Raw genomic sequence first — 51,070 nt, forward strand, 5'->3', positions numbered from 1 at the left:
GCACTATTTAAGCATAAACTTAAGTAAATGAATATCTATTATCTGGTCTGTAACTTGGTAAAAAGGTTTCTTATAATATCTACTATTAGGAAGCTGTTTTTTTCCTTTAAAAATCATGTTCTCTTATTTTTTCTTTTTGTGTTTTGAAATATGGTTGTACAGCCTAAAACTCTTAAGCTTTTAAATTTATTATTTAAAAATTTAAATGGTAATGATATATTAGACTATATACTCTTTAACTTTTCAAAAATATATTTTAGATACAATAAACTTTGTTAGATTAAAATGACACTTTTTAATTAAAACAACAGGTTTATTTATATCTGATTTGCAACTTACTTTTACTTGTAATTATTACTTTTTTAAGACCTTGAGTCATAAACTTATTATATTGCAATATATTTTTTACTTATATAGAAACATAAATATTGATCAAGTTTTTACTGATATAACTCGTGTCTATCTTGTTCCTAATTTTCTAATATTAAGGAAAATTTCTACTATTGCAGCTTAATATTGGAGGATTATGCTAATCACGTCAAAACATTTGTTTAACAAGCATAATTTTAAAAACATAAAGTTCCTTAAAAAAAGTCTCCGGTAAGCCACGCCAAAGTGGACTTTCTAAAATAACAAAGTAGTCATCATTTGTCACAAGAAAGTTCAAACAAAGAAAAGCACTTTTCGCTTTACGACAATTGCTGTTCTCGATCAGCTAATTAAATCTTGGTAAATAAAGATCTCGATCAGCTAATCAAATCTTAGTAAATAAAGCGTACTTTAAGTATTCCATGGTTTCATGTTATGAAGCCAATACCTACGTATTTACGAGAACTTTCTTATACCAAAAAAAAAAAAAAAAAATCAAAACGAAGCTAAAATTAAACAATCTCGATGCTTAAAAATCAAGTGTTGCGTAATTAAGAAGTTCTTTTTTAAAAAAAAAAAAAACGAAGGTGTTTTGTATTTTTTTTAATCACAAAGATATTTTCGTAATTTTTGCGTCAGTTATAAGTTTTATAACGTTTACCAGCCGCGCTACAAAATTTACGCTTTAGTAACATTACGAGACTTGGTAACGCTATAAGACTTTTTTAAAAGGTTTGCGGTTTTTGAAATGAGTTTTATGCGATTATGTGAAGAAAAAAAAAGAAGACTAACAAAGTCATATAACATTTCCAAATGGTTAAACGAATTTTAAAAAAAATCTTAAAGAAGTTTTAGAGAAGTCTTAAAGAAGAAACCTAAAAGTCTATAGAAAGTCTATAGGACTCCTAAATAACTTTTATCCTGTTGTCGAAGAAGAGAAAAAAAACATGGAGTCTTGTTTATTCATCATTATTTCATGTTTGTTTAAAAAAATGACGATTTACTTTTAGTATCCCACGGGGGTATTAAAAGTAAATTGTCATTTTCGATTTTTACTGTTAAAAAATGACTTCGCTTGCCGGATGTTCTGCTTATAATTAAGTAGTTATCTACTCGATAGTTCAAAATCTTTGAAAAAAAAAAAAAAAAAAAGTTAACGATATTTTTAAATTTAACTCAAAGGATTCTTTTTAAACGGGTTCTTTTAAAAATTAAATAAAAACATGACGTGTTCTGTTCGAAGAGTTCAATGTGTCATGTTTTTATTTAACTTTAAAAATAGATTTTTGTTTACTTTGCTATATCTAAAGTTTCTAATTTAGATTATAAACAAGATGGATAAGTAAAAAAACTAAATAGCTTGCTGAACTCTTTAAATATTATGGATTGATTGTCTTGTTAAGAAATATAAGAAGTATCTGTAATCTTGATAAAAATAAATTAAGGAAAAAAGAAAATGAAAGGAGAGCTAATTTAAAAGTGTTAGTCACATAGTTACCATAAAAAAATTCATTTCAGAAATAAAAAACTTCTAGCAAAGAAAAAGCGGTCTTACATTTAAAAGGTTTTATGAAAAGCCTTTATATATATGTATATCAATATATATAATCAAAAATGTAAATTTATCATTAATTTCTCTAAACACCTTGTATATATTTTCCCTTGCTAAACTTACATAATTATCGCAAGAACTAAGCATGGGAATTTCGGCCTTCGAAATCGACGAAATTAAACGAAATTCGTGTTTCAATTTCGTATCGAAATTTATATTGAATTTCGAAAGACGAAATTTTTAAACATTACAAATTCACGAATTTCGAAATTAAAACTTGTTTAATTTCGTGTCAATTTCGTTACTTTCAATGACCCGAAATTATACGAAATTTTTTCGCGAAATTAAACAATCCAAAAAATCGAAATTTCGTTCTCAATTTCGATCCGAAATTGAAACACGAATTTCGTTTAATTTCGTCGATTTCGAAGGCCGAAATTCCCATGCTTAGCAAGAACACGTACCTCGAGATGACGTTCTTGAATTCATGGCATGAATAGCGTAGATTTGATTTTAGGAAATTTAGGGCTTGTTAAAAACGTACTATGTATATAGAACTACCGGAGGCATCGATATAGCAGGTCAAGAGTGCTGAACAATAATTGTGCGACTTAAAACTAGTCTGAAGTTGGAGTTCCTAAAGATTCATCGGATTTAAAAGTCGAGCTCCAACTTGACAACGAGCTCTTCAAATTGAAAGTTGCCATATCAGGACTTACTTGTTCAGAAATAGTTGAATCAGTTTTAGTTATGCAAGATCTCCTTGAATTAACGTTGAATTACGGCTGAAGCATGACGGTGAGGTTTTATCTTTTAATGAATAAGCGTTTCTGTCACAAGTGCGTCACTTGCTCACAACATTCTGTGTAGAAATAGATTCGCTTTAGGTTTACTTTTTAAAAAGTAAAATCAAACTACAGGAACAGCTTTGCTACTTTTATTTAATTCGAAAATTATTTTAAAGTTACACTTTACTGTTTCTTAGCAAACAATTTTTTCTTTAGTTATTTTATGGTCATTTTTTGTGGAATGAAAAAAAAAAAAAGTAATAAAGTTACTAGAAACGCACAATCAAAAATAAAAATATTCTTATTAGTTTTTATGCAGAAGATCGATTCTTTCAATTTACGATTTTATACAGTAACCTGCTTTTTTAGTTTACACGTCACTAGATATTTTCATAAAAATAAGTTGATTGATGTCCACGTTTTATTTAACGGTCAAAAAGGAGCGTTTCAAATATACTTTTATTTTTCTAGGGTGTTAAAACGAGTTTTTTTTAAAAAAAGTTACTTGATGATTTCGATCAGTTAGAACTTAAAAGAAGTTTTGAAAATTTGAAGTTTTACTTTTTGGGATGCTTAATATTTAAGTTTTACTTTTGTTTAACTCTCTTTGAGGTTTTAACTCAACATGTGTTTTTATTAACAATTTTTATACGAAATGTGATATTTAAAACTTGTGCTCTGGTTATTTTTTTTTTACTACACAACAGTTGGCCATTTTAAAACCTATAGAGAGTGTTAGGTTTGCGTCATAATCTTTATCATAAAAACAACCAATAAATCTACGTTTGTAATTGCACAGAAGATTTTGACTAAATTATGAATATGCAATGTTTTGTAAAGTTCGTCTTTGGAGGAAAAATTTGCATGTAAATTTCGTATTAGTCGATATCACAATGTTATGCGGATGGAGAACTGGTCATCAACCCTTTCTTCAAAATTGATGAAATTTTCTCTGTTTCGTTTACAGTTCCATTGTGTACATCTTAAGAAGTAAACTGTGATGTTAATCTATCAAATATGAGGTGACGGTGGTGTCTATCAAATATGAGGTGACGGTGGTGTCTATCTGTAATTATAGCGTTACTTGTGAATAATTGTGTGCGTAAAAGGAAATGTCATTATAGCGTTACTTGTAAATAATTGTATGTGTGAAAAGATTTGTGAATGCCTTATAGCATTACTTGTAAATAATTGTATTTGTGAAAAGATAAGTGTGAATGCCTAGGGAATGCCTACTTGTAAATAATTGTATGTGTGAAAAGATATGTGTGAATACCTAGGGAATTAATCTGTATATAAATTGTGTTGAATTTTACAAAGATACATCGGCCTTTACGCACAACTAAAAACGATCTTTTTTATGCGAAACTACAAGCTATTTCGGCTAAATGGCGACTAAACTTGATTTAAAGTTAATTCCAGAGTTTAGCGGAAACGATCAACAGTCAGTTGCGGAGCGGCTGGAAAAGGTTGAATTGGTATGTAAAATAATTGGTGTAACCGATCTGGCACGTGTGGTTCCTCTCCGTCTCACTGATGGTGCATTCGTAGTGTATCAACAGTTAGCAGAGACTGATAAAGAAAATTTTAAGAAAATAAAGGAGGCTTTGCTTGAAGCTTTTGCCGTTGATGCATTCACAGCCTACGAGCAGTTTGTTACGAGAAAGCTGAAACATGGAGAAGCAGTTGATGTTTATTTGGCAGAACTACGAAGATTGTCTACCCTAATTGGTGGGCTACCAGACAAAGCGATCGCGTGTGCTTTTGTTGCTGGGCTCCCCGAGGAAGTCCGACGAATGCTGAGATCGAGTTCTCGTATGGACGATCTTACAACTGTTCAAATACTTGCGCGAGCAAGGACTCTGATGATCGAGGAACGGAACAACGGGATGGTGGAAAAATTTGCTGTAGCTGCAATGAAAAGTGATGATCCGAGGTTGCTAGAAGATAAAACGCAATCAGTGTGCTATGAGTGCAAACTTCCCAATCACTTTGCGAGAGATTGTCATTTAAGAAGACATAATTATCGAAACAAGTCAAGTAGAAGAAGGGAGTCAAGCGATGTGCTGTGTTACTCGTGTCAAGAGTATGGACACATGTCAAGAATGTGTCCAAAAAACGGAGTGAGGGAGAAGACGTCTGCGCCAGTTCTCTCCCTAAACAATCAATAATAGCGTTACCTACCATGCTCTTGGATGTTAACGGTGTATTTCAGGATGTGCTAATTGACTCAGGATGTACCTGCTGCATCATCTATAAAAAATGTGCGACAAAAATAACGAAGAAAGAAGTTAGCGTGGTAACTGTAAATGGACAACAACAGCAGTGCGAAGGTGTTAGCCAAACTCGAATCACCGCCCCAAATGGAAATACAGTGTGTGTGGAAGCACTTGTGGTCAATTTCAAACCACTGGGTTTTTGTTTCATAATGGGTATGAATGGAATAGTGGCACTTGGTGGAGTATCGATTTTTGCAACGCGGAATGTTTGTTTTATGAAAAAAGAAGCATGTTTACTTGGTCTAAAAAGCGATTTATTAATAGATGTTCATGATATGAATATAACGGCTCAGGATTTCACAGCTTCATTTGAAAAGAAAAATAGAGAATGGATAATTGCTTGGAAATGGAATACCAAACCTGAAAATCTCGTGAATAGAATTGCTGAATATACCATCCCCATCGGCATAAAACACGATTACGAAAAAGAAATTGAAGGGTGGATAGAGAAAAAATGGCTGCAAAAGTACGAAGCGAAAAAACACGGTCCAGTAAAAGGTTTGGTTCCACTTATGGCAGTGGTGCAGCAAAACAAAGGGAAAGTGCGACCAGTGTTAGACTTCAGGGAGTTGAACACGTTTATTGAACCATTTACGGCGAACACGGATGCATGTGCTGACAAACTTCGAGACTGGAGACGGCTTGGAGAAAATATTTCAATTATTGATTTATCTTCGGCCTACATGCAACTCAAAATCAGCGAGGAACTCTGGGCTTACCAAACTGTTGTGTTCCGTGGACAGAGGTTTTGTTTAACACGTTTGGGATTTGGCCTGAACGTTGCGCCCGTCATTATGAAAGCAGTTTTGGACAAAGTTCTATCGCAAGACGAAAAGATCTGGAAGGGAACATCATCATACATTGATGATATTCTTGTAAATGAAGACATCGTATCAGTTCGCAGTGTACTTGATCATTTGGATATGTATGGATTACATTGTAAGCCGGCGGTTCGTGTGTCCGAAGGGGCGAGAGTTCTAGGATTACAAGTTGGGATTGAAAATAAGAAGTTATTTTGGAAGAGAGACAACGATTTTGGTGAAATTCCAAGTTCTCTAACGAGGCGAAAAATCTTCTCTTTATGTGGAAAAATGACAGGGAATCTTCCAGTTTGTGGTTGGTTGCGTGTAGCTTCGTCATTTGTTAAAAGGACGGCAAACGCCCTAACGAAAACATGGGATGAGAAGATACAATGCGATTTTGTTGAAAAAATGGTGAACGATATGGTAAAAAGAACACGTAACAACGATCCTGCCAAAGGAGTTTGGAATGTTTATGGCAACGAGGCAACAGTGTGGGTGGATGCTAGTTCACTAGCGCTAGGTGTGAGTATTGAAGTTGAAGGCAATATAATCGAAGACGCTTGTTGGCTAAGAAAAGATGATACAACACATATAAACATGTCTGAACTCGATGCAGTAATCAAAGGACTAAACATGGGTCTCAATTGGAAGATGAATGTCTTGCATATTTGCACTGATTCGAAAGCAGTATTACATTGGGTCACCGATGCACTGACTGGAAAATCCAGATTGAAGACAAAGGCTTCAAACGAAATGCTGATTAGAAGACGGCTTCAAACCATTACGAATATTGTGGACGAATACAAACTCAGAGTGGATATTAAACTAGTACCCTCGGAGTCTAACTTAGCCGATGTACATACTCGAGTGCCTGGAAGTTGGTTGAAAATGATCAATAAGCCCACTGAACTTGCTGCAGGTGGAACGATTAGTGCTTCTCTATCTCCCAAAGAAATAAACCATGTTCATAAGTCCACGGGACATTATGGTGTGAAGAGAACATTGTATTTTGTTCGTAGAATTAACCCATCAGTAAGCAGGGAAGAAGTCAGGCAAGTGGTTGAAAAATGTGTAGCCTGCCAATCAATTGATCCAAGTCCGATAAAGTGGCCGAAAGGGAAGATTGAAGTAAAAGGGACGTGGCAACGGCTTGGTATGGATATAACTCATTATGAGGGGCAACATTTTCTTACCCTGATTGACTGTGGGCCTTCACGATATGCAATATGGCGCCATCTTAAAGACCAAACTAGTGCATGTGTCATTCAGGAACTAAACGCAATCTTTCTTGAACGAGGCGGTCCAAACGAAATACTGACGGATAATGATACAGCATTTCGAAGCACATTATTTTCGCAATTTATGAACAAATGGAACGTTAAACTTCGCTTCAGGTGCGCTTACGTTCCTTCAGGGAATGGAATTGCAGAACGGTGCCATCGAACAGTGAAAAGAGTTCCGTGCAGCATACCCGAGGCAGTTTATTGGTATAACGTCAACCCAAAAGACTGTTGTAAGTCATCTACAGCACCCGCAAATAAATTATACCATTACGAAATAAGAGTTAGAGGAATTGACGACGATAAAAACTCATATGAACCTCATGAGAAGATCACCAACAAGTTTAAACTTGGCGATGAAGTATGGGTAAAGCCCCCGGACAACCGATGTGACTCTCAATACAAGATTGGGCGAGTTACAGGAATCATTTCGGAGCAAACGGTTGAAGTGGACAAAGTATGCCGGCACATACGCGACCTAAGACCCGTCAGAGTTGATAACAAGTCGAATGAGGATCTAGAAGATGATGAAGAGCTGTGCGTTGTGTTGCCTGAAGACGAGACAAACCAGACGCCAATGTTGCGAAGAAGCACCCGAAAAAGGATGGCACCTGAGCGATATAGTCCGTGAGGTGAAGTGGTCATTATGACCAAGGGGGAGTGTAATTATAGCGTTACTTGTGAATAATTGTGTGCGTAAAAGGAAATGTCATTATAGCGTTACTTGTAAATAATTGTATGTGTGAAAAGATTTGTGAATGCCTTATAGCATTACTTGTAAATAATTGTATTTGTGAAAAGATAAGTGTGAATGCCTAGGGAATGCCTACTTGTAAATAATTGTATGTGTGAAAAGATATGTGTGAATACCTAGGGAATTAATCTGTATATAAATTGTGTTGAATTTTACAAAGATACATCGGCCTTTACGCACAACTAAAAACGATCTTTTTTATGCGAAACTACACTATCATAAGTGAGGTGACGATGAAATGGATGGTCGAAAAGCTCTAATCAGGTTGTTTTTTTGGTGGTTATTTTTAATACTTTTTTTTTTTTTTTTTTTTTTTTTGATAAACGTAATGGGTTTTTTCATTCGATATTTCAGTGTTTCAAAATAAAGTTTCAAAACATTTTTGTAACTTAATACAAACAGAATTAAGATAAAGGTAAATAAAGCTTGATTTTTAATGTGTTTTTTTATTAAAAATTTATCAATTTGTTGCATTTTGATAATCTATGAATATTATTATTTTTCCATTTTATAATTTTATAATTTTTTTGAAGTGTATTTTTTTACTTATTTTAAATCTAATCTTCTTTTTAACTTTAGAAAACTTGGTTTTAAAAAGAAGCTCAAGCTTTTTATGAGTTAAAATTTTTTAAAAAACTTTTTTTTTGGGAGTAACTTTGTTAAAAATAGAGCAGACCCTCATTTTAAAAAAGCTTCAAAAATAACGAGTTTTGAAGGTCAAAATTCACGGGGGTAACAACAGAAAAGTTTAAATTATCTCATAATTTAAATACTTAAAAAATTTAACACTTTAAAATAGACAGAATCTTGTTTTATAATCAAAAAAATAATTATTTGTTAACATATTCAATTTGAAAAATGGAGCAGCAGTGTTCTGAAATCACGTGTAGCCACTAAAATAAAAAATATATATAGCGGTAATTATCTAAAGCATCTTGTTCTCTAACTTTAGGAAATTATTTTCGTTCCACACCTCATTTTTAATATATCATTATATGAATTACTTATTATTTCAAAAATGAAATACTACATATTAATGTATATCACGTTGCACGCGTAAAATTATAAAATTAATTTTACCTTTAACACAAACGTCGATAAAGTGTGTATCATAGCTATAAAGTTTTCTTCAATCAGTGAAGAGACCTTACTGGACTCTTTTAAATTTTTGAATTCATTTGCCATTCTTTTAACAATGGGCTTACGTGGGCCTACGATAAAAAAAAGGTTTAGAAAAGAATAATAATTCTCTTTCTATTTATTTATACGATATACATTCATACATACATACATACATACATACATACATACATACATACATACATACATACATACATACATACATACATACATACATACATACATAAATTAATCGTACAAAATTAAAAAAAATAGTTTTGTTCGATTTATTTAGTTTTATAGAAGAGAGCTTAAAAACTTTTCAAACTTTTTAGTTCTCTTTCAGTTTCAAAACAACCTCTAACATAGAATAATTGCAAGTTGACTTAGGTTTACTAAGTTTTATGAAAATATATTAAGCTTGTGTGTATCTAAATAATTGCAAGTTTTGCTCATTGTCTTTATTTTACTAACAGAATTACGGTTTTTCTTCTAACTTATTGAAACGCAAATATTTTGGTTTATTTTTTGAAATTCTAGTATTTTACCTTGTGTCTCGTATGAGTGAGGCATAGTAATCGTTATTGCAATAAATACCACAAAGAACACACTACACATCTTCGTCCTCGATCTCTACTGCCGTCCTTGAACTCTGCTGATTTAGAAACCTGTTAAATGTTTTGAGGGCTGAACCACAAATATTTGCACAAACTTTTATAAATTTTGAAATCGCTCTTCTTAAGGAAAAAAAAACCCCCTGGAAATGTTGCAATTATAGATACCCAAATGTATTTTAGGTATTATAACGGATAATTTATTGAAGATAATTGTATTGTGTTAGACATAAAGGTTGTTGTTTTAATCTTTAGTGGTCTTTTCTTTTCAAAACCCCATATTTTTTGCATAAGTTAAAAAAGATTTAGCGTCGTATGGAGGTTACCATTAGTAAATTATTTCTACTGATGGTGTGTGACTAGATCCAGCCTCCTTAATTATAATCGGAAAAAACAATAAGCTGCAGAATGCAATGATGTTGGGGGTGGGGGGGAGGGGAGGGGGAGGGGAGGGGGAGGGGGAATCTTATTTATTTAAATTTAGATGTATTGATAACAATATTATAGCAGGTTTAATTTCTTTAAATTTTTAATTGATAAAAAATAACATGGGGAGCGATGTATTTACTAATTACTTTTGAGTTCTATAAATTATATTCTGTAATATAATATGCCTTTGTTACCACATGATTTATCTAAAAATATGTGATGTTAGATATACTGTTAGGTAGTAACAAACACAACATTTTTATATTGTTTGCATCGGTTGGTCAATCTTTGCTTACTCTTCGATCAACAGGGTTTAAGTAACGGAGACCACGCTAATGCAAGAACGGCGCTAAGACTGATATTATTAGTGGTTTTTTATAAAGTTTAAATCAACACCGTAACTATATACACATCGTTCCTAGTTATTAACAAATTCAAATATTTTAAATCTTTTAGTGATGTGCACAAGTTTAAAATTTATTTGTAAATAGTCAACACTAATATTTATATTTTATTTAGCATCTATATAAAAATGTCATGCACACATTCATGCTTTCACTCACGGTTAGCGTAAGTACTTGTGCAAACTTCTAATCTTTTAGCTTAAATTTATCTCATGGAAAAATATTTGAAATTCATTTTCTGTAACTCACCACAAGTTTTTAAGTATTTTTATGCGCTAAGAAAAGCAAAGGTATTTTTAGAACTTGAACTTAAAAAGCTTTTTTTTCTTTCGAGAATTGCACTTTGATGACGATTTTTTACAATGTTTTTCAAATGCTGTCATTACTTTTGAAATTATGCCTCTTTACATTTGGGATTGTTTTTTGTCAATCTTGCTCCTTGCCGAGTACCGACAATTTGGCCCCTTTTGAAATCGGATAAGTTTGTCATGTCCAAGTAATTTTATTTTGTTAAACCAATTTTATCTGAAAAAAACAACAACAACAACAACAAAAAAAGTGCATTAGAAATAAATGATAGAAATAAAAATATAACCTTCATTGACGTTTTAACTAATATTAGTGGTGTTTCCATTTATTTTGTCCAACACCTGTGAGTATGTATGTATGTATGTATGTATGTATGTATGTATGTATGTATGTATGTATGTATGTATGTATGTATGTATGTATGTATGTATGTATGTATGTATGTATGTATGTATGCATGTATGCATGTATGCTATTATGTATGTATGTATGTATGTATGTATGTATGTATGTATGTATGTATGTATGTATGTATGTATGTATGTATGTATGTATGCATGTATGCTATTATGTATGTATTAAAGGATTTTTTTATTTTTGAGGAAAAAAAGAAAAGATTTCTTCTGACTAATTGAACACTTTATCATCACATTAGGTGCTGCCAAAACATACCATAGGGTTGTTTTTATTTTTAAAACATAGGCAAAGATGTCGAAGAAACGTAATAAAGATATTATTTTCTGATCTTTTATTCATTTTTTTTAACTTAATGATGTTTTTACATTTTTGTCACGAGGTTTTTACATTTTGTCACAAGGTTTTTACATTTTGTCATTTATTTTTTGTCACGAGTTCCACAACAAACAAAGTTTAAAAGTTTAAACACCACCTCGAGGTTTCAAAAGTGTAGTAGTAAAATCAAATGTAAAGTTTATCTCTGTTCTGAACTCGAAAATGTTCGGAGGATATCTAAGCTCCTAACAGACTTCGAATTTTTCGAAATAACGAAAACGATGCAATTCTTTTAACGATACATTTGAAATATTTGGTTCTTTTTAGTCCTTGGGTTATAATCAAAAACTTGGGTTACAAACTTAAACACCCCCTTTATCACGCACACCTTCCACTGACATCATGGTGATTTACATTTACAGGCTTTGCTATTGTACAAGAAGAAGTTTCGGTAATATTTAAGATTATAAAAGATTCTTTAGTAGTCTTAAACATATTGCTACTACAAAAAATGATGATCAAGAAAGAGTCTGTAGAATTGAATAATCACTACTTGAGATTTAATAGGGTTCTCATAAAAATACTTTAAAATCCATATAGAATTTTTGTTTTTGTGTATTATCACGTTTAATGTGCTGAATATTGTCAGCAAAATCTTATACCGATCGAAGGGCCCGCAGATACATAGTAAAAAATAAAGTTTTCGAAATTGTAGATTTGAAGCGTGCAAATGGAACCATAAAAGAAAATTTTGTGTATGATCAAACTCCAGATTGATTTAGAATTTTCACAATCACCTTGAAGTTCATCTATTAGTGTGAAGGAAAAAACTGGCACCTAACTTTACTAACGTGAAAGCGTCGTCTATGCGGTAAGCTCTGTTGTTATAATTCAATACCCTAAGTTGTTTACATAATGTTTGCACTTGAAGTTAAAGATGAGTAAAACCTTCTTACTTACGGTTTGCTGAAGATAGAAGTTATAATTTAAAAACTGACGCAATGTTTGATGGTAAATATTAAAGCCAGTTTAACTTTGTAAAATTATGTATGTTGTGAGGTAGCTCTAGGTCCAATTACTTAAATTTTACAGTTTAACCAGTTCTTTGTCAATAACTAAACAGGATACTCGGCTACAAGTGAGAAGATAGCCCAGCCCATCCTCTAAAAAAAGTAAGATGCAATAACCTGATCGATTCTCCGTTTCAATTTGCATTTTTTTTATTAGGCAAACTCCAATTGATTGAGACATACGGGAAATCTTGACTACAATTTCTAGTACTCATGATATCGTCAAATGACTGTTAAAAAATCATGTCGAATTTCAATAGTTAAAAAGGCAATCCATCGAAGAACTGAAAAACGAAGCTGAAAACAAAGTTGTTCAGGTATAGGCTCAACGCCATTTTTTTAAAAATTCCCGTCAGAATGCAGAAAGACAAAAAATGGCTAAAGCGATAAAAAAAACAACTGCGAAACAAATTTTAAATTCAATTATCTTTTTCTTTCATGACTTTATATAGCTGTACAACTTCATAGTTGCCTCTTACTTTTTATAGTTCGTTGAAACCTGATCGAAACTCGAGATATAGGCCTACATCGAAGATAAATTATAAACTTGTTTGCAATTTATTTCCTTTCCCTTGCTTCATTATGCAACTAGAAAGTGTAGGTCTTAGCGAGAGACAAGGAAGATTCCTCACATTTTTTGATAGTATGTTGCGAAATTCACTTAGAAACACAATCAATATTTGGCCTCTTATTCAGGGGTCTTAAAAAAAGATTTTTTCTTAAATAAATAGCATTTCAGTTATTTTTGATCAACTCAGTTGAAGTGTTTTTTTTCTTAAATGTTTTAACAACTGTAAAATGTTTTAAAAAACGACATTGGTCCAAAATACCCCATTTTCGCAGAAACTGATTTTTCCAATCAAAGACATAAAAGTAGAAAAAGTAGAGGAAACGGATGTGTTTAGGACTGTATGCAGCATGTTTCTTAATGAACTGTTTGTAAAGTGTTTGAATAAGCCCAAATCCAGTATAAAAACCAGAATAGTCACTTCATTCAGATATACTACTATTTTAATCAACCAACGATTTACTTGAAAACTACTTAACTATTTCAGAATTTATTTCCCTTTATATACTTCTCTAATGTTAGTAAGTGTAAACTGAGATTTAAAATATTATTTACTTTGCTCCTAATGTAAAACCCTAGCTTCGCCCTACTGTGAGGGATTTGCTCCATTTAGACCAAAAGTCTATATTTCAAATTTAACCCAGATAGAATAATATAAATCATTCCTCACCAATAGCTGAGTTGTTGTGTCACACCAAACTACATATTTATTTCCTAAGCTTTATGCTGACCTCCGGATTTATTTGGAATTCGGTTCTTTCTAAAAGAATATATGTACGCTTTCAGACGTTTTGTATAAAGGGCACCTTTCGAAGGTGAATTTTGTTTATTTTGTAAAGTGACGTACTGCACTATGGACCTTAGTAAAAGTATTTTTATGTATTTCGAGCTTTTCCATTAGAAAAGTTATTTTAAAAATACTTTAGTGGTAGATGTTTATACTTTCAGGTCCGACTGAAAAATTTGAAATTTAACTTTTATTAATTATTTTGAAAGATGATGACTTCGTTCAAATCATTTAAAATGTTTGAAGAACCGTAAAAGTGTTAGGCAAAAAAAAAAAAAAAAGAAGAAGAGTTACCGAAAAAAAACGCGGGACAAATTTGAAGAAAGCAGTGGTATATCATAAGTTCAAATTAAAAAAGGGAATTTTTGCAGCCTTTTTTTTTTTGAAAAAATAAATAAAAAAACATTTGGATTACTATTTTAATAAAGAATCATTATGTAACCGCTACCAGTGCAAAAAACTACAAGGTTTGCTAAACTTTATTGTTAATCAATTAATAATGTAATTACAAGAGGTCTTTCAAAATTTTAGTATAGAATTCTATTGCTGATCAGCAAGTGGGATTTTTACGGATCTCAGCATTCACAATTTAATCACGAGTTTTAAAATAAAATCGAGTTCTGGTAAAAAAATATATTTTGAAGCTCTATTGTGCCATGACAACTAACTCGCGGATCAAACTCGATTTAGTTACAAATTAGGAGATCACATTTTGCAAAAAACAGTAAACAATAAAAGTTGTATAGTGGCTCTATGTGCAGTTGCACCATCTTGCTGCCATATGTGCAGTTGCACCATCTTGCTGCCACCAATACTCTTCCATGTTTGCTATTTTAGGCAAAACAAAATTTACCTGCATTTTTTTAAATCGCTCACCAGTTACAAAAACTGCATTTTCATCAAGTTGTGAATAAAGTTAAAATTAATTCTTGGAATTTCCTAAAATCTGACAGCTTAACTTTGCCGCTATTCCAAGTCTAATGGTTGTATAAGTTGTACTCATTGAACCTTTGCATGAATAAATGTTCAAACCTCTTTAAATCCGTTGCAACGACATCCGTGAGATTCCGAGTTCTTAAAAACGTCTATGAGTCGACGGGGTTGGGTTGTCATCAGTACTGCGCCGCACATTTTCTATGTTTTCAGGCTTACATCCTAAGAGTTCATGTTAAAAACTATCAGCAGCAACAACCGTCAAGTTAGTTATTGTAGGCTTAGTAGGAGAAGCCATTTTAGTAGGAGAGAACATTTAAATGGGGCATAAAGGATCTTTATGTTATAATAATTGAGTGTTTATTTTCAAAATGAATTAAAATTATCTTCACTCTTTGTTCGGTTGTAAATTCATGGTTAAATTTCCAAAGATTTTACTTCATAATCCTGAAAAGAAAAAAAAAAGCAACAATAAAAAGAAGATATTGCAATTTAAAATGGTAGAGCGACTTATGTGCCACCATGTATTTTGATGATTTTTAAAATCAACTCACAGAGATGGCCGTACTATCTAACCATCAAAGATGTCTTGCATTAAAAATGGGTTTTTGAAGTCACGAAATTTAGATTGGATTTAAAAAAGATGCGCGCGTTAAAAAAGATTGCGGCGTACCTTTCTATCTCTAGATTTGAGTTCTTTAATCTAAACGACATCAACTTTGCATTGCAGATTTTTTATGTTCTTTATATAATACACTTCCATATATTATGCGAGAAAAGTAAATGAAAGACCCCGATAATATCTATTTTACCACCCAAATGAACAACCATCCATTTAACATCAAATGACAATGAATAGAACCAACGCCCAACAAAACATAATAAAGTAAATAAGAAAAAAAATTTAATAAGATCGGGGGAGAATTTACAAATAGGGACAAACGGATACAGGATGAGAAATAGACTAGATTAGAGATATAGTTAAAAAGAAAGATGTTTGGAGAAGAAGAAATTTTTATTATTTCTTTCAAACTGAGCATTTTAAACATAATCTTTATGTAAAAATTAAAATTAAAAAAAATATATAAAGTATATAAGAACTGTTTATTAAAGAACTCCGAAAAAATTCCAGAGATTATTTTGTTTTTTCGCAATCACGTGATTGATGTATTTGCCTTTTTAGTCAAAAACTAAGCTCGATTATCACAATTGACCTGAACAACAATATTAGGCCGGGTGAATAAAAATGAGCAATTGCTTTTACTCAGTAATTGGTCAGCTTTACGTGAATAAAAACTTCAACAACTTTGCTTAAGTTTTTATTCACGTAAAATTGAGCAATTACTGAGTAAATTGCTTACCTTTACGCGAATAAAAGTATGAGGAAAACTGCTGAAGTTTTTATTCACGTAAAGCTGACCAGTTACTGAGTAAAAGCTATTGCTCATTTTTATTCACCCGGCCTATTTAAGTTGGATAAGTTGGATAATTATTTAACCCATAACTATCTTACTAATGCTTTTTTACATTACACAATAAGCCTAATAAGGTTATTATGGGTCACCAAAATCTGTTGGAAAAACATTTAAAATAGTTGTGGAAAGCTAAAAGTGTTTTTTCCACAAGAAAATAAGAATTTCGCAATCTGTACCATTTCTTTTTGTTGATATTTAGGCGACTAGTTTCAAAAAGGCCTGGAGGTTCTGATTTTTTAGTATAATTAGATAAAAATAATAATTTAACTTTTTATTTTTTATTTTTTTTCATTTTTCCATTTAAACAGTTATTTGGCAAAGACAACTTTTGGATGTTTGGATACTAAAATGTAAACATAAAATTTTGTTTCACTTTCAATATTTTTATAAAAGTGAAGCTCAAAAGCGAAAAAAAAGGGATTTTTGTAAGTTGTTGTTATCAAGGTCGCTTATAACTCTTAGTGCATTAGATCTTTTGGATGCTGTACGTTTCTATAGAGTAATTTTGCCGTTTTAATTACACCGAAATCTTTCAACCAATGAACTTGATGAGGTCCTTTACTTAACCTCCTTTCGTAAAAAATCGTCTTTAAATTTTTCTACGTCAGAAATTATGCTTGAGAATTGTCCGACAATTATACGATCTCAATTATTTTAAATTGTATATTTTCCAAAGTGCAACTAGTGGGTTTTTCGTATGGGGTTATAATAACGCATAATGATATATACGATACTATTTATAAAGCATCAAATTTTGTTTAAAAAACCGAATTGCGTGGGTTGACAATTTAGTTTATAAAAAGGTGTTTGTTTAACATTGTGCAGCTTAATAGGAGAGTTTGTTGGCACAGACACCTTGCAATATACAGAATACAAGGTAAAATTTTTTTTTGTTTTTGTGATGGATATTACGCCCACAAATTAATCATATGAAATTATAAGAGAAGTGAAATAAGACGCTAAACAAATAATGGGATCAACCGGGTAACTCAAACGGTTCGTCGGTCAAGTAATTTTTATTATGACATTTAACGCATGTAGCGAAGTCTTCAGTTTTCATAATAGAAACTGAGAATGAAATGTTGGGTTTTAAATAAAACGACGTTAAACTTCTTTCTACTTTAAATAAAAGAATTTCTTTTGTATGCTGCAAATCTATTACTGGTTGGTATTTTTTTAACAGTTGCTACAAAAGCGCAACAAATTGTAATTTATAAAACTGTCCATATTTCCAATTTTAGTTCAACAATGAGATACACTTGTTGCTTCATTATTTTGTGCACAATTATAGTTTTGTCATCTGCCTCTCTACAACGAATATTCAACGGTCGTAGACTTGGTTACGGATGCTATCAGCAACAGTGCTGGTCGTATTGTGGTAAATCATGGGTATGTATATACTATGAAAATTAATGATGAGAAAATCTACTTAGGCAGAAACCGCTTTAAATATTACAAAGAATAATGTTAGCAAAACTTTTACAGGTTTCTGGTACGTGGTGTTACACTAATAGCCAAATAGGAAAAGGCTATCAGAGCTGCTCACAAGACGCACAATGCTATAACTACGTCGATAGATGTGTTAGCAGTTGCGGTAACTGACTGATGACTTCAAAGTGATTTTATTCTTGCAAACGTTCTTTGAATTAAATGTCGCATTTTCAATTTTCTTTGAATTAAATGTCGAATTTTTATTCAACAAAACGAAACAGAAAAACTTTTGAACATGTGTATTGTTTATTTGTCTCCCCCTTCTAAACCCTTCCGTTCCAACTAACAACACGCATGCTCAAAAGATTTTTTGCTCGATTCTTTTACCGCAAAAAATATCCTGTTAGAAAGTCCCTTTAAAAAAGACAAAACAATAAAAAAAGGAGCATTTCTACAACGTAAAGTTTGTTAGATGAAGCTTTATGTTAGCAAGTAGATTTAGGAAAACTTTTATGGATATACAGTATGATAGAGAAATTGTTTTTTTTTTGTTTTTTTACAAACTTGCTGGTAAGTGTTAAAAAATTGTTGAAGCGTAAAATAAGATTTAAAAAAAAAAAAAAAAAAAATACAATTAGAACTATTTATTATGGAATAAAAATTACTAAATTAAAAATACCAACAGTTTTTAATCCTGCTAATTGAAATTTAAAAAAAACATTCAAACAATATCAGGAATTTTTCTCTTTTTTTTTTACTCATGGATTTTTTTTGAAAACAGGGGTGGTCAGGGGAATGTAATGTAAACCTTTTATGAAATTTTTTTTAAAAATGGACCACCTTCAACTGATACGCAAGAGTTAGGAAAACTACAAACATGCTCGCATAAAATTTTAAAAAACTATTAAACACCCCAGTAAAAAAACTATTAAAATATATAATGTTTAGGAAGTAGTGAGACGCCGTTAAGCGCTTTGAAAAAAAAGGCTTCTCGTTTTCACTCCTCCTCGTTATAGATTAGCTCCCCAGTGTTTTCGTCTCTAACGCCACCATTAGACATTTTAGTTTCCACGGAGTTTTTAGCTCCATTTTCTGTAGGGATTTCTTTTTTTAACCAGTCTGATTTTCGTTGCTCGCGACCAAATCCCTCGTCGTAATTGCCTGGCGATAAAAAAAAATCACACTTAAATACCCACAAGCGAACAAGTAATGAAAAAAATGGAAATTCTTTTTCTACAAACTACCTTTAAGTTTAAAGAGTTGCTTCAAATGTGGCTTGCAATATATTTTTCCTTCTAGCGCAGCATAATTTCCAAGTCTATGTATATGTAATATAGAAAATGTTGAACCAAGTTATAAATTAAAAGTGAAAAATTATAAAGCAACGGAGATCAACTGCTTTGTTAGATGTTTTTTTTTTTTTTTTTTAAAAAAAAAAAAAAATAACCGTTCTACTCATTGTTATACTTTTGATATCATCGAAAAAATTGATATTATTTCATCACTTTTAATGCAACCTACCCAACAGTTCTATTGCATGTGGTGCATTTGAAGCAAAACTTATGGAATAACATTTTATCAGCTTCAAGCTTTTCCACAGGATAAACGGTTTTTCCACAGGCCGAACATTTCGAGTTAACCGCACCGCTCGGTTGGAACTTCTTAACAGCGGAGCCAGGGTTCTCTTTGTTAATCTGAAAAAAAAAAAAAAAAAAAAAAAAAAATCGACCAACTGAACAATTTTTTTAATCGGAGGATAATTCTATCTTATCATATTTAAACCAGGATACAATTCCCTAGGGAAAAAAAAAATGTACATTTTAAACAATTGGCTATCCCGCTTAAACTAAACCCTACCCTACCTCCGAACCTTATTCAAACCTCAACTTTAGCGAATTTTCCATGTGGGATTTGTTCCTGATACCGTATAAATCATTTTCAAAAATTAAAAATGAACTCATTAACTGTATGTTGAATTAGTACAGCATCTTACACGAGTTAAATCTGCAACATTTGGCTCCATTTCGAGTGAATGAATCAAATCTCAAATATTTATGATCTATAAAAATCAACAGTAATATTGTTTCTCGAAATCTTTCGTGGACAATCAACAAGAATCTTCGTTACATAAAGCTCAGAAAACTTCAAGCAAGTTAAGGTTTGCTGTTGGTGAATGGGAAAAAAGTCTCAGCGAATTAGCGAGCATCAAATAGAATAGCCGACGAATCGAAACGATGAAAAAATTCAATAAAAATTCAACTCATGAATTAATAACAAACATCTGGAATTTAAAAAAAGTTATTCTTCGCTTAATCTAAGTGCTACGCACTGTATATCCAAAATTTTCATAGCGGCGATAAAGTAAATACAAAACATGCTCAAAGAATGAGTTAACGCTGCAAGTTTTTCAGTAAAAGTTTTTAGAAGTATTGATGCGCGCTGTAACTGCAAAATGAGAACTGTTAAAAGGCAATTCACATAAGAAGATACTGGTGTCGAATGAGGATGACTATATATATATATATATATATATATATATATATATATATATATATATATATATATATATATATATATATATATATATATATATATATATATATATATATATAAACACACACAAAATTTATTTACATGACACACACAAAATTTATTTACATGATACACACAAAATTTGCAATTGAAGGTATTCTCTCAGTTTTTCTTGACTACATGCTATTAAAAAAGCTGCACTAATAAACTTAAGAGATCTTCTTACATGAGATCTTATTTAAGAGATCTTCTTACATGAGATCTTGTATACGATTAACTTGAACAACACAAACAACAAAAAGCATGCGAAAGTTTTTTTGAACGTTTTTATCGAAAATAAAAAGTAGTTTCGCAACAAAATTGCGTCCGCGTCTTTTTAGCGTCGTTTGCGAAAATATAAATGAAAATAAAAAGTAATATTCTGAAAAGCCAAAATCAAAATATATCAAGTTTAACAATATAAAAAAATAAACCTCAGAACTTTTAAAATTTCGAAAATGTTCAATGAAACGTCGAACAAAACATTAAAACGCATTTTATTGTAATTTTTTAAAAAGAGAGATCGTTTGTCACAATCGAGAATACATTTCTGATTATTTTTTTTTTAACATAATAGAAAGAGCTTAAACTATTGATCGGTGATTGATGTTAAGAAGCACACGATTAAATAATGGTTGTATAGATGATTTTCTTTAGATATTCAACTTTTATATAAAATAACATCGGATTACTTATAGCAGTTAAAAAGTGTTTTGCAATGTACTACAACTGAATATCTTTCAACTGCAATCTTTTACACTCGACTGCCTTTAAGCGTGTAACAAATCTTTTATAATAATTTTCTGAAAATATTTTTTAAAAAAATGCTGAAGAATTATCAAAATGATCTTATTTCGGTGCCTAGAAGCAGGGGTGTTAATAGCGCCGATATAATCCGATAAAAGTTTATAAACGTTTTAGCTGAACATAACCGACAGTTGGTTTAAAATGATCAAATGACCATTTCTTAAACATGTGCATATTTTTTCTTCATTTGGTTAAACAGCTGATTGAGAGAGCATTTGACTATTACTGAACATTCTTTCTTTCAGGAAAAAACGGGGCATACAAATGTATTATATAATCACGGTGCATTGAAACATGCTCTAAAACCTTTTTTTACTGTAATAAATAATTGTAGCAAATCCTTCTCGACCCCTAACAGCCCTCCCCAGGGTAAGGTTCCTAAAAATACTTTTCAATTTTTTGCTTGTTTTATATTAAACAAGATCAAAGTTCATCGACAGATTTCAAATTACATCAAAAAAAAACTTTTCGTTTAAAAGTCAAAACCATTTACATTTATTTCAGGGGGTAATTTTAGGCTTTGCATGGTTAGAAATCATAAACGAAAAGAGATTTTTTTATGAAAATGGAAATCTCTCGATGAACTTTGATCTGATTTATGATAGAACAAAGAAAAATTTTTACGATTAAAGGAGACGTAATTCTAGGAAGGGGGCAGTTAGGGGTCGGGTCGGGGTTGGTTTAGCTCCAACTACCCTAATTTTTTGCAAGTCATCCTCATTCGACACCAGTATCAACATACTAGAATTTTGAGTATGCTTCATGCCTTTTAGTTACCTATCTTGAACAACAAAATACCTGTACAATCCCCTAAAATATGTGATTTCTCCCCAGGCCCCCACTAAAAAAAGTTGTCGTTAACATTTTTTTAACGAGGAAATGTTTTCTAATAATAATCAAAAAAAAAAAGAAAAAAAATTCTGGGGAAAAAAATTCTGTTGTAAGGTCTTAGAGCATGTTTCTATGCACCGTGAAGTGCAATCAAATAATTGCTAGTTCTAACCTAGTTTCCATTTCTAAGGAGTGGGTGCAGTCATCTCTGTAGCCTACAACCTTAATACGATTTCGAATACCACAATTAAAGCGTTAAAAAAACTGTTCCTAGATTTAGGAATATTATTCCTAAAGTTAGTTTTCATTTTCATAGGAAAATTATAAAAATTAATAATAAATAGAACATAAATCATGATTTTTTAAAAAAAATGTATTTTAAACTTTACTTCTTTAGTGAAGTAAGCTTAGTTATAACTTCTTTTAATTATCGGGTCCATTACTTTCATAAGATCTTTTTATCGATTGGTCCCGTTTATCTTATTATCTATCAGTCCCAGTGATTTTATAATTTCTTTTCAAAAGTGGAATAATTGCTGTTTTATATTAAAATTGTAGTTGTATACATCAAATATCTTGCCTAATAGAATGCTATTTACCTTCCTGGGACAACAGAAAATCTTTCTGCAAGCCTAATAACTTTAACTATATATAGCTGAGGTATTCTCTTCCATTCATGATGAGCAGTAAAAATCTGATCAGCCTTTGTTCAATAAAAAAACTTCTCAAAGTTTGACATCCATTAACCCAGTTTACGTATTGTTACATCCACCAGAGCAGAGCCCCTAAAAAAGGGTTTATTTAACTTATTTTGAAAGCATTTTAAAGAAAAGCACATGGAAGCCATTGGGTAACTTGAGTTCATTCAAAACTGAGAGAATAATATGGTCATCTTCTAAAAGCAAACAAGTGTTCACAGTTCTTGTTTATTTATAATGGTTCACTGCTTTTCTTCTTGATGAGAGAGTTGAAGATAATTTTGATGGATTAATTTTTCAAAAAACTGGACAATAATCTTTGAAGGTTATCCTTTGAACAGCTTGCAAACTATCTTGCTTGAAAACAGAAAAAGGATGTTTCTATTGCAGATTTATTAAATAGTTTTTATACCTACTATGTTAAACAGTTATCTATCATATATGTATATTCATAATTATCTTTTACTTTAAAAAAAAAATCGGTATTGGCATATTGGTATCCCGTATTTTGATATATATATGATATCCCATATTAACATTGATATATTTAAAGGTATTGAAAAGAATTGAAGGTATTGAAAATACATTTTCTGCCAAAACAAAGAATTAGTGACAAAAGATTATAACAGATTAATATTCCTGTCGAGATACACAGAACACAGTTTCCAAACAAATAACTTAAAAAATGCATTATTAACTTATAAATTGGAAAAAAATATTGTAGAATAAAAATGTTAAATTTATACTAAAATGATATAAAAAAAAAAGAAAAACAAAAATCAGAAGAAATTTAAACTAATCAGAAGTCCATTTAAACTAATGATTATAAAGCTTACCACAAAGTTCCGCTTTACAACTGGCTCAGTGTTCATTGTTTCAAACCTTGCTTTTATGCTTGAAGCAGTAAAACGTTTTGAAGAATCCTCTGAGTCGACTGATCCTTTCCTCAATAAACTTTCATCATGCTTTTGAAAAGCTTGCTGATTCTCAAATTGTGCACGCACTGCTGCTGCCCCTAATTAACCAAAAGTTTATATAATTAATGAAGGAAAATTGAAATTGTCTAGTCATAGGAATGTGGTATTTGTTTGAAAAAAAGATATACAAAAGATCAGAGCATTTTCTTAATTTCAAACCATTTTCAATAGAGCTCCAAACATATTTGTAAGAATAAGAAATTGACCCAAAAAAAAAAAATTGCAAAAAAAAAAAAAAAAATTTATTGAAATATTGTTCAAAACTTTGAATAAGTACAGAAAATGGGATGAATTGGCTTTTTAACTGATTGTAGAAAATAGAAGTTCTGAAAACTCTATTTGATTTATCATTCTAATAAGTTAATTTTTTGAACAGAAAATGAAAAAACCAAAATCCTAATAGTCATTAAATATTGAATTAAGATGCACTACAGAACCCTGGATGGGATTTGAACTTTAGCTCAGAAAACCAAAGCTATTCACCTAGTCTATCTTTAACAAATAGAACTATGAAATGGGAATTAGAATGGGGGATTGAATGATAAGACATTGTGTTTTTGAGGTTAACATTGAAAGATAGAAACTTTATAAGTTGTTTTCAACTTTATAAGTTGTTGTCAACTTTATAAGTTGTTGTCATTCATAAGTTGTTGTCAACTTTATAAATTGTTGTCAACTTTATAAGTTGTTGTCAACTTTATAAGTTGTTGTCATTTACAAGTTGCTGTCAACTTTTTAAGTTGTTGTCATTTACTTGAAAAAAAGATCAATACCATAAAAATTTTTAAAAATATCTGTTTCAAATAAACTTGTTCAAAAGCCAATTAAGTTTGTTTTCAGTTAAATGATTTTGAGTATAAACAATATTGTAGATTAAATGGCTAACAATAGCCAACAGAAAATCAGAGAGCACTTTTGAAAAGATTTGGCAAATCGCAAAGTAGAAAATGGCTAACAATAAGATATCATTTTTGTTTCCCAAAAAAAACTCTACATATTTGTAAAATATATTTTAAAAAATAACAATATTTATCATGATCACTTTCAAAAATTACCTGTTGAACTACCAAATGCTTTGGTTTTATTAACGATGGAATTACTAGTGCTTGTTTTTTTCTCCCAGTTTGATCGTATTGAGGAGGCAGTATGCCTTTCCTCTGTTTCAATTGATGCCTTTCGAGCAACTGTGTGAATAGGAACACGCTCATGCTCAACTTTTGTTGAAGATGACCAACTTGGCCTTTCATTAAAAGATGTCCTTCTAAACAAAAAGATTAAAATTTTTTTTTTCTGTTTAAGTTAAAGAAAAAAGAAAAAATCTTTTTATAGAATCAAGTGAGAATATTCATTACATTTTGTTTCCTTACCAGTTAGCTAGTAAAAAGCCCGCTCATACTCATAATAAAAATACATTTAAAAGATTTAAAGTAAATGGACTTACTCCTGTCAAATGAACATAAAATTGTTATTTAGATAGTTAACATAAAATTAATTAACTTATTCATTAAACATTTATAGCTTAAAAAACAAATACTTTTCCAATTGTATTTAGATGCTATCAAAATATTGTCGGAAAAACAGAAAGGTTTTTAAATCATAAATGTGCAATACATAATTATAAAACTAATGCTTTCTTGTGACAGATTTTCAAATATATTTGAGGAAGAAAATAAAAAGTATTTAAATGGTAAGAGTTTGAAAAAAAAGATTCTTTCATTTTCATACAGTTACTATTTGTTAAACAGTACTGAACTAGATGCAAAGAACTTGAGAATTGACACACTTTGGGAGCTGACTTTGACTGATGATTAAAAAATTTCAAGAGGCATTTTAAGCCAGATAATGAATAGAAGAAAAAGAGTTTAATATTGATAAGAACATAATAATTTTAACAGCTTTTTAATTAATTTTACATATTTCTACATACTGAGTAATTTTCAACCAATCAAAATTGATGTACTTAATCAATTTTACATATTTAAAAAAACTTAGAACATGGGAACTTTAAACCCAACTTAGATGTTCTTAGAACAAATTAACTTTCCAGATGGCAATGTTTAAAGAATCAGGAAGTAAATTCCACTTATTTGTTTTAGCTCTTTTTTTTTGCAGTAAAAATTGACGAAAAAATGTATTTTAAGAAGAATAAACAGATTTTTGATTTCAAACCACAAGTTGCATCAATAATATATTGTCATAAACATTTTTCCTAACAACTTTATTGTATTTATGAATATGATAAAATTAGATGGTAATGCATAAGTATGCAAACATCTTTGCATCATAATTGCAATATATTATATTTAAAAAAACTTAGAACATGGGAACTTTCAACCCAATTGAATTATAAGTATGTTGTAAAACAATATGCAAATAAAAAATAATTGTTTTGACTTGAATAGTTTACAGGTAATAAAAAGTAATAATATTTGTCAAAACAAAGTTGTATCTTTGTAAAACATTTTCATGAGTCTTCAAAAAAAAATAAAACTTTTGTCTTTTTGTACAACTTTTAGATGATTTCAATGATTCACAATTCTTGTATATTTCATTACGGTGCTCGTTACATAACAAAAATAATAACTTAAAAATGATCATTGGAACTGCTTTGATTGAGTTACTTTTAGAACAATAAAATTCTGTGTAAAAAATAATTAGGATTAAAAATTATTTAGGTTACACATGATTATTAAGTTTAATCATAATTATCTGCTAAGAATCGGTCAAAGATCTCACACTGCTTCCAGCTTTTCAGCCAATCAGGAAACACTGCATGAAAACCTTACACCAACAGTTGTGCCTAGAGTTCAGTGTAACTTTCACTGCTAACTTGTACACATGTGGAGTTAAAGTGATTTCAGAACTGTTTGTATGGTTGATAAATAATTTTGATAAAAATTGGCCCTTCTTCAGTTTTGCTTATATTTTATAATTCTGAAATGAAAAGCTTAATGAGATGCTTCAGTGTTTTAGATTATTTACTTAAACTAAAAATACTTTTTACTCTTATCTTTTCAGTTCCAGGTAATGAAGATTTGAGGATTAATACTGATATTGACTAAACTTACATGGTTGCTAGCTAAGGGAGGTCGATTTTTGAAGTCGACTTACCTGTTCCCTCAGATAGCTTGAGTTTTTTAAACTAGTAAAGAACTAATTAAAGTTTTTTAACGAATTTGTTTCAGTTTTTTCGCGTTTAGGAGAATAACTACAGTTTTTTCATTTTTTACAACTTGAAAAATAAATGCGTAATTCAAAAGAAACTAAAAATTTCTGCAGACGCGGGAAAAGTTTTCTTAAGAAAAATTATAAACAAAAGCGATCGGGTGAATAATTTAATAATAATTTAAAAAGTCCTTTGGTTAAAACTTGTAATAAATGGGTCCAAAAACAAGACAAACTACTAAAAAACTCATTGGAGGTTCAAAAAGTGATTTTCCTGTAAGTGACTTACCAACTTATGGAGACATTTATAGATACTTTTATTTCGTACAATCTGAGTTTAAAAACAAATCTAACATAATTGATAAGACCCAACAAGAACTTGTGAAAATTTGGTTAAATGTAAATCCAAAATTGCCCTTGATAAAAAATGAGTCAATTTATTTAAAGTTGGTCAAAATGTTTAACACAATGAAACTTATCAATGGAAAAAAATGCAAAAAAGGACCTCTTATTGCAGCATATAAAGTATTGGAAAATTTATACGATATATCTGCCTGTAGATGTAATTTAGATGAAGTTCCCTGTCATGATGATAGGGTCAAATGCAAAAATCTAACCTGCAGTAGTAAACATTTTTTATGTGTTTGTCCGCCAGAGAACAAGGTTAGTTAAGAATTAAATTTTTTTAATAGAGTTTCTTTGAACTTCCTTCACAAAAGTTAATCTACTTGTTTGTCTATTTCTCTCTAGTTTAAATTTATATTTTATTTAAATTTTCTTAGGTTCCGCTTGAGGAACGAGAATACATCAAAGACCAAAGATCAAGAAATGGCACAAGAGGCAACATGCAGCTAGGGCCAATAGATTGGAGCTCTGTAAAAAGAGAGAAAAGAAGAGTAGGAAAGTCTCCAAATATTAAAGTACCTTCATCTGATAACTGCAGATCTTCTTCTTTTGATATAAATTTTGAGTCTGGTTCAGTAAGAATAAGCTTATATTTTTGTCACTATATATATATATATATATATATATATATATATATATATATATATATATATATATATATATATATATATATATATATATATATATATATATATATATATATATATATATATATATATATATATACTCACACTAATATCCAATTTACTAATATCCAAAAATGTTTCATTTTAGGAATCATCAGCAGATTCAGAATATATGGAGCCAATTGCTATTTCAACATATAATTTAAGAAAGCTTGATAACTTTGCTTTAGAGTGTGTTCGGTTAGTAAATTTTAGTTTATTTAGTTCTTTATAATTTCATAATACACAGTTGTTTTATTATTTTAGTTGTTGAAGTTTTCTTTTAAATCTGTTCTCCTTAAAGTCTTTAATTATTCAGGAATTTTCCAAATAAAAAGTGTTATTAAAAACTTTTCTATGAGAAATACAATTAAAAGACTAAATTGGTGTTTTTATGGATGTCTTAGCAATTTATATTTGAATTTGTTTATAATCTACTTGATTAATGTATGTTTTTACATAAAGTTGTTTATTTCATTGTAAATTTATAGCTATGCAGTATCGAGTGAAGCTGCAGCAGCTCTTGGCAACGGACTTATGAAAGATCTTGGAATTATTACTAAAACTGATAAAATTGATGTTTTAGATAAGAGTAAAATGGACCGAGCTAAAAAAAGGGTTTGTCTTCAGTCTGTTGCTGAACATGATATTACAGTCCAAAATCTATCATGTATTGGATGTGATAGTAAAGATGATAAAGGTAGCCTAGTTTATAGAAATATGTTACCAGATAGTCTCAAAAAAAGCAAATTAACTGAAAAGGCATATCATCTAAGTTTTACAGCAGAATCAGGAGAAATGAAAGGTAGATATCTGGCACACAAAGACATTTTAAATGCAACAGGAGAAAGTTTAGCTCAGTCTGCTTTTGAAGTGTTAACACAATACAATAGTGTTGATTCTTTGTTAGGAATTGTTTTTGACAATACAAATGTCAACACTGGGTATAAAACTGGCCTTTGTTCCAGTCTTGAAAGGAAACTTGGCAGAACAATTCATAAAATTGGATGTGCATTTCATAGCAATGAGTTACCTTTGCGCCATATTTTAGCACATTTAGATGGGGGTACAAACACTCCACAAACATTTTCAGGTGAAATTGGAAAAGCCGCAGCATAAGACCATCATTATAAAACAATTGCCAAGTTTGAACCTGTCTTGACTATTTTAGTCATTCCAGAAGAGAGTGTGATCAATGACTTAAGTTCTGATCAAAGGTTATTGCTGGAATATGTGTGTGGTATAAGTTCAGGTAAGCATAATATTAAAAATATTAAAAAAATCTGCAGCTTAATTAAGGATGTTTACTCTTATTATAATTTGTTTTCAAAAAAGAAAAAAAAATCTATTTAAATTAAGGTGCTGTAAATCCAATTTACACCTATTATAAAGTTGGTCCTGTTAATCATGCCAGGTGGCTAACATTAGCTATACGAATTTTAGTTTTGTATACAAGAACAGAACAACCTACTCCTGTACTTAAAGAGATAGTAAAGTACATACAGACAGAATATGGCCCAACCTGGTTTGCTATTAAGAAATCAAAAAACTTTACTGAAGGGCCAAGTATTTTATACACAACATTAAAAAATATAAAGACTTTTAGCCAAACTATACAAGACATTATACTACCTGTTGTTTTAAGAAATGCGTATTGTCTTCTCCCAGAAAACTTTCTTTTATCCCTTCTTGTTAATGATATGAAAGAAGTACGAAATAGAGCAGTTAGGTTGATTTTAAAATGCCGAGAAAATCCTTTAACTGCCCCTGTTGATAGAATATATGGTGGCATCAGAATAAACAAAATCCCAAATATTGAAAATTTTAAAATAGAGTGTGATACATGGACAGAACTGGTTTCTGATGATAAACTGATCTATGAACCTCCTGCTACTAAAAGATTAACTTATCAGGAACTACTTAATACACTTGAATGTAAACCAGATCCTTGTGAGCTTGGCTGGGACTTTCCATTGCACAGTCAGTCTGTTGAGCGTGCTGTAAAGCTTGTTTCTGAAGTTTCAAAAAAAGCGTATTCTTTACAGAATAGGCATGAGTTAGCAGTAGGAAAACAAAAAAGTCGAATTTTAAGGAAAAAGTTTTATTCGAAAAAAGATTATGATATATAGTATTTATTGTTTTTAACTTTCTCAACACTCCTGTTATAATAAATTTAAATGCTAATGATTAAAAATTATCATAAATAATATAATTTTTCTAAGTTTAAAGTCTTTTATTTTACCTAAAGCTAAAACTAATTTTAGTTAAAAATTTATTTTTTAGTTGCTTATTTTTGGAAATATTGTTAGATTATACCTAGGTAATAGCTAAGGCTAAGCAATGCACTCTAATAGGATCTGAGGATATTTTGAAAACTAAATTTTTTTAGGCAAAAACCATATACTTTTGTTTAGCTGTAACGCTTTAAATAAACCCTGCGTGCTGAATTTATTTTTTATAATACGTAATTTGAATAAAAATAAATAAATAAGAAAAACGTAATGGTTTTAATTGAGCTTAATTGAGTTTCGATTAGCTTTTAGTATTAAAAAAACTATTTTTTCAATAAAAGGCATGATTACTTTTTAAACTGTTGGGGATCAAAGCTGCTACTTTTGCAACCTTTTTATACCGGTTCCTGCAAATCTGTAAAATATAACACTAACTTCTATGTTCGACTGTTATATAACTTAATTATAAAAATAGTATTTAGTTGATGGGTGGAAAGTAAAATCAGCAACGCCAAAGTTTTTATTTTTACCAAAAAAAATTAGGAATTTTGTAATAAGGTTTGTTTTTCAGTTTTTAAGCGTAAAATTTGTGGTAACTGGAAAGTTTCGGCAATGATTTTGCTTCTTTGTAACGATACAACAATATTCTAACTGTAGATGTAGGCAAGAGATCTAAAAAATCGAAAACTTTAAAACTACTAGTTTTCTATGATATCCTTCATTTGTTAAACACATTTTTAGAATAATTGACGTTTTTACTGAATTTTTCTAATCAATTGCGAAAAATTTGAGTAAAGTAGAAAAAAAAAGAAAGATTGTTCCGAATTCCTGACAATATTTCCCAGCTATCTGAGGGCACAGCAAGTTAAAATTTTGAAAAAAGTACAAAATCAACCTCTCTTATTGCTAGCGCTTTTAAGTTTCCATAGCAACCTTTGCTATGTAAAATATCACCATTAAATTCAATATTGTTGATTTAGTGGTGGAATTAGTTAAAACCAATTGGAGATATAAGTTTTAGCCAGGCTTTTTGTCATACTGAGCACTGCCTAAATATCTGAGCTAACCCATTTAACAGACTCATGTTATCTAGTATCTATGCAATGTTAGTATAATCAAGAAATGTCTGCCAAATTAAATAACTGCTCCAAAAATAGAAATTTTGGTATGTAAGAAGAAATTTTACTTAATTTAAGTTTAGATTTGGATGGACACAGATAATGAAGCAGTGTTTTACCTGATAGGAAATCATAATATCTTGGGTTGGATAAAGATGGCACATGAACAGCAAAAATAACTCTAAGATATTTATTGAGAGCTACTGGAGATTTTTAAAAAATATTTGGATGATGCTCTTAATGAGTAATCCACTTTCAGGCCCCTGGACCAATGTACAGAGCAAGATAGATGGGTTAAATAATTTACTGATTGAAGATCTGGATGTTTGTAGTCAGTTTAAATGATCAAGACAAGAAGAGCCGGGACTTTGTGCAATTCACTGTCAAAGTTTACCTGAAGTTTTGAATGGAAGAATCTGTGCCATCTTTTTTTTTCCATTCCCTAAATCTGCACCAGGAAATTATTTCAGGCTTTTTAAAATGCTGCAAGATTATCACAAATTGGAACCAGAGCACTTAACAAATTGTCTAATCATCTATTGTACCTGCCTGAGAAGTTAGTGGCATTGACTTGAACTGATTTTTAACAAGAAATACAAGATGACATTAAGAGACAAATGGTAGTCTCATTAATTAAAGATGAAGAGGAAGAGCTATCTAAATGTGCACAAAGAGATGACTGTGCCAATAAACTCTTTGCTGACTTCGTGTCTATGAACAGGGTTCCTGTCATGTTTTTAAAACTTGTCAACTTAGAACCACCCTAATGTCTCATTACCCATCAAAATGCATCCAAATCTTTGCCAGGATCTTGTTGTACTGTAAATTGGCACTTGCTGATAAATACAAATTATTTTAAGGTTGTATAAACCATGGAAGCTATAGAATTTAAACAAAGATCAAGCAATAGCTTTTTAAAAATCTTTAAAGACTTTATTTTACAGCATTTACCTGTTGGATTCAGTATCTATTGATGTTGCTTTTTTTTGAAAGTTACCTCTTCTTGATTCTGTTCCAGATGATACAGCAATAGAATGAGCTTTTTGACTTGAAAATGAAGATTTTTTTTCTGAATGTGAAGGTTTATGAGAAACGTTATCTTCTGAAGAATGAATGTGCTGAGAATCATCACCAATCTTTAGAAAAAAAAATATTGTTTTAATAAAAATTTTTAAATTCATTACCCTGTATAGAACTTAAACTAATACACAGATTAAGAACATTTTAAAATAACAAAGTTTCAGTGTTGACATTTTCTAAATTTGACTAATTAGTAAAAGTTGTTGGATTTGTATTTCTATTTGTATATCTTCAAAAAAAAAAAAAATAAATAACCTTCAGCAGCTGCTAAAAGTATTTTTAATTATAAAAAAACAAAATTCTGTTCTGATTTAAAAAATCAAAATCAAAAAAAATTTTTATATATATATAATTTTATATAAATATTCTTGTTATAGCAAACCCTGAAAAGAGATTTTAAAGGATTTTTTTAAAAAAATGTTTTGTTAATTGCACTGAGATATTAATTTCATCTGAGACTTGTTTAAATTAGTATGATAAATATTAGTATAATAACTTTTCAAACATTACATTTTCTTGTTCTGCATCTTCTATTTTATGGTCATTGCTTGATATTTGAGTGGTCTCATCTTTATCAGTTGGTGGATTACTTTGATTAGCTTTTTCTTCTTCTTCTTCTTCTTTTTCTGGATAGAAATTTACACATTTAATAGTCTTTGAGAGTAACTTAACTTTTTGCAAAGTTTCTGTTCAGTTTCCATATTTTTATATTATTTAAATACGGAATATTAATATATATTGAAGATAGGCAGTAGATGTAACAAGGATTAACAAATACTGATAACAAGCAAAATGTGTTCTCTCAATCCTGTCTCTAAATTTTTGCATGTCAACAAAATACTTTTCTTAATGATAACTGAGTTAACTATGTATAAGTAAGGATACAAGAAAATATTTAGATTTTATTTGTAAATGGCTAATTAGGTTGAGCACAAGGTATGCAACTTTAATTGCCATTTCAAACAAAACATTAAGACACAATTTTTCAGCTGCAGTGGTATTTTAATACAGCTATCACTAGAGCAGTGATTCTAAATGTTGCAAATGTGACCACTTTAAATGTCAGTAAAAATTATTTTGATAATGTCAACAGTTTTTATGGAAAAACAGTTTTGCTTAAAAATTTGTTGATAAATACACTAGTATTTAGTAAGCGTCTGCATATCAGAAAATTACTATTCCAATACCAACACTAAAAGTAGAAAATATTGGTCTAGCTTAAATTAAGACAGCTAGACCTAAAAAACTTCACAAGATGAAAACAAGAAATACATGATAATTTATCGATACTTTTCTCCCTGTTTTTAAATCTAAAATCATACTTTACCAATACCTTTCATGATTTTTAAAAAATACTTTTTCTTAGGTTCAAAATAAGAGACTTAATGATATTTTTTCTAGTAAATATTTTTTATTACAAAGTTTAGATTAAGACTGAATCACACTGAATCTAGAAAGAACTTTACCAACCAAGACATTCTTTCAAATTTTTTTTTGTTTAACAGCACTGCTTAATGCATCAAACAGTTTTCATTATTCTTTTAAATTTTTTTTCTGAAACATTTAATAGCAAGGTGTTCCAGAGGTGGGTGTGGCCAGGTGAGGTTCAGCAATAGCATATTCATCATAGAGGACACTGATTGATCTCCTTTGTAACTTGATATACATTTCCATCTTTGAATATTGACTTTTTTAACATTAACATATCATTAAAATTTTCAGGTTAAGCTTTATCCTCTAAATAAAACAATATTTTCTCCTGCTAAAAAGGCACATGCTGAGGACAATTTCAAAAGTAGCTGTTCATCAAATGTTAGATGGACAATTGACCTGAAACCAATAATAATAACTTTAATGGGTATCATAAAAGTAAATTACCTCTTTAAAGTCTGTTCGTCAAAAAAATTGTTTAGAGAAGTTTATACTGTAAAAAAACTTTTTAATGAGGACATTTCTGCATGGCTGAAAAAAATGTTGAGATATTTGGCTCAGATATCATAGTTTTAGGCTTCTCACCAGTCAATCTATTCATAACTCATTTGTCTTCAATGGTGTCATCAATGGAAAAAAAGAATATTTTAGCTAAAAGTCTTTTTTTCAGACAGCACATAAAGTAAGCTTTAATTGTTTAGCTGTACAAAATTGAACATTAAGCACAAATTACAAAGTTGCCAAGACTTATTGAGTCATTGCCAAGACTTATTGAGTCATTGGTTGGTAAAGGACATTGCTTCTAGCAGTCCAGATGTCTGCTGAGATAATGAATTCACTGTACTGAGGAGGTTCTCCTTCAAGAATGCAATAGCAACTTTTACATTTTCATAAAGTTGTTACACTTTTTAAATTCACCCCAAGTACCAAGTACAAGGTCTCTGAAAGCTCAATAAGGCTAAATGGACAATTGTTTCAGGAAATTAGTTTCATGATTTCATGATCACTACAAAGTTGCTTCACATTAAGTGGTATGTACTTGGTAAATGAGCTGCAACAACATAAAAACATTTTTTAAAAAATTGCTAATGCCAATGAGTTCTAATTTATGCTAAAAAGCCTTTTATGTGGTAAAAAATTACTTAGGTTAATATAGTTCTCATTCGGTTTGTCTAAAAAATAAGAAAAAGTAATAAGCAAACAGCCCATATATTTTACCTGATAGAATTCCTATATTTTGAGAAATAATGCTTCTTCACTGTAGGGACCTGAACTTCAGCAGACTTTTCTTTGTTTTTTTTTTTCCACCTTACCTTATAGTGAATTTGATCTATTTCTTCATTAGTCTTGAAAATTTCTAGGATGAGCATTTTCAAAATATTTTTTAAACATCCTATAGTCTTTAACTTGATACGACTTTTTTTAAAAGTTGCACTTTACTGAATTTTTTTCACCATCAACTTCAAGGATAAAGTGCTCTCAGATAGTACTGATCCAATAGTGATTCAATATTAACTTAAGTTAATACATATTAATCAAATATTTTAAAGATTTTACTGTTTTACATTTACACTTTGTTGATTCATTTTGTTTTATATTTACAAGCTGCTCTATTTACACTATATAAGAGTCATAAACTAAGAATGTTGGTATTTTCATGTTATTAAGCACTCAATACAAGTAAAACACAAGCTTATCAAAATCTCTTCTGATTAAAAAAGACTGTTACCTTTTCTGCATACTAGTCTTTTGAGTTCAACGTGAAATATGTTATAAGAACAAGCTCAAAAAAAGAGTGCCTCTTTTAATGCGCTTGTACTTATAATGCATCTGAAAATGAGTTTCTGCATTTGTTGAATTTTACTTTGAAATAAAAAGTTATCAACTTTTCTTTTCAAAAATGCATAAATTTGGACACTTTTTATTTTATTAAAATCAATGTTTACCGTCAATCATATTTATGTATCTTTTTTTTTAAAAGTTTTTTTTTTAATATAATTAAACATTTTAAAATAATGCCAACAAAATTTTCTTTTAACACTGCAATAGAAAATTTAAAGAAAAACTGTAAAGAAAAATTGCAACAGAAATAAGAAACTTCAAACAGACATACACAAGTAGCGTTATTACAGAGATTTAAAAATTGTGTAAATCAACATTTTATTATAAAAATAAAGTACCAAGATATTTAAGGTAAAATTCATATCACAATGAGATTTTAACTGTACATTAAATATTTTATATTCAATTATTTGCAGATTTGTAGAAAACCAGAAATAATTTATGTGAAACATACCAGATCTTTGCCTGCTTCTAATAGGCCTCTGTTCTAATAGGCCTCTGTCGTCTTTTTGGTTCTTCATCAGACTGTGCACCCATTGATATTAAAAAAATGTTATTTGTCTGAAAAATCACATGCAGAATGTGTGTGTGTGTGTGTGTGTGTATATATATATATATATATATATATATATATATATATATATATATATATATATATATATATATATATATATATATATATATATATATATATATATATATATATATACATATAAACTTGTGTGTTAGCAAACATATCTTAATATTTATAAAATTGATACCATATTTATACTAATTTATGCCAATTTTATTATCATAACAGCATTATTTCACTAATAACTATTAAGTAATAACTAATCCAAAATCTCCGCGCAAACTTCAGCTTCTTTAAATTACATTTTATAGTATCTACGTAGAACGGTGTTTTCTTAAGTTGTAACTTAAATCCAATGAATTTAACAAAAAACGGGCGGCACTTATTTTTGTATTGAAACTCATTCTTTTCGCAGACAGATTGATCAAATTCTACGGTTACTCTATTCGTTGCAAAGTTCAAAGGGATTGTTTCCAATGCCTTTTCTATTAACTTTAGTCAAGCAGATTATTCGCTGAGTATTTTGTCTAAGGAATTAGTAAAATTTACAGGAAAAAAAAGTAAAGTAAATCTATAAAATGATCACTCCGTTGAAAAAACAATTCTGCTGAATTTTACTACAACTTAGCATTCATAATCTTGTGACAATTACTTTTTATGGGGGCAAATTTATGTAAACTCTCAAACGCAAAACAAAAAAGAAATCTAAAGAAAAATGTGTAAACTCCAGTATTTTAGAATTGCTTTGCACAGCTTTCACAGCAAGTTCTTCGCACACTTTCAGCTTTCCCTCTAAAACGTTGCCGATCATAACGCATAATTAGATCTTTAAATTCATTTGTTTATTTGATGTCGAGGTTTTTTTTTTTTTTAACTTGCTACTAATATATTAACTTCAACCAGTATTATAAGTAAGAATGCATGCGTTATATACAAAAGCATTGAATGTCCGGGTAAACATCTTTTTAAAAAGTTTCAAAAAGCGGAAAGTAGCAATTCAATCACGCAGATCACAAGCGAAACAATAACACAACAAAAAGCATTTTTTCAGAATTTATGCAACTTAATCGCACTGCACTTGTATAATGGGTCTCTCCATAGAAACAAATCTTAAACAAAATTTGAAACTTTTGTAAAATGCGGTTCTAACCAACCTTCATTCCACTTTGTAAATAAAGTTTTATTTGCCTCTTTATCAGGATCCTGGAGATGACGGTGTTGCTTGTTTTGCAAAGGATTTATTTTTCTCTGACTTTAATACAAATATGGTAAATATTTAAATAAATCAAACATATTTGATTGAAATAGCTTCATCTAACTAACTAAAGTCGCATAAGCCTTTGTTTAATATCTGATCTAAAAAGCAACAGATTAAGACTAAACTTATCTCAGTTTTGATTTTTATTTTCACCAAAGAAAATTTTTTATGACGTAAGTGGCCATACAAGCTAAACACACGTTTTTCACCGCACTTCATACAAAATTGATTTTTTTTTTTCTTTTTTAATGTATCGCTGTGGCCAGTTTATTGCTAGAGCTTAAAGGAAAATTTCCAGTTTTTGGTTTTTAGTATTCTGTGTGAATGTGAATGAACCAAATAATTTAAATGCTTAAAAGATTTTCGTGTTTAAGGTTAAATCTGCAAATCTAAAAGTGTATTATTCATTTTTAGATTTGCATTAAACAAAAAACTTCACGTATATATTCTTCTATATATTTATATATATACTCCTCTATATATTTATATATACTCCTCTATATATTCTTCTATATATTTATATATACTCCTCTATATATTTATATATACTCCTCTATATATTCTTCTATATAATCTTCTTGCTTTGGAAGGTACAAACTTTTTATCATCTCAAGTTTCCTTTTTAACACCAATGACGTTACCTAAGACTCTTTTGGCTGATGGAACAACAGTTAAAAAAAAAGAAGTCAATGCGTAAATTTGGAAATAAGATGTTCCCTTAAAAACTTTAAAAAGACAAATAAAGGAGCGCTAAACGTATTTACATTTGCATATCCTCACAAGATTTGCACAACATTTCACAAATTCATAAAATAGTATCATCATCAATTAAAAATTCTCTTTTTCAGCTAACATCGTCAAGAACCTGTTTCTGTACAAATTTTCTCCTCACGAAAAAAAATGTGAGGATCTTTGAAGCAGATTGTTGTTGTTATCATCATTTTGCTGTGACAAAGTCAAAAACAAAGTTAACAACAAAGTTAAAAACAAAGCCGCAAATCAAATCATAAAAGTTGCTGCACTGTCACTGCTTTTGTTTTTGAACTCCAAAGAGTTTCCAACTGACATTTAACTGATAGAGGAGTGCTTTTTTCAATTCTTGTCAACGAGAAACTGTACATGAAAAAAAAAAATATCAATCTGTCACCTGTCTCTAAGGAATATTCAGTGGATGTACTAAAGAATGTTCAGTGGATGTAAACCTGCTAAATTTAGGATAATTATACCACAATTGTTAAAAATGGCACTTTGTTTTGGGTTATTAGCTTTTTTTGCAAACCAAAAAATATATCTTAGTTTATGATAACCCAAGTTATTAGTCATTTTTATCAACTATGAAACTTTTGTCAACTATGAAATTTATCGTTTTTCTTATAAATACTACATTGTTGCTACATTATTCAAGGATTGAGCCCAAAGATTTTGTAATGTAACACTTTTTTTGATCTCAGTTTTTCTATAATTTACCGTTAATCATTCGGTATTTAAATTCATTAAAGAAATCCATAAAAACGATTTTTTTATTGTTCGTGTTTTAGTTTTATAATTAAAAACCACGTGATCACATGAGAATTCTTTTGGGTTGAATTTATAGTAGTATTCCTTTATATTTAACATCTTATTCTTGACGGTCGTTGCAAGAAAGTTTATGAATTTTTCAGAGATAGTTGTACTTATCTCTAAGAATACACAACTTCAAATGTTGTGTATTCTTAGAGATATTTACGGTTATTTTTTATACACTCAGATGTTTTCAAAAAAAGATCAAACTGAGCAATAAATTGTAGAAGGGACTCGAAGTTTCCAGTTTTATTTTCATCATTTTATCTCATTTAATCTGTTTCTTTTTAATTTAATCTGTTCCTTTTCGCAAGCATTTTTAATAAGAGAATAACATAGCCAGGCACGGGTGACTTCTTCTTTTTTTCTATTTTCTAGTCTTTAAGTGCCATGCTAGTCTACAGATGACCTCTCCCCATACGGTATACTTGACCTTGGAAAATACACATTCTCATTCATCGCCTTTTCGTCCAAACAAGCTATTATAGAAAATTAATTGGATTTTCACATGCGCGAAATACAAAATTAACTGCACGTTTTTTACGCATGAACCGAGGGAGAGGAGGCTAAGCACGTTTTGCAAACGAGTATTTAAAGTAATCTCGTTTAAAAAAAATGCTCCAAAGTTACGAAGAACGCATTTAAATATTTTACCCGTTTTAAATACTAAATTGAAGGTTTACCTTTTTATTGCCACCCAACATTTTGGTAAACAGGTTGAACCCTATTTATCAAACTTCGGCAACAGTATGAATCCATATTCTTTGGCTATTTTTTAGTTTTTGATAATTTTTTTTCGATTAAACCTTCTTCAACTCTTCTCCCCCGGGGTTTAATCCTGAGGTTTTTGCTTTAGCTAGAATTTTTCTGTAAGATCTGGTAACGACAAACGAAGATTCTTTGTCTTATAATACACTTAGAAATTCTAAATAACCAGTGTCATAGTTTTTTAAAAACTCATTTAAAGTAACTCAAGGTGCAATACTTTAAACTCTTTTATACATTAATAACGGTTGCAGTCAGAAGCTGACGGTAGAAAGTTTGCATTATTAATTGTTTATTTACATTCAGCTGAAAACTTGAAACGTTGCTTTTTGCGTTTATTCTCGAAAAAAGTTCTAATCAAAGGTAATAAACTGATATTAATCCTAACAAATCTGTAGCTTTCATGCTGTATCCAATTATTTTTATTTTAGTGAGATCTTATTTATAAACAATCTAAATTCAAATATATCTTCATAAATATCGCAACCTTTTGAAATTTTAAAAGCTTTTTAAAAATTGAAATCTACTAAAGTTGTTTAGTCACCTTGCTTTGCTGTAATTATTTTCATGTTACTATTATTTACGTAGTGTAATTTGAAAATTTTAATTTTTCTATTAAGTATGGGAGGCCCAGAGCGAATCCCCACTCTGCCTTTCCATGGTAATATTACTACATTGATATTAACAATTACCAACTGACAAACTTTAACAAGTGGCATTAATAATTTATTTTTAAATGTTTTAAATGTGTATTATTGGTAATGTTGACAAGTAGGATTTATAATTTAAAAACCTGAAGAATTTAAAGTTTCACCACATACTTTTTGGATTTTAGAATGGCCAATTTCTAAAGAGCTGTCATCTGGTCCAATAATTTTCCAAAAATCATCTCGTCCAATAATTTTGGGTATACATCGATTAAATAAGTTGCAGTTTCTGTTTCTTCAGGCTCTACGAGCCACAGAAAAAAATTGAAGTGGTTGATGTTTCTTAAATGCAAAGATTGCCTGAACAAAAAATGAGGAGTTAACCAAATATTCATACAAAAAAATGGAATTGGATCAAGACTGGCGTAGCTAAAATCTTGATGCAAACATTGACTGCTGTACATAATGTCTTGATGTCATGGCTGTTGCTATCATGATTCAGCAGATTGTTTTTTTTTACGTAAATTTCATGGTAATCTAAAAAGAGAGTAAGTTTGATCAGAATTCAATGAAGAAAGTGATTCGGTTTAAAAAGCTAAAAAATAACGATAAAAGGTTCAGGTTGATTTTGTCAATCAATCTTATAAAGTTCATGGTTGGTCGCGCTTAGTATGAAAAAAAGCAAAAGCAAAACAATGTGCTAAAGTTCATTGGTGTGAGACCAGCGACTGATAAATTTTCATAAGTAAAAGTGCAATTTATAGCAAATGCTTCAGAAAAATTTATTTTTTAAAAAAAAATAAAATCATCAAAAAAAAAAAAAAAAAAAAAAAAAAAAAGAATAAGTTAGTAGCATTGAGTGATTATGATATCTCTCCTCCTCAATTTAATATTTTTTTAAAAATATTTAGGACTTAATCTGTTGGTCTCTACCAGAAAGTTATCCAGCGTATCCAGAAAGTTGTTCATTTTTTTCAAAAAAAACTCTCTGCGTTGCTAAGAATCTTAATTTCTAGCCTTCTAAATAAATTTCAACTGGGAAGTTTTTGGCTCTTACAATTTGATAACCAATCATATAAGCATATAAAACCAATCCTACTTTTTATACACAGTTTTGGCAATGAACAACGCTGTACCTTATTAAAATGATAACTTTTAGAATAACTAAAAAAAATAATTAAAAAAAAATGGGTTCAAACAGTTGTAATATTGTTAAAAATAATTTACAAAGTATTGTAAAATCAAAGTTGTGTGTTAATCAACGTTTTACCGACAAAACGTTACTGCTATTATTTATAATCATAAATTGTATTTTATTTATAAAGTTTTGTTATATTTAAACATCACTTTTGAAGGTTAAATGGAACATTCTGGCTAAGAATTCCACTCTAATGCTCCATATTGGTCAAGCTAAATCAAGTATATATTTCTTACCAGGTGACTCAAGGCTCTATGGAAAAGGTTTCCAAATGTCGGCACCTGAACACACAGCTTGATCTTTCTTGCAATAGTCTAGGAGATCTCAAACTCAGTAAGTGTAGGAAACTCAAGCTTAGCAAGTTACTGGTATTTAAAAATCAGAATTAGTCACAATTCAGAGCTACAGTAAATTGACAGAAACTTATTAACTCTGTGTTGGATTCATTCTCTAAACTTAAACCTTCATGGAATGAATTTAAACGTGTAGAAGTGCTTACTAAAAATATAGAGCAACTGCAATCTTCTGTAGTTTATTTTAATGAAAGAAGAGTTTAACTTTGTACTTGACCTTCTAGAAACAAAATAAGTCAACAAGTTCAGATAGGAATTATAAATTCTGTTAAAACGGCTTATTTAATAAAAATGTTAAATACTTTCGTTAAATCCTGTCCCATTCGCGATGCGGACTTAATACTAGCTTGTTTCCAGAAGAGCACGAATATGTAACGACAATTGGTTCTGCGTAAAGTTTATTAAGAAAATATACAATTAAAATAAGGGGTAATTTAAAATTATACTGAATTCCGTGAAATTTATTGCATCATATGAAATTTATTTTTGTATGGCATAAATTTATTATGGCATAAATTTATTGCATCATATGAAATTTATGTAAGGCCAAAGTTTGATACATATTTGGTTGTTATGAATATATGTACATTGTTTCTGGTATCTTTGATATTTACCAATGCTTATAAATCCATTAGTAAATATTTTTAGGTCATTTAATTATTTTTAAAAGTAACATGCCTGCTCAATCCACTATATTTTTTGATGAAATGTGTAAAATCTGTGTACTTGAACCTGAGATAAATGACCAGACCAATCAACTTAAAATTGAGTGTCAAGAGTTTGTAAACAAGATCTTTCAGTTCCAAACTATTGTTAATAATGTTATTGGAACAGTCGATATGTTAGCTGCTGAAGTAGAAAAAGAGAAAGTTAAGGCAATTGGTGCTAGAAATTTGCTCAAATCAATGACGAAGCAGCGTGAAGCACAGCATCAACAACTTCATGCTTTAATAGGAGAGAAGCAAGTACAACTTGAGCGATGTAACTTACATTATAACTCTTTGGTCAAATTAGAAAGTGAGCAGAGGGATTTTATTGAACAGTTTTTACTAAAGAAATAGTTTTAACATCATATGTTTTGACAAATTTTATTGCATGCATAAAAAAAAGGGTTCAGTAGCACAATGTTTTTACTTCAAATGGTAAATTTGTAAATATTGTATTTTAAACTTTTGTTTTTATTTTTAGTACTAGATCTATTTTTTCTAATCTTCAATAAATAATAGCTAAACACAAATTTTTTAGCAAAATAAAAAAACATTTTTTTTTTTGCTAAATTTTTCAGTTAAGTAATTAAAACAATCTCTGTTTTACATTTATTAAATTTTTCAGAGTTAGCTAATAAAATTTGAATATAAAACTCGTTATTTTTTGGTACAGATAAACATTAAAATCTCTTTGAAGTTACCAGCAAAATTCACCCATACTTACATAATCTAAATAAAAAAATAATCTAAATAAAGTATCCCGCATACAAAAACCATCAGGTTAAATAATGATCTGGAGAAATTTAAGTTCCAAAAATTATGTAGTCATAAAAATATTAATAGATTTTTCATGCTAGATAATTTTAATTCACTAAATAAGTAAAATTATTAAATATTTAAATCAAATTAAATCATTAAATATCTTACTTGAGCTGAGAAATATAAATATTCGATGTTTATGCAAAAGTTTGGCACTATATATTATTTAATTTAATAAATTTGTCTTTTGCATAGTCAACTGTTATTTGAAGTTAACATACAGTAATGTATACTATTTGATTGTTTATATTTAATGAAATAATTTATGTTTTAACAGGTATTATTTATAAAATAAAGAATATCTTTTAAAGAGGTTTTTCTGCATGAAACAAATTTATAGATTATATATTTTTAATTTAGATGTATATTTTTGATTTCTATTCTGGAATTTTATTTTTAATTGTATTTACATGGTTTTTATTGATTATGATACTACTAGGACATTAAAAGTATTTGTATGCGTTTTTTTAATAGGTTTGTGTGAAAACCAAGAAAACAATTGTTTTTAGTTTTTAAGTGAAAACTGAATCTTTGTATTATGTTCTAATGTGAAAACTTGAACTGAATCTTGGATTTTTAGAATAATTTTTGTAACAACCTGTAACTGAAAAATTGTTACTGAAAGAGTAAGAGCAGCATTAGGTCAGCCTGTATGCAAGCTAACTGCTAACAGGAATTACAGATTGGATCAAGCTCAACGTGTTTTGGAGAAAATAAACAACTCTTCAAGCATTTAGCTCATCATTACCAAACTTATCAACCAGACTAGTTTGGCTATTTCCTGATAGCTTGATAACCTGAACTTTATAAATGCATTTTCTATAGTTACAAAGTGTTATGACGTCTCATACCTTACCCAAATTATTTGTAGACTTATTTATCTTGACTATTATTTGTAGATTTATTTATCTTACTGTGCACCTAGTAGTGATATTGCTTTTGGTTGTTAGGTAGGGGATACTGGGGATGTATGGGAAAATTTTAGTAAAAGTAAAAAATAATGCTTGCAATCAAAGTCACGATATTTTTTGACCACAGGTTTATGCAATTTAACTGAAAAGTTTAGTTGAGTATATAATAGAGTATACTATATGATTTAAAATGTATTTGATTGGCATATCCACTATGTTCCATTCCTCCCGATAGTAGGGGTAGTTTGGGAGATGTATAAAAATAAACTGATTTAGTTTACTTTACCAAATCAAGCAAATCTTATTTCGAGCGACTATATTCCTTTCATTCTTTGTGTATGTTTTTGAGGCCAGGAGAATGATAATAGGCAAATAACGTTGAAGAAATTTCACTAAGATGTCAGAGGGTTTACCATGTCCATGTATTGTTAGTTCTGACCTCGTGTTGCTCTAAATTTAGTGTGAACTGCAATAACCTTGTTTTTTAGTGTTTGGTAGTCTTGCTTAGTTAAACCATAATTCAGTGAGCGTGTCGATACTTTTATTGCCGATCATGGAGTAATAGCAAACCACGTCTCATCTGAAGCAGAATTAGCATACAACTTATAATTGTTACATCCATAGACTCGTTTTTTCCTGTATGTGGTAAATTGCAGCTTGCATAAGTTGAAATTATTTTTTTGAAGGCTAAAACAATGGTTTTTAATGCAGAGGTTACTTATATCATGAGTTAAGTAACCTCTTTCATTCATTTGATTTAATTTTGATTTAGTTTTGATTTTTTAAGATTGTAACGACGTTATATATGAATAACCAATCAGAAACGAGAACCAACAAAATACAATTTTGTCGAATCTACATTTCTTTACGGTTAACAAAAGTTCCATTTTCTTAATCTAATACATTTTAAAAGATATAAATTTTTAAAAACTCGCTATTAAATCTGGAAACAAAAGCATTTTTTATGTTCAATTAATCTTTATTTTACTTATGTTAATTAAAATCTTTTTTTTTTTTAATCGCTGAAGTGAACTTGTCACTGTTGTTTAAAATAACGAATAATTTCGTTAAGCGAGAAAACCACAGGGAAGAAAGTTAACAAATTTACTCATATGAAAATTTACTCATATGAAAATTTACTCACATGAAAATTTACTCATATGAAAATTTACTCACATGAAAATTTACTCATATGAAAATTTACTCACATGAAAATTTACTCATATGAAAATTTACTCATGAAAATTTGTTTCAAAGCAAAAAAAAGTTAATTTAAAACTTAAAACAGTAAAATTACAATTGACTATGATGATTTATTAAGATTTTAGGCTTCCAAAAAGATTACGTAATATTTAAAGTGTGATTGAAAATGCTTGAAATGATTGTATAACAAATAATTTTAGAACACATAGACATCCTAATAATAGAACACTATTCTGGTAAAAAAAGCATTATATAATACAAAATTTGGGTAAACTGTCATTTAGACCCTTGTTTTAGCAGCTTTTGGTTTTTTTTTTTACACTTAACATGGCATACTTAGCAAAGAAAAAGATTATTTTAAAAATATTTTTTGGATGCAAGGGTTTGTGTGCTTCCATTAAAATTAAAATTTTATTTTTTTTGTAAAAATTCCAAATTTTGCTGTCATTTAGATCCTTCGTGTGACGTTGTTATGAGATATAATTGTTCTTTTTGCATTATGGGGATTGGGTACTTCCACCCAGTATTAATGGTTTTCTCAGGTCAGCCCAAACAAATTTTTTGCTATTTTCAAAACAGTGTAGTATTGTGTTGATTGAGGGTTTCATTAAAAAATACTTTCTTTACTTAAAAAGAAAAAGAAGAAGTATATGTCAATTAAAGTATGAGTTTAGAAAAGAAGTTGAACACAAACACAATTTAAACCGAATTTATGAATGTTTACAGTAAAAATAATATCGGTTTTGAATTGACTAAAAAGTTTCGTAAAAGATTTTATTTCATATTTAAATTGAGATTATAATTTAAATCATTGAGATTTGTTTTATAAATATAAATAATTGTTTTACGTAAACAAACAAGGAGTAGATCTAAATAAAACATTTTCACACCATTTCCGATCTCTCGAACTTTCTGATCCGGAAACTGAAAAATACGATAAATATTTCAAACTTGTGGCTGTAAAATCAAAAGCAAATATTTTTAAGTATCCATTCAAATATCTAAAAGTTCCCATGAATTATAAACAAGATATTATTTTAAATGCATGGCATCAAATATCAAAGCACAATATTTTTTAAAAATATCAAAGCACAATATTTTTTAAAAATATCAAAGCACAATACTTTTTAAAAATATTAAAGCACAACATTTTTTGAAAATACTCTCTGATCAAAAATCAGGTGAGCAGCCAAACCATGATGAACGTTTTGGAAAAAACTTATAAAAAGGAGATAAACAAAAGATAGGCAATAAAAAATGAAACATCACTACAAATTCCCTTTGCTCTTGTGAATATTTGTTTCCTTTGGGATCTTTGATTGTGCTAGTAAGATTAAGAGGTTACAAGTAAAAAAAACGACTTTGTGATTCTCAAATTTTTTAGTAATTGTAAGTGCAATAAAGAATTTTAAAATTGTTTAAAAAGGTTAATGTTTCATGTAATTTTAACTGAAAAAAGGACTTCATTATCTAAATTTATATCAGTAATTAGTTTTTTTTGCTAATTAGGTTATCAATGTCGTGCTTGTTATCATTAGGTAACTAAAGGTAGAAGAAGAAGAAAGATCTTTCGATTGTCTTCGAAAACATAATTTCTTTAAATGGTTTTTTAAGATGAAATCTTTTTGGGAAATTAAAGATGGTAATGCATCAAAAAATTTTACAAAATTTTTAAGCCTATGAAAGTGTAAACTGATTTTAAAAGTTTATGTATTCATAAACATTATTTAGAAATTCTGAGACAGAAAAAAAAAAGAAAAACAAAAACAAAACAAAAAAACAAAAAGAGAGAAAACAGATTCTTTATATTTGCTTGATAGCAAACCATTGAGCTAGACATCCATTGAGCTAGACTTCAATGCATATAAATTGTTAAAATAAAGTTAAGGACGAACAGAAAAATTCATAACGGAACAAAATTAAGTACAGAAAACACAAAGCATTTTAGTTAATGAGGAATTCTTTTTTTGACTAAAAATGTTTAAATTCTGTTTGCAATGTAAAAGAATAAAAAATCATTGGAAAAAGTAGGAGCAAGATGAAACATAAAACGAGAGATTTTTAAGAAATCAAATCGCAAAAGTTTTCTTGTTTTTTAAAAATAATGAAAAATTCTTAAAAGTATCAAAGTCCTGTCTAGATCATGTTTAGCTAACCATAAATTAACTGAGCCAGAGTTTAAAAAAATATTTCAAGACAAACTTTACAAAAATATACAAGACAGGTCTTTCAAAGTAATTGTCAGTAGAAAAACGAAGGAGTTCAACTTAAAAGCTCACCTTTCTTAACGAAAATGTACTGGATTCATATAAACAGTTTTTGATATTATGTAAGGCTAAAAAAAAGGGAAAATTGATTAAAAACTATGATCTGGCCCCCCAATAAATTTTGATCTTTACAAACCAACCGGTGAGAAGATTAACCTCAGGTGTTTTTTAACCAAGCAACTCTTTCTAAAGTGATATCAATTCTGCGGTGGACACACCAATTGGTCAACAGATCAGTTGGCTTTTTCATGAAAATATACGAGGTGTGTTCAAATAATACCCGGTATTTTTAAATTTCGCGGGTTTGGAGAGTGCGATTGTAAGCATTTTTTTTTTATGTTGGTATACATGCCGCTAAAGTATGATAAAATTCTCATCTATACCAATTGTTTACTTTTTCTGTGGTAGTCGCTAAAGTTCGATGTGTTTTTATGAGCTCGGTGATTTTTGCTTGCTTAAAAAATGGAAGAATGGAAGAGTCAAAGAACTTGTATTAAATTTTGCTTAAAAAATGAAATAAAGTGTAACAAAGTGGAAGAAATGATACAAAAAGCCTTTGGTGAGTCTGCAATGAAAAAAACTGCTTACGATTGGTGTAAGTGTTTCCAAGATGACAGCGAAGACGTTGAAGATGACGAACGCTCCGGTCGACCAGCACGTCAATAACCGATGAAAATGTGAAAAAAGTGGAAAAAATGGTTATGAATGATCGCCGAATCGCAATAAGAGAAGTTGCTGATGAAGTTGGCGTATCAATTGGCTCATGTCATAGTTTAATTAAATGCAAACGAGTGGCAGCAAACGTCATTCCAAAACTGCTGAATTTCGACCAAAAAAACAATCGCATAAACATCGCTCAGGAGCTGCTAAATGACGTCAACGACGATTCAAGTTTGCTTGAAAGGGTCTTAACTGGTAATGAAACATGGCTGTACTGTTATGACGTCGAAACCAAAGCACAATTGTCGCAATAGAAGCACCCTGAATCACCAAGACCGAAAAAAGCACGTCAAGTTCAATCAAATGTTAAGGTTTTGCTTACTATTTTCTTTCATTATAATCCCAGCAAACTCGCCATGCTTGCTCCATGCATGGCCCACCATCGGTGCCATGACTGGCCCACCATCGGCCGACAAGCATGGCCCAAGCCAAGTGTTGCTCACCGTTTAATGCATGGTCCATGCATGGCAGCCGTTTTTCGACCAGCGTTTAGCCGTTGCTTCACCAATGCTTAATTTTGTTATTTTTAGTTCGTTTTTTTTTTAAATTACTTTAAACCGGCGTTTATACGTTGCTTTGTCATTGCTCATTTTTATGTTATTTTTGCTTTATTATTATTATTTTATTACTTTTTTTAAAACTAATACTTAGCACATAAGAGAATTTAAATTAAGAGGAATTCCTCGTTCTTCCTTTGTACAAAGACGTAATAAATTGCCGGAGGAAAAATATGAAAATAACTCAATGTTTACTTAACTCAAAAAAGGTATACGCGAAAACATATAACTGATGAGATATTTCAAAATATTATAAAATGGAATGTAGAAAATTAAGTCCACCGTTTTTGCAATACGCTTTATATTGATAAATATTTTACATTTCAATAAAAGTTAGTTAAAATGCAATTCAAATTCATATAAAGGTTTAAGATTAGCAAAAGCTTAGCCATCATTTCTTCGGCCGCCATTTATTCGACCATATGGTGTTAACTATCGATACTCTTCGACTTCACATTTTACTGCAATCTTTCTGGCATGTCAAACTGCTTCTGATAAATCAAAAGTAAAACAATTGATCGTTCGTAATATAAGACATTTACACTTAAAAAATTACATCTACACTTATTACTTATTATACTACGTTACTTAACAAATCACTCGCTGACAATTTTACATCGCTGTCAACAATTAATCCAAACAAGTTTTTATGTATTTTTAGACATAAAAACTAAAATTCATATGTATATAAAAAAAGATTAAAAAAAGATAAAAAACGATGACGATACACTTTGTTTGTTTTACATATGATTACAACGAAAAGCTGCTAAACAGCTGAAAGTGAAAAAAATGTTAAATAAGCTTCAAAACTGAAATAAAATTTAAGAAATGTAATCTTTAAGTAAAAAAAGTTTAAAATAACACATAAAACAAACTATAATAAAAATAACAAATAAAACAAATTCAATCAAAATCAAGACAAAAACTACAAGTTTTGTAAAACTACCATCTGTCAAGAGTTTGCGTTAACCAGCGTTTGATGCGCCATTCGACATCTGCTTCATATTCACCTTTCTCATGCTTTCAAAGTGTGACTGTTAAATTGATAAAAAATTTATTTAAAAGCTATTCACTTAATTGTCACCAAAAAAATTGTACTTAGTGTCGATGATGAGTGGACCTTTGAACTTTCCAAATAAAGGTTTAGTTTTACACATGTCATGCCACAGTTATTTTTTTCAGTTGATCATCAACATCATTATTATCAAAAACTTGACTAGTTTCTAAAAAATTATTTGCATCATTATGTAAATGAATTTCAAAACAAATTAAGTCTAAACCTTAATCTGGCACTGAAAATATTACTATTGTATATAGGTATAGTAAACTATAAAAATGAGCATTATACTATAAAAAAATCATACCGTAATGAAAGAAAACCATTGTAAAATATAAAATATCAAAGAAAGTTTTTACAATTATCAAGAGTTCTGAGTTAAAGTTTTTAATGCACAATGTGCACGACCACCATTTCTATCAGGAGCTTGCATCAGCCATCTTTTAATGCACTTCTCAACATCTGCATTACTAGCACCTTTTTCATGCTTTTGAACTGAAACTGTTAAATTTAAAAGAAGATATATGTGATCCACTTAATTACCACAAATAAATAAATATTATTTTGCTTACTGTTGACTATGCCAGGAATTTTTTTTAACTTTCTGAATGCATGTTTATTTTTATATTTATCCTTCCAATTCATTTTTAGTGCTAGTTCATGACATACTAGTTGGCTCATAACGTTGTATGTTATTGATTTCAAGTTGCTCCCACCAATTACACCAAGCACCCTTGACTAATATAAAATTATAATATTTATATGATTACAGATATATATATATATATATATATATATATATATATATATATATATATATATATATATATATATATATATATATATATATATATATATACCTATATAAAATTTTTATTAAATGTTCTTGATGCAAAAAAACTTTGGAAATGGATTATGGTTAATAAACTCTCCTAGCTTACCAAACCAACAGAAGAA

The 51,070-nt window shown here is 29.7% G+C and overlaps 1 protein-coding gene, 2 long non-coding RNA genes and 3 pseudogenes across 5 annotated transcripts in view; 3 read left to right on the forward strand and 3 right to left on the reverse strand.

Annotated features, from left to right (window-relative positions):
- Positions 1–8,582: 8,582 nt before the first annotated feature.
- Positions 8,583–9,626, reverse strand: LOC149884805 (uncharacterized). The gene is made up of 3 exons (XR_016455098.1): positions 9,493–9,626; positions 8,906–9,036; positions 8,583–8,718 (listed from the first exon to the last, which is right to left on the reverse strand). It is a non-coding gene; the product is annotated as an uncharacterized LOC149884805 (long non-coding RNA).
- A 7,659-nt stretch (positions 9,627–17,285) lies between these two features.
- Positions 17,286–18,042, forward strand: LOC145187167 (uncharacterized). Its single transcript, XR_016455097.1, has 3 exons — positions 17,286–17,429; positions 17,507–17,654; positions 17,751–18,042. It is a non-coding gene; the product is annotated as an uncharacterized LOC145187167 (long non-coding RNA).
- A 285-nt stretch (positions 18,043–18,327) lies between these two features.
- LOC145187171 (uncharacterized) lies at positions 18,328–36,095 on the reverse strand. Its single transcript, XM_090096321.1, has 8 exons — positions 35,972–36,095; positions 32,755–32,870; positions 32,116–32,300; positions 24,636–24,841; positions 23,440–23,618; positions 19,218–19,390; positions 18,941–19,014; positions 18,328–18,857 (listed from the first exon to the last, which is right to left on the reverse strand). The coding sequence occupies exons 1-8, from the start codon at positions 36,036–36,038 to the stop codon at positions 18,694–18,696; spliced, it is 1,164 nt and encodes a 387-aa protein (XP_089952447.1). The 5' UTR covers positions 36,039–36,095; the 3' UTR covers positions 18,328–18,693.
- Positions 24,867–29,690, forward strand: LOC145190434 (uncharacterized; annotated as a pseudogene). Its single transcript, XR_016455084.1, has 5 exons — positions 24,867–27,408; positions 27,528–27,725; positions 27,925–28,016; positions 28,307–29,067; positions 29,175–29,690. The product of XR_016455084.1 is annotated as an uncharacterized LOC145190434 (transcript).
- A 6,118-nt stretch (positions 36,096–42,213) lies between the features above and the next one.
- LOC149884806 (intraflagellar transport protein 20 homolog pseudogene) lies at positions 42,214–44,377 on the forward strand (annotated as a pseudogene).
- A 4,963-nt stretch (positions 44,378–49,340) lies between these two features.
- Positions 49,341–51,070, reverse strand: part of LOC149884807 (uncharacterized) — a 4,054-nt pseudogene continuing 2,324 nt past the window's right edge. Inside the window, exons 6-9 of the transcript XR_016455087.1 lie at positions 51,055–51,070; positions 50,686–50,851; positions 50,003–50,614; positions 49,341–49,547 (exon numbers count right to left, since the gene is read on the reverse strand). The exon at positions 51,055–51,070 is cut by the window's right edge and continues 187 nt beyond it. The product of XR_016455087.1 is annotated as an uncharacterized LOC149884807 (transcript). The remainder of the gene's footprint in view (positions 49,548–50,002; positions 50,615–50,685; positions 50,852–51,054) is intronic.

The sequence above is a fragment of the Hydra viridissima genome, unplaced genomic scaffold (genome assembly GCF_058129835.1).
Source record: "Hydra viridissima isolate aposymbiotic clone 2 unplaced genomic scaffold, HvirCarnegie_v1 scaffold_8, whole genome shotgun sequence".
NCBI classification, from domain to species: domain Eukaryota; kingdom Metazoa; phylum Cnidaria; class Hydrozoa; order Anthoathecata; family Hydridae; genus Hydra; species Hydra viridissima.

Excerpts from the sequence above, each read along its gene's own strand:
- LOC145187171 (XM_090096321.1), bottom strand. The coding sequence starts at position 36,038 with ATGAAGAACCAAAAAGACGACAGAGGCCTATTAGAACAGAGGCCTATT. Across the intron at positions 32,301-32,754 it reads AAGATGCAGAACAAGAAAAT|ATTGGTGATGATTCTCAGCA; the intron begins GTAATGTTTGAA and ends TTTTTTCTAAAG. Across the intron at positions 23,619-24,635 it reads AGCATTTGGTAGTTCAACAG|GGGCAGCAGCAGTGCGTGCA; the intron begins GTAATTTTTGAA and ends TTGGTTAATTAG.